The sequence below is a fragment of the Dermacentor andersoni genome, chromosome 6 (assembly GCF_023375885.2).
Source record: "Dermacentor andersoni chromosome 6, qqDerAnde1_hic_scaffold, whole genome shotgun sequence".
NCBI lineage: Eukaryota > Metazoa > Arthropoda > Arachnida > Ixodida > Ixodidae > Dermacentor > Dermacentor andersoni.
In genome coordinates, this window is record NC_092819.1 from 71594473 (window position 1) to 71655656 (window position 61184).

General features: G+C 43.9%; 1 protein-coding gene across 1 annotated transcript; it reads left to right on the forward strand.

Annotated features, from left to right (window-relative positions):
• The first annotated feature begins 37553 nt into the window (after positions 1-37553).
• On the forward strand, positions 37554-60739 carry LOC126522955 (multidrug resistance-associated protein 1-like). The gene is made up of 5 exons (XM_055066626.1): positions 37554-37721; positions 46424-46600; positions 48919-49086; positions 58179-58366; positions 60643-60739. Exons 1-5 carry the CDS (start codon positions 37623-37625, stop codon positions 60737-60739), a joined length of 729 nt encoding a protein of 242 aa, XP_054922601.1. The 5' UTR covers positions 37554-37622.
• Positions 60740-61184: the final 445 nt, after the last annotated feature.

A 61184-nucleotide genomic window follows, 5' to 3' on the forward strand; every position in this document is an offset into this window, starting at 1 on the left:
GCAATATTGTGGTGTCAGTGGATAGTGAAGTCTTTGTAAAACCGAGCGTCCCTGAGGTGTCGTGTTTAGCCGATCACGCTGCGCCATTAGGGTGGCCGCTGAATATTCCTCGAAAGTGTTCATCATTCCTAATTCGTTCAGTCGGATCGTACTTGTGCTTTCAGGCAGGCCGAGTGCTGCTTTACAGGCGATTCTTATGAGCTTATCCGCATGTTCGATGTCGTTACGCCGCGTGGTTTGGAAAGGCAGAGCGTACGTTAGACGACTAATGACGAAGGCGTTTACTAGTTGCATGGTGTCTGCTTCGGTCATGCCTTCTCGGCTGCGTGCAACTCTGTTAATGAGCCCAGTTACGCTCCGAACAGCGCGTCTGAGATTGGAGAGCGCTATGCTAACGCTGCCCGTTTCTTGAATGCACATTCCCAGTACGCGCAGGTGGGATGCCCTCTTGATGGGCTCTCCCTCCAAGGTGAGTTGCAGATCCGGAGCCCTGATCGCTAGGGTATGTCTAGGTCTAATATGAATATACTCCGATTTCTCTGGAGCGCACCTCATGCCTGCTCGCCTCATATAGCTTTCAATGGTGTTGATGGCCTGTTGAAGCGTGTCCTGTCGGTTTCCGTAGGACCCTTTGCAGGCCCAGAGTGTAATGTCGTCTGCATATATGGCGCAGCCAAGGTCCCGGTTCTTCTGTAAGTCCAGGGCCATTCTACGTAAGCCGATGTTAAAAAGAAGTGGTGACAATATGGATCCTTGAGGAGTGCCCTTATCTGGTAGGCGATACAGGGCAGAACGTGCTGAACCCAGTCCTATTTTCGCGGAACGGCTGCTCAGGAAGTCTTGAACGTAATGAAATACTCTTTCACCACACCCGACATCTCGTAGTCCGTCTAGTATTGTAGTGTGTGAGATGTTATCAAATGCCTTATGGACGTCGAGTGCTAGCAGGATTCTGTCCATACTGCCCGGAGGAGCATCGAGCACCTCATTTCTTAATAGAAGAAAGACGTCCTGTGCACAGATTCTCCTGCGGAAACCGAACATGGATTCAGGGAAGAGTGACTTTCCTTCGATGTGGGCTTCGAGTCGGGTTAGAATTACTCGTTCAAAGAGCTTGCCCATGCAAGACGTGAGCGATATGGGCCTGAGATGGTTCAGCTCGCGCGGCTTGCCCGGTTTTGGTATAAGCACGATGTCTGCCTCCTTCCATTCTCGCGGTAGTCTTCCGTCCGGTCGCCAGACCTGTTCATTGAAGAAGTCGACTAAGTGCTGTAGGGCTACATCACTAAGGTTGCGCAGCATTGCGTTGGTGATTTGGTCGGGTCCAGGAGCCGTGTTCTTCTTGAAGGTTTGTGCCGCTGCGTAGAGCTCTGAGAAGGTGATGGGGGCGTCCAAGCTCGAGTTATCCTGTCCTTGGTATTCTCTCATAACGTGTGAAGATGTCTGGGCAGCGCCGGTGTAGGTGCGTTTTAGGTGCTCGAGTAGTTCTTGTTCTGCGCCCTTGTATTCTCCTAAGAGCCGTCGCATGACGTTAGACGTCTCGGTGCGCGTGCTAGTTTGGTCTAACATGCACCGAAGAATGGCCTAGGTCTTCTTGGTGCTGAGGGTGCCTCTGAGAGAGTCGCAGAAGCTGCGCCAATTTTGATTATTCAGCTCATTTGCATAGGTGTTAGCAATTACAAAAAAGTCCAATCATCCATCGCCGGCTCTGAAGCAACTTACGCTCCTATTACTACACCAGACGTATCATGACCGCATACATATATATACCGATGGTTCGACCTCACGTGCCAGCTCAACTGCCGCATTCGTCGTTCCAGCCAAGAAGGTTACAGTTAAATTCAAATTGTCGCACACGACTACATCGACATCGGCAGAACTTGCAGCTCTCCATGCCGCTATGATGTACGTCACCGAAGAGTCAACAGAGAAATGGGTCGTATTTTGTGACTCTAAGGCAGCCCTTCACAGCATCAAGTCTGCATTACGTCACAGAATATACGAGCAGATGATATCTGACATCAGAGAAGTGCACCACCATGCTCTGGAACGAGGGCACACCATTACATTTCAATGGATTCCTGCTCACTGTGGCATTGTCGGCAACAATCTAGCAGACAAGGCTGCCCGGTCTGCCCACGAAGATACCCAGACGCGTTCAATACCTTTGGCGAGGTCGGACGCTGCCAGGGAACTTCGCCTACATGCACGCAAAAAGTCGCAAGATCTATGGAGTTCAGGTGCCTTCAACTGCCGATTATATAAACTGGACCCCACGCTACGGCTACAAGTGCCATCTAGCCTTTCCCGCGGTGAAGCAACCTTGCTGTACCGCTTGTGGCTGGGAGTAGCGTTTACAAACTCATATTCCTTTCCTTTGGGAATGGCCGAGAGCCCGATGTGCGATTCCTGTGGGTGCGAGGAGACCATTGAGCACCTATTGTGTACCTGCCCCCGCTACGATGTACAACGCCTCCCTCTGCGGGAAACTTTGCACCGACTCGACTTACGACCTTTCACCGAGTCAAAGATACTCGGACCGTGGCCACACCCGTCACTGGCACGAAAAGCGAATCGTGCATTACTGCAATACTTGAGGTGCACCGGTTTAAGAGACCGCTTATAGTGTCCCTGTGCATAGTGTCCCGCCCAGACGTACTCAGTGCTCACTCTCTCCCTTTCTCCTTTTTCTATTCCCCTTTCCCCCACCCCCAGTGTAGGGTAGCAAACCGGATACTCTTCTGGTTGACCTCCCTGCCTTTCCTGTCCTTGCTTTCTCTCTTCTCTTCCTTTGCCAGCAGGGCTATTTGGCGCCTAAGTTTGCGATTACGCCGCTGCCGCTTCCAGCGTTTGGTGAGGCTTCTGTGGGCCTCCCAGAGGTGGGCGAGATGGCTGTCTACTGCTGGTGCTTCCGTTGTGGTCTTGATCTCTCTGGTGGTGGCAGCATGGGCCTCCTTGAGGAAAGTTGTCCAACCTGCGGCCGTGGCTGGAATTTCTCTATACATTTTCCAATCAGTGAGCCTGGCCACCCCTAGGGGCTGTCGAACTTTAACTGTGCTAACATTGACACACAATAGATAGTGATCACTGCCTAGCGTTTCGTCTAGGTTACACCAGGTGACCCCCGTCTCGTTGTTGACAAACGTAAGGTCCGGCGTGGTGTCCCGGGCAACGCTGTTTCCTATCCTTGTAGGAGTGCCTGGCTGCGTAATCAGTACAAGTTCGTGGGACTGAGTTTCTCGTAGTAGATTGAAACCCTTGGCGGTGTCGCGTTGATAACCCCATGCGGAGTGCCAAGCGTTAAAGTCTCCGAGAAAGATTAGTCGGTCTTTCGTTGAGAGCAAGGTAGATACGTGACTTAATATTAATGAAAAATCGGCCCTCTTATCCCTAGGGAGGCTATATACGTTGGTTATTAGGCACTTGGGACGACCCTTCTTAACTGGCCAAATGGTGAGTATTTGGTGGTGGATTTCTACGCCAGGTGCTATGGCGACAGTGATTGTCAGGTCCGTGTGGGCCAATGCTGCCACTTCAGGGTAGTTCGAATCACTGTAAAGACGGTAGCCCCCAATAGGTATCCGCATTTTCCCCACTTCCTGAAGACAAATAATGTCAGGTGGGACGAGCGCCGCCTTGATATATTGTGTAAGTGCAGCATGTTTGTTATGTAGTGATCGGCAGTTCCACTGCCAAATTACGAGATTCTCTTGGTGGGTAGGTGTGTAGTTAGCCAGAGTATGGGCTCTCGAAATGTTCTGTGTCTGTGGTTACGGTAACCTATGGATCTCGGTTCTCCGGGCTAAGGCTGCTACGACGTTATCGCGTTTTTTTTACTCCTTTGAGCGAGTCGTCGACGTACCGCTTAAGATTGTGAAGCTCTGCAAAAAATAATTGCATTTGTGCGCACATATTGTCTAGTTTCCCTTCTAGATGAGTGATGGGTGTAGGCATCTGTGCTATAGGCTGCGTTTGTGATAGTGGTTTGGTCTGTGTTGGGGTCGTCTGTGTGTTGGACAGTTGTACGGGTGCGTTTGTTTTATGGGTTCCTCCGTGCGTCATCATGCTTGCCATTTGTCGCTTAAGTTTGTCGAGTTCATTTTTCATGCTGTCCAAGCTTGCTTTAAGTTGTCTGTTTTCGGCAACTATTTTCTTGTATTCCTCGTTTTGTGTGATAGGTGTGGTTGTGGAGGACGCGACCGCTGCCCAGCTTCCCTGTGGATTTGTCAGAACGGAGGCCACCTTCAGCGCTTCTCTGGATGACCGTTGCGTCTGTCTTGCTTCTCCTCCCTGGACGCGCTCTGAGAGCGGGATCTGCTCTGGTGAGGTGACGCTGATCTGGACCGAGCGTTCAGTCGGTGTGGAGATGGCGCTCTCGTCCTTCCCTGTCGGTCGCGTTGGTCGCTCCTATGGGCGTTTGTGTAGTCCGATTCCTCATCCTCTGCGGCGAACCAGCGAGGTTTTTTCTGCCCTTCATTGCGCTTGTCAGTGCTCTTTCTCACTTGAGGTTTTTTCGGTTGCTTGAGGCGTCGTTGGCAGCTGCGGTCCCCGGTGACGTGGGCCCCCTCACACGAGGCACACTTTGGCTCACACGGGTGTCCGTCCACTGGGTTTCTGAGTCCACAAATTCGGCACACTCGCAGGTCGGGCTGTGGACAGACGTCTGTCCGATGCCCTTTTCCATGGCATGTTTTGCACACCTGAAGAGTAGCACGGTAAGGATGACACAGAAGTTCGCCTCCGTTGTAGTACACCACCCGAGGTAGTGACGGCGGCACTCTTTGTTTCTCCGATCATTCTTGCTTGGATAAGCTCGGCGCCTTGAGTCCGTATACGTATGTTTGCTATGATGGTCTCCGGTGGCGTTCGAGGTGGAAGTCCGTGTATAACTTCTCGGATAGCTTCCTCTCCGGTGGCAGCGTATACGTTAACGTCATGCGAACGTCCGTTGATAGTGAAAGAGTGGACTTGGCGTGCCTGCTCTGTGACCTCCTGACTCGATGTCGAAAGTATGGCGATATTGGAGCCGGGCTTTATGCGGAGCAAAAATTGCTCACCTCTTATTTGGTAGTCGCAGGCCGTGACGATCGCTTTGGCGAAGGCCGGCGTGCTGATAGTCTTCAAAGGCAGTCCCTGGTGTGGTCGGATAACTATCTTGAAGTCATCCTTAGGAAGAGGAGGAAGTTTGGGTATGCCTATTCGTCGTTTCCTTAGTTTCGCCGGGTTAGTGCTGCCCGTTGAGTCCGTTTCTCGCTTGCGCTCTCGAGCCTGCTGCTTCTTTTGCCGTAGTGTCAGGACTGTCTGCCAGTCGTCGTCCGTCCGCTGGCGTCCCCCGGCGTTGTGGCCAACGGAGCCTGTTATTCCGTCTTCTGTTCTGTCTAAATTTGTTAGATCCATGTTCTCTGCTGGTGTGGTCTCACCTTGCATTGTCGTCGTCGTCTGAAGTTCGCTAAGCGTTCCCGTAGCAATGCCCAGGCAGAACGGTTGCTGTCGTTCGCGTTCCTCACGCGTCGGAGCAGCACCGGCTGCTGCGCCAAGCTGGCGTCGGGGTTACCGACGCTGCCCCGTAGTCCGGGTTTGTAGGATCGCTGGGCTTCACGAGCTTCACCAAGGGCCACGTGGGTAGCACACCCGTGTTCCTTATATCCTCACGAGTCGACCGGTATCTCGGTACCGTGGGTGGAAGCACTACTCTACCAAAAAACACATCGAAACGCAGAGCGCGATGCAAGCAGTACTGCGCTGCTCGGCGCCCCTTTGCGGCTCCAACGAAACGTCGAAAGCGCAGCACATACGAAGCTGCTGGTACGACGCGCACTGTGCAAGCATCGCAGATCGCTTTGAAGATTCACCTTACGGACGTTAGCCAGTCCAGATACCCTCCTACTCCTTCCGCTCAACCTGTGAGATGACGCATACGACTCATTCATACAGTTTCGTCATGTCTACAGCTTCGCTGTAAAAACAAAAGAATAAAGAGCTTGTGGTAAATTGAATGACTGAGGTGCCTACAAGCACCAATAAAACTACCCCTAGACTCAGATATACTCTGTAATTGTGGGTCCAGTTTAATTTCAACCCCTAGGGCCTTTAACATTCAAACCACAAAAGCTAAAGGGACTCAATTTGCTGTCCAGTGAAATCCTGCGGCCGCCATCTACACAATACGAACACGTATGCTTCTCCTCGGCACTAGAACGCTACAACCACTCAGCCACGACGACGGCTATAAGTACAATCAAACAACCGAATATGTCTGTAGCAGCCATTGTCATCTTCCTCGGGCGCCCTTTTTATACGGCGCGCTCCGGCGAGTGTGTTTTGTGTCTGGAGATGCGAGGTTAGAATAAAATGGAAGAATAAAAAAAGAGTTTCGTCGTCTCCTTTCGTCGGTCCGAACGGTTATCAGGTCTTTCGCGTGCTCACACACACGTTGTTGTAGCCTATCGCTCATGTCATATCGTGACATAATTATGGAAAGAAGCTCTAATCTCTAAGCCTCTTTTGCAAATTGAAGGCTGAAGACGCAGCACGAAGAGTATGAGCGCAAAAGCACTCTAGAGTAATTGTGAACTGTTAGGGAGAACTTGATTTTAAATGACTGCCAAGAATGGCTTCGTACGCGCCCGTTTATAGCGGCCCATCGTAAAGCATTTGCCAAACTGAATTACAAAAGCTAGTTGTTTCATCTGACTGAGAGCACAGTTATATTTTTTTCATGAGATGCATTCTGTGCACATTACTCTAATATGCCTGTATGTCTCTATTCATGTGTTCCTATATTAGGTTGTGCAAACTAACATCCGTTGGCAACAAGCTGTCCCTGGGCATTGCAAACCCTTAAAGCAAGAAAGTTAACGCAGCAAGCAAATTTGTAATACCTGTCTTGATAAAAATACGAAATTCAGTTCAAAACTAAATCGCTTGTTTGAAGAAATGATTGTTTAGAGACATTCTGATCCTTTCTTTTTTTGTGTAAAAATTGCATATAATCCGAATTACAAATAACTGTATCAATGCATTCGCCTGTTTTTAATCGCAGCAATTTGAGGGCCTCGTTCGCACTTACCCAACTAAAGAGCAAACACTCTTGGCCGTTTGCAGTTTTCTGAGCTTCGGGATTTTTCTTATATCTGCAATGGCCTACAACCCAATTCTTCGACAAAGAAAAAGAAAGGTAGGAATCTTTCATTCCTTTCATTACAAGGCTACACTAACGTGTAGAACTTGAGTATTTCTTTCTTTATTGTAACACACTCGTATGTGGCTCTACCAACTTCTTAGATAATTAAATGAACAGGCAAAATAACAACATTATCAGGGTAAGAGTTAGACAAATAATATTGTACTTAACATGGAATCTTTAGCACATAATACATTGGCATGTTCTATCGTTCACTTCGCTTCCACTTCATAAGGTATATAAATGCTCCTTAGTTACTTTGTACAAAATTAGCCTTTGGTTATTGCGTATAAATTATTTTTTATGAGTCTGCGTGTTGTATTCGCGCTGTTTTTTCTGCTGCCAGCGCACATTCCTTTTCTCAAACCGAAGCAGGTAACCTGCAATATTTCGTAGAGCCTGCGGGAACCCAGTAATTGGAGGTATGAAACAAACATGTAGCAGCTGGTTGTCCAGCCACAAGGCGAAATGACTTCACTGTGTCTCATCGCCAAAGAAGAAGGCGCAATGCTCTGCAGTTCCTTGCAAGTATACTCTCGTTTAATCTGCTCACATAATCTGCCATCGCACGCAAATTAGGGAACCACACTTAGCGCCATGAGTAAGATTTCGGCGTACAATTATTTCAAGTATAATAAGTAATATTTACCAAAGTGGGTAATCTTTATCTGTTTTGCTAATAATAAACTCTTATGAGACCAAAAAATTTGTGCTTAATTGAACTTGCGACAAATAAAAAACTGACAGTGCTCTTGAACCTCAAAAATCCAACAAAGTTTAGTTCTTAGCGCCAAAGAATGGACGTCATACCACTGAACATCTGTGATATCCAATAGCACGCTTTGTGTTCCGAATAAAAATTTATTTGAGGTGTTTATTTCCTATTTCAGATTAAAAGACGTTATAACATCGATGACTCCTCGGTTTTTGCGAAAGTGCTAATGACGGTTCTATGGCGGTAAGGAAATCATAGCAGCTACTTTTTATGTCTGCATGCAGTGCGCGAAAACATGGTTATGTGCACTCCATGTGGGATGCTTGCTAAGGTAATATTTGTGCGAGCATGTAAGCAGCGTCTTTCACATGACGCACAAAACAATTTTTCGGCTATTTTAAAGAATCAAGCTGCCCTCTTCTAGCGTAGAGTTCCAAATGACAGGTAGTTCATGCTTTAGTGGCGACTACTAAGTGGTACAGGAACTAAAAGTGACGCGTGAAGGAACAATCACTTGTGTAAAACTGAAATTATATTATGTTGCCTTGTACGTCTGGCTATCTAACCTACAGAAGTGACGCCATTAGTAAGAATTGCATCACGCGAACGAACGCAATGTCCTACGGAAGTAAATACTCTGAGTGATTACCAGGAGGGAGAGGCCAACTACGTTAATAAAAAGATGACCCAAGTGACGGCTTTTGCTGGATAAAAACGGTTGCGTTGCTAATGGAGCTTTGACGAAGGTTCACGAGCAGTTCAAAGTTGTTGGTAAAACCTTCACCGACGATCATTCTCGATGGCGTAGACGACGAAAGACCAAAGCATTATTTAGGATGAAGGTCTAACGCTGCAGGTGTCAATGCTGCAGCAGTGGACGACTTTGATTGGTGATGCCTGCAGACGTCGACGATTTACAGGAACTGCCGTTATGACAATTACCTGTGCAACCAAATTACAAAAAAAAAAGAATTTTTGACCGATTAAACTGCAGTTGCCATCTGCATAATAGGACGCATTTATTATTTGTAGAGAATTAACGGTTGTATGAACGAAGAGTGCGGATTCCACGTGCTATAAGAATCGGCATAAGCGAACCTTTCGTTGGTGTTTGCGAAGAACGCTGTTTCTGCTTAGCGATCGTTTGCATGCAGAGACCTAATGACCCACATGGATATGTTGCCGCTGGGAACCGCCTCGCTCAACATACACCCTTTGCGCTCCATCATGCACACGACACGAAAAGCGACTAAGAACGGACGACTAAAGAAACACCAATATGACATGACTGTGTGACAATGGCGACACTAAAGCAACTTAAAAGTGAAGACGACGTGACGAAAATGACATGACGACACTGAAATACCAATAGAAAATGAAGACGATCGAACCACCATAGCTGCATAAAGACGACGGCTTGATGACGATGCGACGATGACAGTGGCATTACGATGAGGAATGACAACGACGATGTGATGACGACTCTGTCATGACGAGCACGGCATTACAATGCTGGCATGACAATGACGGCATGACGATAATTTGATGGCATTGCTAAAATAATTGCAGAGGCATGACGGCAACGGTAGGGCAAAATGGCATGATAATACTGGAGTGACGAGGACAGCATGACGACAGTGTTATAATGACGATCATATGATTAAAAAGGTATGACACAATGGCCTGAGGATAATGATATGACGACACCGGTATGACGATGACTTTATGACCACAACGGAATGACAACTGACATCACTTTGGCAGAATGACGACAATAGAACGACCACGATGGCATAACCACAATGAAATTACGGCGATGGCATGACAACAACGACGTGTAGGAATTTTAGCTCAAATTCGTGCTTCACCTGTCGCCGCAGGCAGCCTCGATTCACGCCATGTCCGGTTTGCACTATGTCCAGTACCGACCGATCGACCAAGACTGTAACAAGGAGCTAACAGGGCTCACAATGATACGAAGATGGCAGCTTGACGGCTCAAATTTGAATATGATGCATGCATTCCCGAAGAACCCCAGCCATGATTCTCAGTGCATCCGGTGCTTGATTGCACAGTATGCGATGCCGACCAGTCGTCCAATTTCGAGTTCCCCCTGTGGCACATAATTTTAGCCTATGCTATCAGCGGAATCAGTTCATAAAAACGGCGAGGTAACCTACATTATCATCAGGGTCGCCCGTCCAAAAATTTGGAGGACCTTTCAGCTTCGCCTTTAAGAGTGGAGCGTGATAGCATTCATAGATACCTGAGTGCTTCTCACGCTTGCCGGCCACTGCAGTTTATGTAACCGTAATGTTCAGTGGGAAACGCTGGCGGCGAACGCTATGGACGAAGACGAGCTTTGGGTTTTTTTTTCTTTTTTTGATGTGTGCAACGAACCGAGGAGGCCGCGACGCTCCTTCTAAGACAGACCTCAAACGGCAGGTGTAACATGCTATCGCGTTAAAAGGGGTTTGTGTTTGAGTTTCCGCTTAACACAATTGTTTTCTCGTATATCCAAATTGCACAACGACGCTATCATGTCTGTAGGTTGTGTGTGAGTTGTACTTTACAATATTTCTACATAATATACCTTGAGAAATCTAATTAGCTCAGTAATTTTCTTGCGCCACATGGAGAACCTGCGTGGTTGGCCATGCGTGCGTCGATATTCTTTTTGCCGAAGCGGCGTCCGACGCCGCGCATGGATGAAGGACGCCTATGCCGGATTTTCTTCGACACGGGGCCCTTAATGCCATCGCCTAAAAACAGCGAGATACCCCGCCCTCAAAAAAGTGACTGCACTCAGACAAGCATGCTTCGCATTAAATATTTGGGCAGGACACACAAATGATGTCTGTCTATATATGTGAAGCTTTAGTAATTTTGAAGAATGCTTATTGAAACACAACATAGAGTATGGACAATGTGTATGTCTTTATTTACAGTTTTGACGTGCATAAGGTTTCAGATTACTGCATAATTGCGCATAATATTTGCCTTTGGAGGGTAAAGTAAGGCGCTTAGTTGACGGTTTCCTTGCTGTGAACTCATTTAGTGGAAAAAGAATCAATGTTTATATCGAATTTTGACGCAGATATTGCGTAGTTTCGTAGCAGCGAATGGTTTATAAAACTTAACATGCTCTTGCTACAGCCAGAAGACGGCGTGCACAAAATTTTCTCGTGTCTAGCTCACTTGCTACTATGCGCTTGCGTCATAAATTGCGGTAGCGAACTATGAATCCATGTATTGCATAGCATTTCATAAAACGCCACAGCCGACCGGGTCTGATTAGACATTTACAAGAGTTAAGGGTAAGAAAATGGTGCACAATGTGTGGACCGAATGGAATGCGCTTGCAAGAAGTATAAAGCCGTTAGAAGACGATAGAAATGCGCACCAAAAAGCACACTGGGGGAATTCTCCAAGAAGGCCTAATTCGAAAAACATTTTTCTACAATGCAGAGAAATATGTCACAGTTTCACTCGAAAGGCAAAGCGTCGATTGCGATAGGAAATTACTAGACAGCTATACGAAGTAAGGATAGTAGTTCGATCAGTCGTATAGATGTGTAAACATTTGCTTACCAACTCAATTAAGAAAGCATAATGGCACGCGCACACAGGCAAAGAGAAACACATCTCACTTGGGCGTATAGCCACTCGCTGTCAAAACGCTGGCGTGAGGAAAAGTGGCAGCAGCAGCAAGCGACTTGACCTTCGTGCTGCATCTCGCGTCTACGCGAAGCAAGTGGCGAGAATAGACCGCACAGGAAGCTACAGATCCTGGGCGCACCTAAACTCTGTACTCATCTTACATCGCTTTCAAGACAGGGCGAGCACGACCGCGCTGAGCGGCGTCTTACGCAGTCGCCGCCGCAGGTCAACGACCCTCCCCTCTCTCCCCGGTGTCTTCCTCGAGATCCAAGCCGTAAGCATCCTCCATTCCAGGTCTGCTAAAATGAACATACAGACCAGTATTTTTTTTCACTCCCATATGCACCCGGATATTTGTCGCCTGCTGGCACTGGGGCGATCTTCGCCAGTTGCTTCGTCCCTATAGAGTACTCATTATTTGAGCGCCATGACATCGGTGCGGAGTGATGTGGTGCGTCAGGCAGCTGTCACCACATTCACAGGGGGGGGGGGGGGAAGTGGAGGGGCACCTTTAGACAAGACTCCGCCGCATTATGAAGGGGGAAGAAACGTTGACAGGGCCAATATAAGCCGCAGCGGCCTCCAGAATATTGTCATTTTCCTTTCTTTGACGGCTGCAGTGACTACAGGGACGATCACTTGTACATGCTGAAAGAAAATCTCACGCAGAAGAGACACCAGTAGAGGATAGGCCTGGTGACCGAGTTGGTGCGACATGTTACGGAGCAGTTAAATTGGCGTAAAGTAGCGCAGCAGAGTACCTAGGGTGGCCCTATATTTTTTTTCTTTTAGCGCTTTAATCTCATTGTTCATTAATTGGTATCGTTGGCCGAATAATGAAGGGGCGGTAAAGAGACGTAAAACCCTCTGTCATGCTCGCTAAGAATCCCACGTAAGCAGCAGTTGGATATTGTGAACGTGTCCCTTCACATGCCGTGTTTCGCTTCTTGAAGTGGCGAATGTTGTCTAATACAAGCCTATATTATTTTTATGCAGGCACTTCGGTAACGTAATTCTCAAATCAAAAATTTTATTAGATGACATCCCAAGGCTTACTAGTCGCCTAGTGTGCTGCTCTAAAAGCCAGAACGACTCCGAGAAATTCATCAGAAAGACGTAAGTATTTTTGAGCGCTAAGCAAGTGCGTGCTCGCGTTGACTGTTTTAAATGCGGCTTGAAATTCCCTTACTGCTCAGTTCGATTGCTACTAGCAGAGAACTCATAGCTTTGAACGCAAGATATAGTTAGGTCGTACTGAATGTGTACCTTCACATTCGTTCAACACGTGGAAAGCATACATAGAAACGATGTGCATACTGTCAGTTCATCTTAAACTTTTCTGAAGAGAATTGCGTTGTCTTTTCGAAGAGCTCGTAATTAGCTGTAAAATGAGGCCACTTGCCTTAAGCCTACTCCAAATATCGTATAATATTGATGAGTTGTCGTGGTTATCAGGAGGAACAGATTCTGCCAAAGCATGTGAAATGCAGGTACGAGATATGGTCATTTCTGCACGTCAAGTAACACACGAACATATTTTTTTTTGTATTTGTAGGGTGTGCATGCGGAGTGCACTCAGATTTTACATAGGCGTTATACGATACTCTTGGTGGGAACAATTGTGGTCAAGTGTGGCGACACTATTCTACTATTCAACATTGATGCTCCGAATCCCTCTGTTTAGGTAAGTTCATTCCATGTTCCATGTTAGTTTCACTTTGAATATACCTGTACGGCAAATTGAACTTCGCAGTTGACGATAAGTATTAAGAAATGTTCGAAGTGTTACTTGTACTAATTATCTACTTGATAAACGGCATAAAAAAAGGAACTGCTTGCTTTATCCCGATTGAGCATCTTCCTACGTTCGTTTAATGCTGTTAATGAACTGCATTTTCTAATGAAGAATGATGGTGCTCGTGCTTTTTGCAATAAGCAACAATCCTTCAATTTCCTCTCTTTATAGAGGTAAAGAATAAAGGAATGTACGAACGTGAGCAGAGGAGGTTAGAGCTGTATTCGGACTGCTCGAAAACTGAGGTGACCCATGATGGAATATGCGCACATATGAATAAAACAGGCAGATTTATATAACGCGCAAGGAGACACAGCTGCTGCGCGCGGGTTTCATGGCACAAGATGCACGAATGTGATTATGACACAATGAACAGACAAAGATAGCATATAAATGGAAAACGTTGGGACCATGATGCACTTACATAAGAGTCACTGTATATGGTGCCATCGGCAACAAATACACTTACGCGCCATGTTGCTCAGTGGCTATGGTGTTGGGCTTCTGAGCATGAGGTCGCGGAATTGAATCCCCACCACGGAGGCCGCACTTATATAGGGGCGAAATGAGAAAACACCCATGTACTTAGATTTAAGGGCACGTTTAAGAACGCCAGGTGGTCAAAATTTCTGGAGTCGTCCTCTACGGCGTGCCTCATAATCAGAAAGCGGTTTTGGCACGTAAAACCCCATGATTTAATTGAATAAATACACTAATTCTAACATAAGCCTACCCAGCGCGGCACCTACATTTATTCAGTGTGCTTGGTTGCTTTACACAAACGTTAGGGTGCGTGCTTTGTATTCGCTGTACTCTTTCGCATATCCACAAAGCGGCGCACTTTTGGTCTTAGAAACGCCGATGCAGACCAATTTTTCATGGTTACGGCTGTAGTTGCTATCAATATGTAGTATCACCGAGGCTATCAAGGAATGTATGTTGCGAAAGTATTCGTCGTCACTGACGCACGAGCAAGCCTAGAAGACACATATTTCATTCGGCAAAGGAAATGTTTTCTATAGCTCAGGCAAGACGCTCTCTATCAGTTAGTATTTCTGTACTTCAAGAAACGTATAGAGCAATGAAGTACTCCTCAGGAGGGTCCACTTCACGCTTGTTGCGCACTTGTTTACCAAAGTTCACGCGAACTTTTGGTAATATGAAACGTGTGCTTGGTACCTGATTTCGCTTGAAACGCGTGGCATCATTTAGCCACCAATAACAGAGTTAGGTATGTGAAAGTACATTCATGGGCAGCCATTACATATTGAGTGCTTCCCTCGGGGACTGGAGTTCCTACGACTAACTAAATAGCCACGTTCTCCTGGCCATCACCACAAAACTTCATAGAAGGCCTTAGTTTGAAATTATACTTGGACTAGATCGCCGAACATCATTATTTGCAGTGACACATACCTTTTAGAATGCTGTGTATGCAGACAGTGATGACCCATGTAAATAGATTGATGCGTAACAATGTAGCGCTATGTTGGTTTCAGTGGTACCTTTCTTGCAGATGAAAGAGTGCAGCTCAATCGGTGGCCTTCAGCCACAGTTGTCGATGCATGCCGTCATACTTCGCTCCCTTTTGAGAAGTATAAAACATACTTATTGAAAATTGCTTTGATTAATTGTATGTTGACGAGATCTTGCTTTGATGTAGGGGTTCACTTGTAATGGTTTCGGAATAACTTATTTTACAGCGAAGCTCTACATCACTCGGATCCCTCAATTTCCCTCAGTTTATTAGCCTCTGCCGCCTAAAACTCAACCAATGCCAGCAGGAGGCGCGCGCGGCCTGCACCGCTGGCTTCCCTGGAGCACCACCAGGTGGCGTTCGCCTCCGCACATTGGCGGCAGCTGTGGTGTCGGGCGTGTGGGGGAAAGAAAGAGAAAGAACCAGAAGGCTTGCCTTCACGCATAGCGTTCGCTGCATACGGTTCCTGGTAAAGATTATGGTTTCATAAGCTGCATTTGTCGGGGAGTGGCAACTGTGGCGTACGAAGCAGGGAGTGACACAACTACACCTTCATACGTAAAAGCAGAACCCGTCTAACCAGTGGTTTAGTTTGTGCTCTGATAGCGCTATGGAACGACCACGCATAGTTAGGACGCCTAAAGAGCAGCGCGAATACGATGAGTGACGAAAGGAATAGCATCGTCAATATGCAGAGTGGCGCCATGCTCAGGCTTGGCAGGACCCAGTTCACGGCTATGCTACACTGATCTGTCGGATCAGGTGATTCCACAGCTTCGCTGGCCAAAAACCTGCACAGCGTCTATTAGAGCCCTCTTTGTATGTCGTTTTATGGGTTTCTTACACATGCAAGCAAAAATATGGCAGTAAGATATTTTTAAGTTATTTGCCTGTTGGCCGTTTGTTAACAGCGTGCTGAACAATGCTTCCCAACAATGTTTTTTTTTAAATATTGCTTTGCAGCTGCAGCCACTCTTTCTGCCATATTTCTCGTGCAATTCCGTGTGCCTTAGTAGTTTTTGAATACATATTAATGGAGCATCTACCATGTATTACTAACCCTCCCCCCTTTAACGTCGACTGCACTCTGGAGGGGGATAACTTGTTAATTTTTGTTCCAAAAGGTTCATCGCTATTGAATTCATGGCCACCATGACTGCCACCGCATTGGCCAGAGCCAGTGATTACCACAAGTTCAGCAGCTTTCAAGCCATTCCAGCGTTCACTGTTCGAGCATATCAATAGTATAGTCTAAACATTTCCATGTCACGCATGCAGTAAATATCTCAAGGACTACGTAATACTCCTCGTTAGCAATCGTGTACACCATAGAAGTCACGCCCATAGCTAGTCCTACTTTTTTACTGCAACAAGATGCGCTTGATAGGCTTCTGCCTCCTGCGTTGTGTAGTTACTGCAGCTCAGAAGCAGCAAGAAATACGATTTACTAGTCAAATTAACACTTTTTATGCGCTTCATGAAACATCAGAGGAAATTAAGCCTGCCTTCAGGAACGTGAGTATGCTTGCAATCTGTGCAAGCTTAATTGGTGACGAACACTTGATCGTGTTACCGACCATTGCATGAATGAACAATGAAAAATTTGCTTCGATATGCCGCGTGATCTTTTTTTTCCCACAGAGGCCTAATGGGTGTACACAGTACGGGATCTTTCAACCAGGCTCTACTGCTCCTGTCTGCAGCATGTATCTCGGAGTGTCTCATCTGTAGCATGCAATCTTACTTTTTCATTAGAACCCAGTTAAAGGCGCAACTGCTTCTTCAAACGGCAGTGTTTAAAAAGGTAAGCATTATTTAGTTGTCAGACGTAGCACTGACATTTCCATCATTTTGCTGTTGTGCATTGTGTTATCAGATAACGAAATATATTTTTGAATGTTACGCTGCACAGATTTGAGGAGTACAATTTCAGGAGAATGCCCTCAGCTTTGGAGTAGCAGCCCGTTTAGACATCGTTTCTTAACGGCCGCTTTTCAGACCATCTTCATTTAAAGAGGAAGTTTTCAGAAAGCCCAAACAGCAGGATTAACATAAGAAGTGGCCGCGACGAATAAGTAGTTTTTTGTAATTGATCATTTAACTTAGCTGCAGAGATTTTAATAAATTTAAGCGGCATTCTTATGAGGTGAAAACGCCCGTGGTTTCGGTGTTTGGTTAAGAATTTATCCACGCTTCTGCAAATTTAACCTATGCATTCCAGATGACTAAACAAATCAAATACATCAGAATGACCGGTTTGTGCTTGAGGAAGTCCCTGTTTAAACAATTTATGGCTTTGAAAATTCCTATGTACGTACTACGTACCCGTATTGTTGACTTGTTCCAACGTGAAGGATAGCTCGCAGTGGTGGTAAGTGATATTGCAAGGTAGGCAGAAGCCATAAAAAAAGGAATTAGGCTTAGTACTAGCCTTGCTGTCGGCGGCCGCTGAACCTAAAAGTGCATCATAATACACTGGTAGATTGCGTCGTTATTTCTCAGTTAGACTCTGGCAGACAATTTTGAATGCCAAAGCGTAAAACAACCTTGACAAAAATCTGTATTGACGCTATGACTAAAAAGAAAAGCGGGTGTTTCGAGCAAAGTACGTACATTGCTAATATTGGGAGCTGTTTTTCTGGCCATCTCACGGGTATTAGAAATCTTTTCAAGTATTCGAAAAGCATTACTGAAAATGAAAGAGGGACATTCAGCGTATACGCATCTGATTTTCTTGATGTATATTTCAAAAATAGTTGTTGCCACTTGACGCATATGACCTGTACACGGCACCATAATTCACCAACGTGAATTATGGTATGGCAAGTTGTGAAGTTTTGTGGCCTAAAACGTAATAACAAATATACTATCAATAATTTTCTGGCAAATGTGACATGTACGTGTTGATGCTTAATGCTTTGAATTTATGAAACTTGCAAATGAGCAGTTGCTTCCACATTACCGTGCTAATATATGTCACACGTTTTCCTTTGATACTCGCGGGAAACATATTGCTGTTCATCATATTATTCATATTGCTCTTTATGGAAGCTAAGTTCTAAACGATCGGTCATGCGAGTCTCACAGGTGAAACGGTAGTGCGTGACTTCAGCAACATGACCTGAAAACCTTCAAAGTCGATTACTTCAAGAGCATCACCAGATATTCAACTTCTAGAAGTAAAAAACACCAAAAGAAACACACCTAACGAGGAGACAACGGTGTGATTTCCATATGAGCATTGGAACCATAACGTCCCCATTTCGCATGGCCAAGCAACCATAATCATACAGTGGAATTCATTTTTAAATAACCAATGCCCGAAATTTTTGTTGACGTTTTGCTCCCCTGCGATTGCTCAAATATGTGCTGAGTGATGGTTCGGGTTGTGAGAGAGAAGGTGAATAGTGTAGTTTTCTTGTAGCTGAGCTTCATGAGTCAAGAAATACTCCTCCTAAAACGTACAGCACAACAACGAATCAATTAGGCAATATTATGATGACCGTGGATTCTTGAACGAAGACTTCGTGTGGCAAGCATGCATACGGTGTGCGTACGCTTCAGGTATGCGGAAAGTAGGAGGTCAGAATGTTGACCACCTACTACATGTCCGTGTCGTAGATCTCATAAGTCGCGTAATCGGCTAATACTGTTTGCACGCTTTGCTTTATAGCGCACTTGTGCTTTATAGCGCGAACTTGTGCCCACAAGTAAAAGTCACTGCGGTCGTGAAGAAATCCCCGGCAGTCGCGTTCTCAAACTGGCCTCGAACCGTCTTCCTCCTTCTCGCTTGACACCTCGTGCGCGTGCATGCGATCCGGGTCCAACCGGCTACCCATGCCACGAAGATCGCTGCTTGTTGCTGAACAACACCACTTTGCGGCGTGCACAGTATCCAATGCGAGAGGTGCGCAACTTGAATGTGAGACCAAGTTGTCGCGGCAATATAGTTAAGGTGATACCTACCAGATAGCTGTTATACGCTGATTTGGCTAGTCATCCTGATGTCCCTCGGTATGCTCGCGGCGTCCGACGCAGGAATATCAAAGCGATTTGAGATTTTATAATAACTTGGGGAATAATTGCGCCGTATTCCGAGCGAATCGGAATCGTGCTATCGAAGAGTAGCGGACTTTACTTTTACTTCTAACTTTCTTCTTTTTCATATGGAAAATAACGCCTTTGCGCACGTAGAATGCCACCGTGCCATTGAAGCCACGCTCTACGCCACGCGTATAAACCGACACCGGCGTGAAAGACCTTGAACGAATACAGCTGCAAACTTCGAAAACCAGGATATGGAAAAGGAGAAAAAAATAACAAGCAGTGAAAATTTATCTATAAAAGAAATATGGTTTACTTCATCTTTCCAACAAAGAACTAGTCCGCGCAAATCAGCGAAATTTTACTCCGACCAAGAATTTCGCACGAAACTGTGCGAAACTTACTGACCATATTATTGCGCATTTGTCGATGCTACAACAGAACAGAATAGTGCGTGTGGTGCGTCATGGCGCTGGTGTAAACTTAGCTCCAGCTGATCTTTAATTCAGGACATAGTTTGGAGAAGTTAAACGACGACAATGGTAAGAACCAAGATGCAGCATAAGAAATAGGAGGATGAAGTCGTGCCTCTAAACATGTTAGAAACCGAAAAGTGCCAACATGCACGATAGAAGGCGGCGAGAAATGGAGTTGACATTGGGGAATTTCTTTCAGGAAAGCAGATTGGCCTTGCATCTTTTTTAGTGTCCGCTCAAACCGATACCCGAGGAAACAGTTCATGATATAGCGCGTAAAATATTCAGCCAACTATCGATCCGTCGAGCCGCACAATGGGCAAAAATGTTTTTCTTTCCTGATGCCTCGATCAGTGTGCATGTGGCCGTCAAGACGTCCGTTATTGCAAATGCATGAACCAAAAGTGTTATGTTTGGGATGTGAGTTTTTACACCGACACGGTTTTTATTGAGAAGCAAGGACTCATTGCGTAGCATCAATGTCTCTACTTAATGTGCCAAAATGCGGCAGGATTATGCCAGTGATTATGCGATTTACGAGCGAGGTTCTGCATCAATGTATTAATGTGCACTAATTAGAAATGGTTTGCGTCGGGATTTGTAAAGCTCAGACTCTGTGAACACTGTCGTATAATGAGCGTGTGGAAGGCGGAGGTAATTCCAGTAGTTCATGACCGTATAGCATCCACGACAACTTTTGATAGAAAGGGTTGCCCTCTCTCAATAAGGAAATGCTCAGGAGTGTCGTAATTTATCACGATATTAATGTGCTCAAACAAGAATATATCTTCCTTGAAATTGACGTAGCGGACACCAAGTGAATGCTTTGGTTATGTCTTTTCGGTCGCGTCGTATTAAGAAAAATTCATTTAATATTACATGAAAAATATCTATAGACAAGATCAACATATTATTTCGCGATCAATGTCGTTTTTTTTTGCACAGGTTACCTGCCTATCTGCAGCTGCCATTGCCGATTACCCTTGTGGCAACGTCTGCTCGCTTCTGGTGGGTGACGCCTGGATTATATCCGTGTCCACATCCTACCTGGCAACAGCCTTTATGGGCATGGTGTGCATGGCAATCACACTGGCTATGCTCGCTCAACAGATGGGATACGCTCCGGCATGTGCCTGTCTGGCATGGTTGGCTCTCGTTGCAATTGCCGCCTTCTCTGTAGGTCCTCTACTTGACCGGTGCTACGTGAGTGTGCTCTTCCTCAAATGCATTGCCAACGGATGCTTATTGCGGACGCAACGAGAATCCTCGAGGTTGCACAGAATCTAAAATGAACATTTTCTTGTATAGCCAAAGAAGTCAGCCGCCGTCAGCTACTTTTACTAGGAAATAGCTAATTAAAAATTGAGTGAAATGTGGCAATAAGCTCTTGATAACAATCTTGATCTCAATAAGCACTTGATAACCTAGCCAGCGCATCAATCTTTCTTACATTTTGAATAACGAACATTAAAGAACATGTTGAAATTGTAAAATTGCACATAGGCAGTAATGAGGTTAAGTTTCCAAGCACAAATTCTTAGACTAACATGACTTCCAGCACAATTATCGGTGAAAAAACACACAATAAATATACATTTCATCTAGCACACACCCTCTCCCCCAATCATCACATTATTCTTCAACAAAGAAATCATACAGATGCTCAAATAAACATTAAACGCAGATTTTTCAAAACGTTCATTTAACCTTTCAGTGCCTAGCGTATCACGTATGCTTCGCTGTGCTTGATACCTCAGCATTACGATTTAAACATGGCTGTTTATTGTGACGTTTTTCATCCACTTGAGAGAGCTTTCAGCTGGGAATGGTTCATAGCCAATAAAAGCTATTACTGTATTAATTCAAATATCCTTAAAATATAAATCTATTGTTTTACAGCGAAGCTTTATATAGCTTGGGTTCCGTGCACTTTTGTTCTCCGTGAACAAAAACTATCATATTCATTGGCTCATACCCGCAAAACATTCATACTCCCGTAAGCGAGCAAAAAATGAAATAGCTCATAGTCCCGTAAAGCAGAGGCTACAAGCACTCAGCAAATTGAAGCAAACAGTGCTTAAAATCTTTGTAATCGCGCACACAACATACAGAACAGCATGTCGCAAACTCTCAACATGTATGGCTGCGCCCGTAAGCTATGGCTCAACCTCCCGTAAGCAAGCAAAAAATGCAAAGATTCATAGTTCCGTGAGGTTTATGGCTACTCACGTTGCATGAATTTGCTGCGATGACACTACCCCCGTTGTCGCTGTCGGTGATTTTAATGTGGGTGTATCGGTACCAAAAAGGGAGCGGTTTACGAGTTCCGTGTTGCAGACATATCCTTTGCGATGCCACACCGATCCGGCCCAATGGACCAGCTAGTAGCGTACGTGCATCGATTTGACAATATAAAAGAATGTGATTGCAATTGCGAGTGAAATAATGACCACCTATCAAGATAATAAATGAGAGTGCGTACCTTTGATGATCACCCGCCAAGACAATAACTGAGTTCGTACATTTGTTCAAAATTATGTTTCACCTCCGTGTTGTGTGCTCAACAGATTCGCTGGTCAAGCACCTTCACAGAGTGAAATGACTCACCAATTTTTCTAAAAAATGTGCTCATTATGGCAAAAACTAAAGATCAACAAACGACTCTAACTTCGGTTAGTGTAGAACTGCGCTTGACCATAAGAGGGTGAACCTGAAGCACACAATGCGTTTGAGTGTCGTTTGCTTGAATGGGTATCTTTTCGCATATTTATTTACACAATCGTGAGCACGTTGTGCCATTATGTATAAATGATGCGTGCCTGCAAAACCATTGATGAATTAGGCAATCGTCCCTTGGTAACAGCCGGAAGTTCATAAGGGCAGATTATCTGTGACCAATACGCGAGAAAACCTCCTAGATACATGCAGTGAATTTCCTGTTGTTGGAGAAGCGCCAAAAGGATCGTCAGCAAAGGAGTGAGGACGGACATGCACTGAATATGCAATTGTTCTTTGTGGATTTTTACCCTCGCTTGTGCTTTCTCTCTGATCAAAGTTCGGAAGCGAGAGAGAGAGCGAAAGAGATTGCGTAGATAAAAAAAGTTCTCTTTCTGCTTGGATACGGGGAGCAGACCCAGTTACTGCTAGAGTGCGTTTGCAACAGTTATACCATAAGAAGCCAACAAACACTGACACCAAGGACAACATAGACGTAACGACAAGGAGATATCCAGTCGCTGATAGGAATAAATTTGTTTTTATGCAAGGCTTTGCTGCGAGGACAATACAAAGATGGTGAGCGTGCAAACACCGTGCAGGATCCGAACATTGGCTTTCAAGCTAGTGGATAAATTGCCCGTGTTCTAAATTGTCCCGCCATTGCTGAGCCAAGTCAGATATATTCACCGCGCAAAGGGAAGGACTGCCATCATCAGCATCACTTGACATCATTGCAAGTCGAGCGCGCGAAAGACAGTCAGCGTCAGTGTGCCTCCCGTTAGACTTGTAGACGATTGTTACATCGAATCCTTGAAGACGAAGACTCCACCTCGCAAGACGCCCTGAGGGGTCTTTAAGATTGGTCATCCAAAAAAGGGCATGATGTTCGGTAACCACTACGAACGGACGATCGTATAAATATAGCCGAAACTTAGCTATAGCCAAGACGACAGCTACGCATTCCTTTTCAGTGCTCAAGTAGTTCATTTCTACAAAAGTTAAAGTGCGGCTAGTGCAAGCAATAGCATATTTAATGCCATCTTGCCACTGCAGGAGCACCACACCAAGGCCAACCCACCAAGGCCATCGGTGTGTAGTTCAATATCGGCGTCTTTATCAAAGTATCCAAGGGCGCGGCGTCTGGAGGTCCCACTGAAGCTAAAAAGAAGTGTCTTTCTGCTCGGCATCCCAAATAACGGGATATCCTCTTCTGTCAAAAGAGTCAGAGGTTCTGCATTCTTGAAAAGAAATTCTAAAAGTGTCTGTAGTATGCCTCGAGGCCCAAGAAGCGTCGAAGTTACGTTTGTTGGCGGGTGGTGGAAACGTGGCGACAGCCACACTCTTGTCTGGGTCTGGCCGGACACCATCGTGACTAAAAACGTGGCCGAAGATCTTCAGCTCCTTATAACCGAAATGACATTACTCAGGCTTAATAAATGAAACAAAGAAACGATAAATTATTGGAAATTAAAGTGGATGAAAAAACTTGCCGCAGGTAGGAACCCCCTTTCTTCTCGTTTATTACATAACCAGCGTCTCGAACTCGGCAACATTGATGCCTTCAGGTAGCATGTGTGGGGTTATTGACCAGTTGCCTTCACCCAAAAAGATCGCATTCTCGTGACGCCTGCGGCAAAATGGACGTTCCACGTCCGCCGCCAAGGTCTGTGAGTGGTGGCGCTGGTAAACACTCCCAGGGTTCTACTAGGACACATAAATACCCAAGAAAGTGGACGGGAAACGGCGCCACGATAGCTCAATCGGTAGAGCATCGCACGCGAAATGCGAAGGTTGTAGGTTCGGTTCCCACCTGCGGCAAGTTGTTTTTTCATCCACTTTAATTTCCATTAATTTATCGTTTCTTTATTTCATTTATTAAGCACAAGTAATTTCCCCTATGTTGTACTTGGTGTGAGTGTTTGCTGGCTTCCTATGAAATGACAAATAAAAAATCGGGCCCCTCGGTTAACCCCCTTTCTTCTCGTTTATTACTCAGGTCTGAATGATAGGCCTGCAGAGCAATTGCAAGGAACACGGACTGAAGTCACTGCAAGTGTTGCTCAAATGTCCGAGAAAAAACCCACGACGTTGCTAAATAGACGAGACATGGTTCCCACTTAGGACCTCATAGCATGGTGTCCATCATCCTTCGAAAGGTCGTGCGAGATGAGGATAATTCGAAGGGCAGCACCTTAAATTCGTACAGGCCGTCAGGAGTTATGAACGAAGTCTTTTCACGATAACGTTCATCAACTTCAATATGCAAGTGTTCGCTTTGTGAATCCATTCAAGAGAAGTATCGGACATTTCGGAGGCGGTCTAGAGAGTCACCTATGCGGGGAAAAGGGTAGACATCTTTCTTCGTCACCTTCTTCAGTTTGAGGTAATCCACACAAAACCGAAGAGTGGCGTCCTTCTTTTTGACAAGTACAACGGGGGACGCCCACGGGCGGGTTGCGGGGTCTATTAAGTCGTCGGCGAGCATCTGCTCTACTTGACGACAAATCGCCTCTTGCTCCTTTTGTGACAACCGGTAGGCATGCTGACGCACGGGGTTTTCGGTCGTGTCTCTTATAACACGGTGCTTCGCGATGGGGGTCTGTTTGACTTTTAACGTAGGAGCAACACAGTTATTGAACATGCATACAAGATTTCGTATAGGCTCTTTCTGTGGGGCTGAGCGCTCAGGATTTATGTCGACTGTACTGACCAACCCAGTGTCACTCTACGTCTGCGTTTACCTTATTGAATACCCAATATCTTCAAGGTGAGCAATGGTCGTTCAGTTTACCGGGTGTTGGTAGTTACCACTGAATTTCGTAACCAAAAGCTTAGTCATCTTGCCATTCCGTTTAATAATGCCGTGGGCAACGCAGGCCTGTCGAACCAAGTGCACCGACATGTTTCCTTCAGCGATTCCACTACAGTTGCGTTCACAGCCGCTTTCAACAGTTATGAACATACTAGTTCGCGGCCGGAGTGTCATAGTGTCGGCAACAACACGCAGTGCTGTCTTGCGCGTGTCACTATCTTGCAGTACGTGGGCGCAGCTGTCAGAAAACGTTAAAATGAGCACCCGGAGGTCGATAACAGCTCCGTGCTCGCGAAGAAAATGCATCCCAAGGATGACTTTCCGGGTGCACTCACGCAACACAATGAAAGTAGCAACGTACATGGAGAGACGAATTTGGAGCCGGGCTATGCAGCTCCCAGTTGGCGTCAAAAGATGATCGCCGGCTGTCCGGAGGCTTGGTCTATGCCATTGCGTCGTGACATTTCACAGTTTAGCGGCTAGTTTAGCGCTCAACAAAATAATCGATGGCAGTGTCCGTGAGGCCTGCGACCAGGTAGTTGTCGACTTAAATGGAAATGTCAGCGGAAACACTTTTGTTGTTGACGGCATGCGGCAGTGAAAGGGAACCGTCGGCGGTAGGCTGGTGCATCGGAGGAGGTGCATATGTTATAGATCGGTCAAGAGTGGCCCCACCCCCGGAGGTCGCTGGTCCTAGTTTCCCCGGCGTCTGCTTGGGGACTTAGTACATCTGACCCCAACGCCATGAGGGAAATGCCGAGTGTTGGCCACGTGACGCAGAACGTCGAGCAGATGGATGGCGGGACTGACATTGCGCAGGAGTTGGAGACTGGTGACTCGCCAAGTACTCGGCTATAGCTCGGGGATGCTCACCATCCCGGGGTCGACGTTCGTCTGGGCGAAACCCACGAAAGCCCATCTGCTGGTATGTGCACTCTCAGTGTAGGTGACCTGCTTCACCATAGTAGATTGTCGGCAGCTAGCATGCAACAGGCTGAATGCCCGTGCGCTTATACTGTGCCTTGCAGAAGGCAGATATTTCGAACATTACTGCATCGTCTATTGCGTAGATGAACGGACGGATAGCTGACTGCCTGCACAAGACCTCTTAAGGCTTCAGCATTTGTCAGGAGAGGGGCCGTGGCTGGTGGTGCGACCAGTGGTTGTACCAGCTGCCTGACTTCTACGCGAACCATATCACTTGGAGCAGTCACATGAGCTTGAAGAGACACTGTATGAACATTTTGCAGCTCCCCACGTACAATATTGCGCACGAGTAAGCTGAGGGTCGTCAAGTGAGGGGTTGCCATGGACGAATAGAGAGATGAAAAACTTGCTTGGGCTCTCGAACTTCGACGACCACTGTCGTAGCATACGCTCCCTCATTGTTGCTTCATGGAGGAATTTGGCTAAAGCACCCGGTGAGTTGCGCACTAGACTTGCGAACAACTGCTCTTTCAACCCCCGCATCAACAAGCGTACTTTCTTTTCTTATGTTATTTCAGGATCAGCTCGCCAGAACAGCCGCGGCTTGTCCTCAACGAACATGGCGAGGCTCCCATTTTAATCTCTGACTCCTAGAATGGAATGCACATTCTGCTTACTCTTTCATAGCTGGCCACAAAATTCTTGCCAGGTCGCCAAACTAGCTTAATGGTTTTCAAACGAGGTGCGCACCAACTGGTCGAGGCCGAAGTAGACATACCGGAGCATACGGTGGGCCTCACATTCGTTGACGCTCGCTACTAGATTGTAGTGATGGAGGCTGTCTCCAACATCTCCAAAAGCGCCACTGTTAAACGGCCTTGGCATTCGCGGCGTGTTGAAGATCAACAGAGCAGGCGTCTCTCCAATCTGGCTGGCAGTTGAATTGGTTGAATCTTTGTCAATTGGACTAAAAGCGTCCAGTTCTGGTGATAGTCCTAGCTGCCACTGGCTTCGCCGAAGATCACCGTCGAAGGTGTCGCGATCGATGTTCAGAGCTTCCTGTTCGTCGAAGAGCATGAAACAGAGTACTCCGCACCTCCACTAGTCACGTTAGTATGTACGGCAATAGTAACTATTTAAAGAAATCACAGTTTCACTCCGACACCTTCACTGAGAAATGTCTTTACTTAGTCTTCGTCGTCATCGACACCCACCTCACTTCGTCGTCCTCAGCTTCCCCAGAAGCGGAAAACCCAAAACACAGCCACCTGTTATGCACGTGGCAATCATCGGGATGGAGCGGAAATAGTAGAAGGGCGTTCGTTAGCTCTGGGATTGGCGACAGCACATACAGAATGTAAACCAATGTTTTCAAGTTCCTGGCGAACGATGGCTTCTACGAGAGGAACGCAAAAAGTGGCAGCATCAGGGCTACACAAACAGAAAGCTGCGGGCGCCCTCGCATCTAGTTTACGTCGAACGATTCGCACCACGTCCTCTAATGGCGATGCACGCCGCCGCGCGTGTTGATATTCACACGAAAACGTTGCAGCAGTACTGGGAAGTCTGGCGAATGGGTGCAAGACGCTTCGGCTTTTGGCCTGCTCGAATTGTCGGCACTCTTTGATGATAGCATCAACTGTAGAGCAGCTTTTGCACATGAGCAGATTAAAGGCGTCGTCAGCAATGCCCTTAAGCACGTGCCTGACCTTCTCAGCTTCTGTCGTCATCATCGGCTTTACGACAAAGTGCCAGCACGTCCTGGATGTACGAGACATAGGACACCGTGAGGGATTGGGCACGGGAGCCCAGTTCCTGCTTTGCGGCAATTTTATGGCCGGCTCGTTTGCCAAAAAGCTCTGTCAACTTCTGTTTCCATTGGTCCCAGCTGGTTAGCTCCTCTTCGTGGTTTTCGTACCACACCTTTGCCTTGCCTCTTAGGTAGAACAACAGGTTAGCTAGCATTAGCGCTGGGTCCCATCTGTTGATTCCACTCACGCGTTGGTACATAGCCACCCACTCTTCGACGTCGGCGCCATTGGTCTCGCAGAAAGTTCCAGGGTCCTTGGGTTGCAAAACCACAACCGAAGGTGACAGCGATGTAGCTGGCGACGGTGACATTGGAAGCGGCAATGCCGTCGATCCCCCGTGCTCAGCGTCATTCATGGCGCAGACCGAGATGCGACGTCCACTGCGGAGCTCAGTTTCCTGCCGAGGTACCTGAAACCTCCAACAAAATGTTACGGGGATGTTGCGAGTATAGAAAGAATATATATATATATATATATATATATATATATATATATATATATATATATATATATATATATATATATATATATATATACACGCTGAGTCAGGGTAGTTAAGATGGCTGACCCCCAAAACCACGCAGCAGCCAGCGTCTCCGATCTTCTTCGTCCTCTTTCTTCTTTCATCCTTCCGTAACAATACTATTACAAGGATAGCTTTACAAACTCAGCTCTCAGCTTGTATGGCCTTCTCCTTTGCATATAGTAACTCTCACTTGGGTTATGCTGAGTGCCCTGTATTCCTCCAGGCAGCCTTGTCAAGATTTCATGAATCAGCCGCTCTCTCAATAAGTTCTTAAGTCGACAGTAGTGCGTCGTGCTTTTCTTATATGATAAGTTCTTTTTTTCTTATAAACATTTCAACATCTTTAGCTTTGGCCCCCAATGTCGTCGTGCGGCCAAATAATTTCTAGAGTGATACCTTGTTTTGCGAATGTCACACACCTCCCAATGAGTGGCATATTTAATTTATTGATTATGTTTAGTAAGCTGCATTAGCTTTCTTCCAGTAATGGTTGAATTTGAACCATACATCTACTGTTTTAATATATGTGAAGTATAAAATTGTTGAACGGGAGAATTGTGACTAACCCGAATGTAGCATGCTTGAGTGGATAACAATTTTGCCATTCATGAGCCTTCCTCCCCCTTATACCAAAGGAAGGGTTTGAGGAGAACACTTAGATAAACGTACATATTAAATCTCAAGCTAGGTATAGAATATATGTGCAGTCGGTATTTATTAAGTTATTCTATTTAAGTGCAGACCTTTGTTCTCTGGACCAGTTCGACTATTTTCTGTAGTATCCTATCTAAAATAGGTTAAAAACCGTTGGACGTCCTTCAGCTGTAGTGTGCGTACTAGAAATCTTCACTTTATATTACATGCACTTTCATTTTTCAGGCAAACTTTTACGATCACCGGGATGCAAGATACAAGAAATTGAGTGACTTCCTTTCGTCAATGCGAATGATCAAGATGTCCGCACTGGAAAATGTGTTTCAGTGCAAACTTCTTCAATTGAGATCCAAAGAAATCAACCAAGCACTCCACATCAACACTTTGGAGAGCATCATTGAGACCATGTTTAGCATATCAAGCTCTCTGGTACGACCCTGTTCACTAGGCCGTTTTTCTTTTTTAAGTATGAGATTTTCTGTGAGCAAGCAAAGCAACGTTTGGTGCCTCATTGATTTTCGATCAAACGCTCTGATTAAATTTGGTATTTTTCTGGGGCTCAGGGCATGCGAGTGTATTGGTTCCTAATATGTCGATATTTATGATTTTTATTTTTTCTAAAGAAGTCTCTGTAAGAAAGTAAGATGGTCAGCTACGCGTAAGTTTATTATCCTGGAGCATAAGGATCGAGTCACCATGCGGTGATAAATATGCATTTGTGATCAATCTTCGATAAAAAGCAAATAGAAGAACTTAGTAGGTGAACAAATACGTGAGAAGGGAGCAGTCTAAAGCAGAAGGTAATGATAATTAGCGTTTAAGTGGTAAGCAGTGGGTAGAATGGACAGCATCTCCTCGGAGCGAACGCTTAGAGAATGCAAATTTCTTTCTTTAGAGAAGGAGCTGCTTTTCTTTCCGAAATTGATATAGTTTTGCCTCAATGATTGCGCAATTCGGTACGAAAGACAATGTACGGTATGTATACCGGAATACAATTGTTGCAAGCAAATGTAAGTTGACCATCTCGCATTTAAATCCTACACTTATTTGGAGCGAGTAATCGAAGCATTCATCGCAAGTGGAAGACAAAAAAAAAAGGAATCTAATTGTGTGCAGAGCTATCAAACTTGCTGCTTTAGTTTTGCTTGGAAAGCGTCATGAAACAGGCATAGCTATTTGATTGACGAAAAGCGGAATAATGTTTAAGAAAGGCGCAGAAGTTATGGAGAGAATTGAAGTGTAAGGTGAAAGGCAGCGATAAAAATAGAGCGCATGGATTGTTTTTCTGGAGTTTTTTGTGCTATAACCACCGTTTCTATCGTGAGACACGCCAGTAGTAGGGGACTCCAAATTAATTTTGAGAAACTGTAGTCCTTAAAGTACACCTAACGCATTGTGCGTCAGAGTCCTCGGATTTCGTCCCTATCGAAATGCGGCCGCCATGAATGAGATTTCATCCCGCGACCTCGTGCATAGAAGCCAACACCTTATCCGTTAAGCTGCCATGGCGGGATACAGCAATAAATAACGAGACACGTCTCGTTACAAAGAATTCAAATAAACTGGTGAAGTTAATAAAATGAAATAGAAAGACATTTGCAGAAAAGAATCAGAGAATAACATGGCTTACAATTATCTTAAGAGCTATATTTAGCTTCGTCCAAGAGGTAACGAGGCGAAAAGTAAAGGCTGCCAGTTAAACAATTGATGATATTATAGCAAATATAATCAAGACTCATATTTTGAAACACTGAAATGCTCGCAGGTTGTAAGCTGTACAGCTTGCGGATGAAATATGAATATATTTAATCTCTTCCGGGGAGTGAAACGAACGCATTCGCAATGGATAGTTTTAAATGGAAGCTCAATAGTAAAAAATAAATGTCACGGATATCTTGTCATAAAACAACTTTTCAGTACGCAAAGCTATGAACTGAGGTTAGATACGGACTGAGGTAAATAACCAGTTTTCAGAACAATACGTTTGTGTCAAAAGAGCAAAGGCAAGAACGTCAACTGTAACACAGGTGGTGCAAGAAAGTAATATTCATAATTAGTAGAGTGATGAAACCAAGCACTTTTCCAGGACAATCTTAAACATCTAACATCGTGTTCAAACGGCTTAAGTATTAAACATAGTGTTTGCGCTGCTTGATGTCACATGTCGGAGGCCAACACGTTAAGCGACTTTGTTAGTATAGGCTCCTTGGCTCTATCCGTTTCATGGGTGTTTTTCAACTAGTCATTCTTCGCTAATATACACTTTACAATGGAAGGAATGTTCCAAATCATAAAATGACATTAGCACTCGTGAACTTAGGCTGCATTCAATTGGCATATGCAAGCTATTACGGTACCCTTCATTTGGTCTAACCTATAAAGTGTTTCCTAGGATTATCCATGTTTTGAGGACAAGCGTTTTGGCACCAGGGCGTAGATAATTATTTTTACGAGAAAAATAGAATCAGAGTTTTCTTTGTGTGTGTGTAATGTGCTTTCTTACTGGTTTATTTTTTTTCCTTTCCACAATATGTATAAAATATCACAGTGAAACTTCGTATCGTGTTCTAGTATTTTGTTATGATGCCTAAGAGCTACTTGTAGTTTTTAAAGCAAATTTTTCTATGTCTCGTCCTTCGAGATTCCTACTGCTGCTCTTGCTGTTGCTGCGGGCTGCTTTCGCGCACACCACCTCGGGGTGTGGGTCAGAGAGTGTATATGACAAGCTCGAGTAAGAAAAGAAAGGCGATGAGAGAAACTCGTTTCCACCCCACCCCGTCGGATGTGCACAATGCCCTCTGGAGCTCCTTGGCCGTTGCCACCTTAGCCGCTTGACAGCTGTAATTATCCGTGAGTCCCCTCACAAGCACAGCAGAAACTGCAGCGCTTCCCTTTCTGTTAAGGTGCGAGGTCAAAGAAGACGCAGATAGAGCTGTAGAGAGGAAAAGAAGGAGAGGAAGGGGAAGAGGCAGTTCCCATATAAAATAGGCGAGGGAGGTGACGTAAGAAGGCAAGGGAACCCCAATACTATACGACAGCATTTGCGGGAAAACAGGATAAGCTGAAGTTCAAGGTACGGTACAGTACGTTGCTGCTATTTCTGAAAAATAAAGGCCATGCAAGTATGTCAAGCGGACAACTAACGCAGGGCATGCAGAAGCAGAGCCGCATTAATTAAAACGCACCGCAGCGTCCAAGAGGCACTACGGAAGCAGTCTACAGTCGAATCAACACTTCAGTACCCACCGCGTTATATTTACGGCTATGGTATTGCTGGAGGTCGCGGGTTTAATCCCCATCGCGGCTGCCGCATTTCGATGGGGGCGAAATAGAAAACGCACGTGCACTTAGATTTTCAGACACGTTAAAGAACGTTATGGTGTCAAAATTAATCCGGAGTCCGCCACTACGGCTTGCCTCATAATTTTGGCGCGGTTTTGTCACGTACAGCCCCATAATCTAATTCCAGTTTAATACTTCTGCCACAATGCAATGCACCATCTGAGGAAATGACAATGCTCAGCCCTCTCAGAGGTTATAAAATATGGCGCACAAGAACTTCTCAAGCAAACACCTCTGACTGTGTGTTCTGTGTGCTCCGCAGACAAACAGCAGTGGTGCCCGCAAGGTAACGTTTAAGATCAACTCACCGCTCTTCTGTTAGCCTAAACGTTGAAGAAATTAAGCTTTAGCCGTCAAAGAACCGCTAATTATCGACAATCAAAGTATCCAGCGCGGATTGCTTCGCTTACATCGATTCCCACAGTGCGTGGGGTCTGTACACTTTTAATTAATTTTTTTACTTTTCTTCAATATAGACCTTTTTCTGTTTTATACTTTTGTTTTAATTATGGCTCGCTAATACAGTTCATTCCTTCCGTCCAAAGTCTTCACCTCGTTAGCACAGCGCTGAGAGGAAGCCATTCCTCTGCCGAAGCGTTGGCTCCGCTCTCAGTATTCTCTTTCTAGCCTACTGTCGATGGGTTTCTCGCCTGCTTGTGGCTAGCCTTTGTTTTTTAATCTTCACCCAGTTTTCGGAATGTATTTAGCCTCTTACACATACCCAGCGACTGAAGTTGCCTACTAGCTTGGACGACTACTAAGCGTGGGCTGCTGTCTTGCTGAACATAAAGCTGGGCTGCTGCGTCGGTTCCCCAATAGACAACTTGCTGATGTCTAATGTCTGGCTTAGTAGACAACTTCCTTCATTGGGTATGTGCCTCTGTGCTTGTGCCGACCAGCCAATGTCTTCACTGTACATGTGATACTGTTGTGTACCAATTCCTGGCAAATCCATAAGAATGTATGTACTAAGGTGGCACAAGGAGTGTAAAGCCTGAAATATAGTAAAGTGATAGTGCCCTATCCGCAACAGACACCTCCACGTCCAATGTGACCACTTGATTGAGAACCGTTTCAACTTAGTTGCGATAAAATCAGGTAGAAAAAGACTTAGCATAGTGCCAGGGAAGATGTTTGCAGTGAATGAAAAGCGAGGTAAAGTCATAATCAATTTTGATGATCTAGTAAAAGTAGCAGAATAATTCTATACTGACCTGTGCAACCTTCATTGGAAGTAGTGACAAACGGATACAGAGGCTCCTTCTGTTAATAGTGATCCAGTTAGAAGGGTCTTACAAGACATGTCCCGAGGAATAGCTGCAGGAGAAGTTAGAATAACAGTCGACTCAATCAAAGATGAAGAAAATATTATACATGAAAAGCTTGCGGCCTTTTATATGTAATGTTTCACCACTTCAATGGTACCAGAGGTCTCGGCGAACGCCAACATTATACTAATTCATAAGAAGAGAGACACGAAAGAATTGAAGTATTAAGGAGCATTAGCGTGCTTACATTTTTGCAAAAAAACATTCACCAGGGTAAGTTTCGATAAAATCGTGGCAACACTTAACATCAATCATCCAGGAGAACAGGATGTCTTGGAGAAGGAGTGTTCTACAATGAATGACGTCCGTGTCATCAATCCGGCAATCGAAACATCTTCGGAGTGCAATTAACCTTTCTATATAGCTTTCATAGAATATGAGAAGGCATTTGATTTGAACGTCCAATAATAATACGCAGAAGACAAAGGTAATGTTCAGTAGCTTGGCAAGAGAACCAGAATTCATGATCTCCAGTGAGTCTATAGACCGTGTTGGAGTACGTTTATATAAGTCAAGTACTCACAGGGAACCTCAATTCAGAGAAGGAAATTTACAGAAAATCAAAAATGCGTTCAAGTGCACACAGTAGGCATTACCAAATTCTGACTGGGAGCTTACCACTTGTTGAAAAGATAAGTGTACAGTCGTTGCATTTCATTATTGCTAACTTAAGGAGCAGACATTGGAGTTTACCAAAATAGGCCGAAAACAAGTTAAAGCCCGCGCAAAAAGTGATGGAACAAAAATTGCTAGGCGTAACCTCAAGAGACAGGGAGAGAGCGGTGTGGATCAGAGAGTAAACGGGGCTAGCTGATATACTACATAATTTAGTAGAAACAAAATGGGGCTGGTAAGGCCGATTAATGTGCAGGACGATAACTGGTGCACCGTTAATCCTATAGTAAGCACCAATGGAAAGGAAGTGCAATCCAAGACAGCAGAAAATTAAATGGGGTGACGAAATTACGAAATTTTTAAGGCGCAAGTTGCAATAAGCTATCGCAAGACAGGGGTAATTGGAGGTCGTTGGGAGAGGCCTTCGTCCACAGAGGACAGAAAGATAGGCTAATGATGATGATGAAATTACAGCGACAGCGCGCTATGCTCAAAAGACGTTTCCGGGATGAACTTGGCCATTTCATCGACAGCAATTGCAACGTATAGTTGCAGCCAAGATACTGGGGAAACTGCAGAGTTTCAAGTGGGATGTAGTAATGTAGTAGTAAAGTGGGGTAGTATCATGTGGCATTGTGGTACGCAACGAGTTTGCTGCTTCGTGTGTGTGGGGTTGCAAAAAGGTATGTCGGTACAGTGCTCTAATACTAATCGCATTAACTTCAATCTGCCGTAGCTTCGCTAAACAGAGCCTATTTGTATTTATTTGACGCCTCTTGATTATATTTTTGTACATATAGCGTTGTGAAAAGTCCACTGAATGAAATATTCATGCCCAAATGTTCATTCACAAATGGCAAATATTTCCTATATGTCATTGACTCCTTTTGTGAGATAACAGGTTTCAGAAAATAAGATGTGTGGAAGAAGACACTCGGATAAGTTTAATTCAATGGCAAATGATAAGGCCTGCTAGCTTATCTCGGGTGAAAGGATTTGTGAAACTGTGCGACATAAGTAAACACCCAGGCTTTACATGTGTAGTAAATCAATAAGATATGTCCTCCATAAGCTGAGTATTAGTGTACAACTGTTGGAGCAATCATGACATGTAAAACTCTGTATGAAGTTCTCATGAGGTCGTATAAGCTTAACCTAAGTCTCTCCAGACATGATGCAGCTCTATTCGTACAAAGATGGAAAAAATCAGTAATAATTTAAATTAAGCAAAGCTGTGATTGGTATTTGTACAGATGTCACTTGGTAATGAAAGTTTCTTTCGAAGGGTATCAATCTGTATTGCTTGATTTTCACACACACCCGGGTCTCAGAAATATACAGAAATTACTCAGATCGAGTGGGGTCGAAAGAACAAACACGTAATTTTTAATGTAATATGTCAACAATCAATTGCAAAAACTCTATGATGTTTTTTTATCATTCTCCTTAACCATTTACAGATGATATTGCTTGCCTTCACGGCTGTCACGTTCCGAAACGATGAGAACGCTATCGACGCTGCCACAATGTTTTCGTCCGTGTACCTTCTCACGCTATCGGACATCTTCACAAATACGACACCACATCTAGTAAGACTGAAGAGTCCGGTGAGAGCGTTTTTACTTTTTTTGTGCAGTGTAATGAAAGATGAGCAACGGAAATATGTAGTCGAACTGGAAACAGAGAATTTCCTTTCCTACAGTTAACCTAGATGAGAGGACAGACGTAATGATAAAATGGTATAATTATGCTGTCAAAGCAAAGGTTAAACAATATAATACACCGATTTGTGAGTATCGCTAATAAATCATTGTTTTTAGAGCAACTTTCAGCTATGCCAAGTACCATGGCTTGTAAACCGTATTGTATCCGCAGCTTTGAAATGAATATTGAAGAAGGCGTGTATTACAATAACGAAAGGAGCATCTCAGGGACGTTTCAGGGGCAGCCTAATTGAACACAAATAAATAGTAACTCAGACTACCTCAAAATCATTTAGAAACGTTTTAATGCGCTGAAGTGTAACTGTAATTTCTTAGCTTTGAATTTGGTAACACTTTAGATGCTTTCTTTATAGGGATTCTTTACAGCTTCGAGATTAACGCTCACTCAGGCGCCTGTTTATAAAGGCTTCATATTTTTTTTTCCTTCAGATAATCGCAGTGCGCTCAGTATTATCGAGTATGGTTCTCACAACTGCTAAAGGGCCATTTTTGAGCTAAAGATATTTGCGAACTCATTTGTAAGACAATTCTTCGCAGTAAACTAAGACAAATAGTCTGCATAACATACTGATAATGGCGAGTTGTTTGACTGCACGTACATGCACACACGCATATATATATATACATATATATGTACCAGTAGAGGGGGCAAACGTTCAAAACAAACAAAGCATTGATTTGAGCTCGTTGGCTGGTTACTACCTTGTGCATGCTGATGAAGAGCGGTCGCGACCGCGATGCCGAATAACTTTTTTTTTCTGTGCACCTCCTCTTCTTACAATTTTAAGCCCACCTACTTTAAACGATATATACATATATATATATATATATATATATATATATATATATATATATATATATATATATATATACATATATGTGGGGAGTGTATGTGTGTGTGTTGTGTGTGCATATTACGAATACACATGGGATGGTCCGGAACCTTTAGCACAATATATTACCTAGGTATTGAATCTGCCACACTCATATTTATCTCTTTTCTTCTCATCACAAGGCATATCGTAGCTGTCGGAGGCTCATGTCTTATTTTGCTGAAGAAGAGCACTGTGCTAACATCGCTGAGCCCATGGATTACCCACAAGTTTCAAGTAAGACTAATTACAATTCTGTTTCCTTACATATTATAGCACAAATTACCGTGAAAAAAGAAACTGATGTTATATTACAAGAGCTATACACGGGCGGTAGCAGGTGTTCATGTGTATTGAAGAATAAGCGAGCAGTACACCTAGAAATAACAATAAAGAAAGCAGAATTAGCACTTGCCTAACTAATATATGATAAGCTCTGAGGTTACCGCGTCTATCTCTCAAGCCGTGCTGCAGCAGCCCCAATTCCAATATAAGCGGCAGTCCTTTTTCACAGAATGACAAAGTTGAAGCAGAAAATAAAGACGTGAGAGTGAGAATGATCTGAGAAACAATAACCACAATAACTTTATTGGGAAGAGAACCGAAGGCGAAGCTACCGTTTCAGAAGGGACTCAGATACGCACATAACAAACCTAGTTTTGATCTTTTGAGTACTGACGTAGTTTATGACAATGTGTGTTATATGAAAAACATTAACAATTTGTGCCTTTGTTACTCATGTTTCTTGATTATTTCTGGTCTCGCTGACACCCTATGTTTCTAATTAAACAAATAGTTTTTCTTACTCCAAGTACCAGTTTTTTTCTCCCGCACAGATAGTGAAATCATCATGAGAAACGGTTCCTTTGCTTGGGCTAAGAGATGTGGCGACGTGCAAGCTCCTACTCTGAAAGGCATAAACCTACATATAAGAAGCGGTTCTATGGTCGGCGTCATTGGCGCTGTAGGCAGTGGCAAGACTTCTCTTCTCTCAGCCATTGCCGGGGATATGAGGTGCTTGGAAGGTATTCGAGCTACTAAGGTGGGTATCAAAAAAACGCTTTCTTTGGCGGCAAATATCTGCCTATCTATTAAAAAAGGACACAAGGAAACAAAATTTCTTGTTAACATTTAACGTTTGTCAGTGCACAGTGGTTCTCTTCGGAAGTGCTCTGACACAGCTCATACTTCTTCTCGTACACACATATACCGCCAACCTGAAATCAGCACACGCTTCTTCATGCGTTTATTTATATACCTAACTTACCTAGTATGCAACTACGCTAGTTGTGCTGTAGAAAAATTTAGGCTATGACCACCTCCGTGTCTACATGGAAAAAATATAATTTGCCTTTCGCCGATCCAGTGAACCGATCGTCGGCCAATGTTTTGCATCAGCGAAGCGCACAATGGACACTCCCTTTCATATACCTTGAATAAATGGAGTAGCTTTATTACAATTGTTCATAAATCCAGAGCTAACATTAGTGTTTATGAGGCCACCTCATTATCGAAACATATTCTCTCTGGCGCCTATTTTGTACGAACCTCTCGTTATTTTAATTTTGATAAATCCCATAGGTATAGGGAGGTCAGCGCAAAGCTTTCCTGATCCATTTGTTTTTGTCGGATTTCACGATTGTACACTTTCTCTTCCCATCAATGCGCTTCAAAACAATCTATAAAAGCTTTTGCTGGCATTATACATCCGAACTGTGTATACCGAATTGCGCAACAGTATGCACCAACCCCTGGCCCTCTTTCTGAGAACGTTTATCGAGGTCAGCTATAGGACGAAGAAATGTTTGTTCTAGCAAGCTCCTTCGCAACGAATTTCTGTAAAAATCTGGCCTCATGCTTTTGTCTGTCCCAATTAATCCGAGCCTTCAAGCTCAGTGCAATTCCTCTCAGCGCAACGAGAAAATGAAGCACACAAGCAGTCGCACATTGGTAATCTTGCTTTGAAGTAAATGTCGAGGCTTGTGACATTAATATATTTTTATATTTCGTAGAAGACCTGGCATATACACACTACTTGGCCTTTCCGCCATCTCACCCATGCATCATCACGCGCGAAGTCGAATCTTCAAGGCTCAGATACATCCTCAGAGCATAAGATACGTGGGTAGATTCAGAACCACTTCTTTAGAAATCACGAGAGTATCGATTGACTTACGCAATGCCGTAGGGACAGTTGTGTCGTGTGAGAATATTTGTCGCTGAAGTACTAATAATTTACCATAAAGAACCGCTCTTCTTTTCTGGTACGATATAGCAATTCCTTTAAGAACTCAAACTACAATTCAGGTACTTGCCGATAGGAAACGGTAGTTGTGGTAACGTTTGATGCCGGTAACCGTCTTAAAGTCTGCGCACCTTACGTACCGTGTGTCTTACCAGATGCGTGACCAAATTTAATAATTAAGAGGGCTACGAGATACAAAGATGGGCCTACTTGTGTTTTGTTAGTAATCGCTTTGCTCGAGCTGGAGAGTTTTCCTGGTATTATTGAACAGTTGATTAGCCAAAATTGTTATCTAAATTTAAAATGAACGTGCCCGCGAGACGGCACGTAATCGACTAGCCGTAAGTTAGAGAATGGCGCGTAGTGCCTTCGGCGTCAAGGGTTCAACATTGATGAGTACAAGGGTGCGCCCATGAGGTTCCAGAGAGACTGGCTTGATCGTCATTTCAGCTCTACCTGCAACGTCTGTGACGGACTACGGTTCAATAACGACTTCACTGCGATCGCGATGACGAGAAGCGGCCACGTGCATTCGAGGTGTCAAAGCTGTGCTTCCCCTGTGAATATTCCTGCGTGGAATTTCACTTCTGTCGTCATGACGGGGAGGCCGCAATTAGGGGGTATGAGCCAATGCTTGAGGGGGTATGAGCCAGTAATTGTGTTACGAAGACGGACATATTTAATAACAGACATGATATGCGAATGCGTGCACGTACCTGCATCGTCGCAATGATCAGGAGAATCAATATGCTCGGACCTTTGTTGGAAATTATGTGCCACCTCTGTATCGTGCGCTAAGCAGCTTCGCTGGCCATCCACCTTCACAGAGTGTAATTGGTCATGAATGTATTTGCTTATCTTCAGTCGCATTCCTTATCACCGCTCCAACCCGGTGCGCAATATTCTAGCAAACAGCGCGATGCGGCTGCTTGGTTGTATCTATAGCCAACAGCTACGCAGTCACCTTGTCAGTTTTTCGTGGTCAGCAGTACAACCATTCTGTATAGTGTTCAATGCCTGAAACCCACCTTGAAAGCGCTGCTGCAGCGTGCGCTAAACACGCGGGCTTGCCTTCACTTTGCTGTCTAGCGTGCGTTTTATACGAGAACATTCGAAAACGGAAACAAGATGACAGGAGAGTATGTAGCGAGCTCGAAACAGTTAAATGTAATGTTTTTGAACGCAACGTATAATTGCACATTCGAGCTTAGGCAATTAGTCAATCAATTTTAAAGAAGGGCAGTTGTTTTGGATCAATACCTCATCACTGATGGCGAAAACTTTAAAAGTACGCGTAAGGTGACTGCTAACTAGACAGGGTTGGCCCAATCATCGTATTCCATAGTCATTTTCTTTAACGAGTGTGGCTCTAATTAGCCGAGACACACGGTAGAATATTGCACAATGCTATTCCTGAACCAGAGGCACTGTAAATAAATATGATGTCAATTCATGGCCTTGAGACTAGGTGCTACGGAAACACGTTTGAGAGAAAGGCTATCTGACTGCACCACCACATGAAAAATAATGGCGTGCTCAGCGCCAGGTAAGAGTAGCCATACACGTTACTCAAGAATGAAACAATTAGGAGCATTCATGATAAAATGCCCTGAAATTCTTTTAGGTCCTCTTAAGCTTAAATGCGACATAAATTTCACATCACAATACAAGCCATTATGCAAAAAAGCGTCCCTGCTGTGGCTGATTGGACTGTGAATTGGATTTGCAACGGGTGGCGCGCAGCTCACTCTTTGCACAGCATCTTCCATGGATATAACACAGGCATAACTTTGACACAAAAGCGTCTGTATAGCTTAACGGAGTGTGTTACAAATACAATGCTTACTTTAACATATGTTCCGCACAAACGCAAATATGATCCCACAAGACTGAACTCCAAGGAAAATAAATACTAATTTCGTCATTAGCGTTTGCACCAGTGTTGTTTATCTTGTATCATTGTTACGATTATTATTGCTATATTGTGTGATTTTGCCATGTTCAAAGCATATTAAAATTTCTCATGTTTTCTCCTGCGCAATTGGGCGAATTCACATGCTAAAGGTTCTCTTAAGATAACTTCCGACAAGTTGGGGCATTAACAACTGTAAATTTCGGAGCGATAAATGTCTCAATGAACGGTGGTGTCTTGATCCCTTACAACTACTCGTGTAGTATACTCTTTCTTAGCGTTTAGGTATCCGACTGACTTACAGAAAAGGTAACCTTCTGCTAAAGAAGTCCGAGGTTCACTCGAAAGGCAATAGCATTCACTGCGATAGCAAATTATCAGACAACGATACGATACAAGGATAGCGCTTTTATCGGCCGTATCAAATTGTAAACATTCGCTTGCTAACTAGGTTGACAAGCATGGTGTCAACGCCCACAGAAAACATGAACAGATCACACTCGAAGACCGCGGACGCTCGCTGTCAAAACGCTGGTGAAAGGAAACGCGGCAGCAGGAGCGAGCGCAGTGACCTTCGTGCTTTCTATCGCTTCAACGCTAAGTGAGTTCCGAGCACACACAGCACGCACAAAGCTAGGGGCCGCCGACGAACATAGACTCTGCCCCCAACGTGGATCGCTCTCAAGATACGCTCGGGTAGCCGCGCGCACCCGCCACATGCGCAGTTCTTGTCGGAGTAAAATGTCTCCTTCCTCTCTCCCCTCCCCCCTCCCCCTCATGCCTCGAAATGTTGGGCGCACCGCGTGTCACGGAAGACGGCGCGCTTCCTCTTCGCTTCTACCACTTTCGTGCGGGCGAGATTGAGCCGCGATTGTCGTCTCACCTCGCATGCTTTCACTTGAACATAGAGCGTAGGACGCGCGGCAACGCTCTATCGGCCTTAGGCTTTATACGAATCTCTCAGCGGCGGCGACGGCAGAAACGCGCTTAGAGTGTCCATACAATTTCTATTGAAATAAAATCCAATGGAAACAATGGAGCATGTATTACACTTGATATCGTGCTAAATTATTTGGGCGCAATGAACATATTGCTACGCGAGGATGAAAGGAGAGGAAGAAGATCGCGAGACGCTGGATGCTGCGTGTTGTTGGTGGTCAGCCATCTTGACTAGTCTGACTCAACTTGTTTATATAATGTAAATACAGTCTTTCTATACTGGTACAAAGCTGAAAAGACTAAACTGGACATCATCATTAGAGGAGCCTATAAGCAGGCCTTAGGACTACCCAACCACACCAGCACGGAACTTCTACTACAATTAGGTATCCACAACACGCTAGACGAGTTAATCGAGGCCCAACGTCGATCTCAACTAGAGCGGCTGACTCTCACGGAAACGGGCCGCAGCATTCTAAACAAGCTTAATATCACCTACCACCGTCAACATGGAGACAAACACCCAATACCACGCGACATTCAGCAAGTGATACACGCCGACCCTATTCCGAAACACATGCACCCAGACTACAACAAAGAACACAGGAAGGCACGAGCTACTTCCCTCATCAAAGCTTACGCCAACACCGCGGGCGTCACCTTCGTCGACGCAGCTGAGTACCAAGACGGACGGCGCTTTGCGGCGGTTACCACAGCAGGCGGCTTGCTCCGACATGCTGCCAGCATCATTACCAAAAATACCGAGACGGCCGAGGAAGTGGCCATCGCCCTGGCCACTCTTGACCCAGCCTGTCACACCATACTGAGCGATTCTCGCGCAGCAGTCAACAACTACATCAAAGGTCGTATTTCTCATCAATCACTCCGTATCTTACGACAAGCCCCGCATTCGTCTGAAAATCAAATCGCCCTCGTCTGGATCCCAGCACACGCCGGCGTTGTCCACCCGCATCTCATTAACCTCAACGAGGTTACACACTCCGTAGCACGAGGACTAGTCAACCGTGCCGGAGACGGTGCAAGTGCACCAGCAGGACGCGACCGCCTTACAAGATACAACGACCTTGTAAAGTCATTTTACCTCGCAAGAAGAACCTTCCCCACCCCTCACCGCAAGTTAAACAGGGCACAGGCAACCACCCTTCGCCTGTTACAGACGAATACATACCGCTCCCTCACACGCTATCACACTATATACCCCGACATCTACCCGAGCCAGACGTGCAAGGTCTGTAAAACTGAATCGGCAACACTCCCCCACGTGCTATGGGAGTGCAAACAACAATACCAAGACCTTAATCCCGTGACCCTCTCGTCGAGATGGCACGCCGCCCTGCGCAGCTCCCATCTCGACGACCAACTCTGGGCGACCCAGCAGGCCTACGAAGCGGCGAAGAGGCAAGACCTCGACGTCCCATCGTGGGAGGCCTAGGCCCAGCCGACTGAACTGCTGGTGCTCATTAAAGTTCACTCTCTCTCTCTCTATACTCCCAACATACCCGTAACATATAGGTGGGAGGGGCGAAGTACCATGGCTGAAACGAAGCTACGCAGTGGACGTCGAATTCACCATCCGCAAACAATGAATGGCGGTGAGCACGCGGGATCAACGTCGTTGCCGCCTCAATGTCACCGTAGCCAGCTACATCGCTGTCACCTTTGGTTGTGGTTGTGTAACCCAAAGACCCTGGAACTTTCTGTGGGACCGACGGTGCCGACGTCGAAGAGTGGGTGGCTATGTACGAACGCCTGAGTGGAATCTACAGATGGGACCCAACGCTAATGCTAGCTAACCTGTTGTTCTACCTAAGAGGCACAGAAAAGGTGTGGTACGAAAACCACGAAGAGGAGCTAATCAGCTAGGACCAATGCAAAGAGAAGCTGTCAGAGTTGTTTGACAAACCAGCCGGCCGTAAAATTGCCGCAAAGAAGGAACTGGCCTCATGTGCCCAATCCCCCACGGAGTCCTTTGCATCGTACATCCAGGACGTGCTGGCACTTTGTGGTAAAGCCGATCACGACATGACAGAATCTGAGAAGGTCGGGTACGTGCTTAAGGGAATTGATGACGACGCCTTCAATCTGCTCTTGTGCAAAAGCTGCTCTACAGCTGATGCTATTATTAAAGAGTGCCAACAATTCGAGCAGGCCAAAAGCCGACGCTCCTTGTAACCATTCCCCAGACTTCCCAGTACTGCCACAACGTCGATGTGTGAAGATGAACCCGCACAGCAGCATGCGTCGCCAGCAGAGGACGTGGTGCGAATAGTTTCACGTGAACTGGATGCGATGGCGCCCGCAGCTTTCGGTTCGCGTATCCCTGATGCTACCACTTTTTCAGTTCCCCTCGTACAAGCCATGGTTCGCCAGGAACTTGAAAACATTCGTTTACATTCTGTCTATGCTATCGCCAATCCCAGAGCTAACGAACGCCCTTCTACAATTTTCACTCCACCCCGACACTTCTCTCCGTGTTATCGCAACCCGACTGAGTGGAGAGCTGCGGACGATCAGCCGATATGTTTCACCAGTCGCCGCACTGGTCATGTCTCCCGATACTGCCGGAACTTGTGGCCCTCAGCACCTTGCACGCTGAGCAACCTGAGCCGTTCTGTTGTAAATGCATTGTTCTGAGCGCCGAGTCTAACAGCGCCGACAACTCTCCTAGGAACACATGGTACAGTCGCTCGCCATGTCTCGTCCACCGCAAACACGTCACCCATTTTCTCGTTCGCCGCAGATACGTCGCGTTTCACCTCCTGTGGCTTTTGGCCGTGGTAATTCGTGGTAATTGAAGGTTTGTAGTTATAGTTGTAATTGTAATTGTAGATAATACGTGGTAATTCTTTAAATTAATTACAATCATGTCTCAGTAAACGGCTACAGTGCACATTTATAAATGGTGACACCTCAACCCTCTTACACAATAAATTTGGGGTACCGCATGGGGGTGTGCTGGGACCACTTTTGTTTAACATATATATTAATGATGTCCTAGATTTAGACAGAATATCATAATTTATTATATACGCAGGCGACATCACCATTTTAATAGAAGGATCTCATGTAAACCAGTTATCATCACAATGCAACGATCTACTAAAGAAGCTATCTATATGGTCTAAGAAAAATCAACTCAAGATTAATGCAACAAAGACAAAGGTTATGATATTTCATGTGAAAAACAAAAAGGCAACATTAAACGATAATATTATGTTTGAGGATCGAGAAATAGGGATTGTTGACAGTTACAAAATTCTTGGCGTTCATTTTTGATCTACGTTAACTTGGTATACACATGTAAGCTATCTATGTAAACAACTATCCTCTGTGACAGGAGTACTATGCCGTTGTCGCGGCATGCAGCCAGCCTCCGCCAAACTACAGATATATTACGCCCTTTTCAATTCACTCCTAAACTACTGTGCATTGGTCTGGTGCACGACAACTAAACCCAATATAAAGAGACTTTTGATATTGCAGCAAAAAATTATTCGTCACATCGGAAACCTGGAACCTTTGTCTACGACTAGAGATGCATATAAATTGTTTATTATTGTCGAAGTAGATCACCTTTACACATACTGTTTATTATATGTGATGCAATTTCCTGACACATTAGTAAAGAATTTCATTGAACGTCTAGCATGCTTAGAACACTGTCAGCCTAAGATTAACACAAGGAAATCTGACAAATGGATTAGTCCACATTTCCGTACATACTGCTACAAACACCAATCGCTAGCCTGCAACTTACCGTTTATTCGCAACAAATATGTAGATATTGCAGGTTACAATAAGAAGCAACTCAGACAATATTTTGTTCAGTTATAATATGTTGTTTCAGCGATAACATTCCGTTACCATTGTCTTTTTTGTTCTTTTCTTCCTCCTGCATTTATGCATTTTGCGGTCATTACTACGGTGCACTATGACATAGTTATTTATAATGCAGTCATAACTATTATGTATATTGCCTCACATATATGTATATGTCTACTACAGTGTTTGATCGTGTGTCCAGGTGATGTTGCCACGTAAGGTGTTTTGGGCCCCGTCCCGCTACTTTCGTAGCTTGTAGCCCAATATGACCATATCCAGTTTCTGTTTCCTTTACTGGAAACTAAAGATTGATCTTATATATATATATATATATATATATATATATATATATATATATATATATATATATTTATATATATATATATATATATATATATATATATATATATATATATATATATATATATATATATATATATATATATATATATATATATATATATATCTTTATATATATATATCTGCCGAGATACTGCCTCACAACGAAGCAACGTTAAGTGTCTACCGTTCGAAACACGTCTTGTAAAATGCAGCACAACTGATCAAATCATTCCATCTGCTTTGTTTTTACAATGTGTCCAGGTAGTACACCGTAGCGTTATTGTCGTTTGTCTCTGCCAGATTTGATGACTGTAAACGGTGATGGGCCCCTTGAGGCAATGCACCTTTTTCCCGTTCCAAAAGGTGTACATGAATGCGTGTTAACCCAGTTAACAACGTCTCATTCTCTTCGTATGTTATTGCTTTGATGCTTGAACAGCTTCTTGCTAACTATTACCCGCAGGGATCCATGGCAATCGTGCCGCAGACACCTCAAGTGTTAAACATTTCCATAAGAGACAACATTACCTTTGGAAGAAAGTATGACGAGATACTTTACAGAACCGTGTTGCAAGCTTGTCAGTTACTTCCGGATATACAGAGATTGCCGGCCGGCGATTTGACCGAAGCAGGAGACAAGGTAAGGTACGCATGGATATCCCGTTTAGCCGTTTCCAGGAAATATCTGAACATAATGAAATTGAAGAGTCTTATTTATTGTATTAGCATAATGAGAAGTAAAATTAAAAATTTAACAATAAAACTTCAAACACAGAACAAACCAGCTTAATTAGTGTCGTGCAATTTTCGAAAGAATTTATTGAGCTTTTACGCAGAAATGTGTGTAATAGCTAGCTTATCGAAAATGGTCAGTCGTTGATCTCAACACACCCGCAATTGAAATTTTTATTACGGTATTCTCTGGTGCGTTAACCTAGCGAGCAACTGATCCAACGCACAATTTCGGCATGCGACATGACGGCGGGTATTAGAGACGTGGACTCTATGCAACACTAAATTTAACTGCCTGATCAATTATGGAAGTGGAGACAGCGACGATAATAGAAATTATGCTGTGGAAGTAAATTGGCTACGAGCTCCTTCCTTACTCAGAAATTACAAAATAGCAAATGTGTATGCCTTCAGCTAGGCAATTACATTGAACGCCCCGCTTTCACCGGTATTTTTTGTATTGTGCAATAAGCCCAGGAAAACGCACGAGGCCTGTGCAAAATCTTCTGAAATTGATATTCTACCATAGTGCGAACTAATAGATGCAGTTATCGGACGAGGTCATAAGCTGCCCCCACAAGTATATTTACTTTCCGAGGTGCTCTCAAACCGACGCGCTCAAACTAAACTTGAAACTGATTGCATGATACAGTGAAAAATCATCAACTCATTGCCACCTGGAGCATTACATATGATACTTTTAGAACAACTTCTTGTAACTCAATGAAATAAAACAAAGAAAATGAGCACATATTTAGCCAAAATATCTGCCACATCTAAAAAGGAAATTTACGGTGTTTGAAACTGTGCAATTCACAAGTTCTCTTTTGTCGAAAAATATGGCCAGCACCTCCTCAAAGAATCTATAGAAAGTTGGCTAAAAGGTTTTTTTTCCCTCAATCCTACCATTGAAGGCAGCGGCACAAATAGGGAGCTTTGTTTCCTCGTCCCCAGTTTACTGTGGCCTTTCGAAAAAAAAATACAATCTGGACATTTTGGAAAGCAGTCACTGTTTATTTATTATAACTATAAAGCACGCCGTTGTGCGTTGTTCAGTGGCCGATAGCAGAGACTTGTTTGATTGTGAGAAAGCAAATTTAGTGCCAGAGATGCCATGTTGCTCTTAAACATCTATTACCATCATTATTGCGGAGAATATGTCAGGAAACGAAAATGACGGTCTTTTCAGGATAAATGCAGCATGCTAGTGACTATGTTGCCAGAGCTAACGACAATAGCGTCAAAAAAAGATACCATAAGAAGACGAGAAACAACGTTACCTTTCCGCTTGCGTTGGGCTCCATAGATTACGAAAAGCTAAAATCCGCCTTAAAATAACACTACGGATCAGACTTTTATAATTAGGCTAAAAATTCGTCAATAAAATTTAATTCGTATAATTTTTATTTAGTTTATAATAAATTGAGCTTTGAGACATATACTTTACATAATAAAGCAAAGCATCAAGTTTTTTTAAGTGTGATATTTGTCGCAGTTTTCCTCATATGCGAACGCCTTTATAACGTTCGTCAAATATAACACTAGCTGCATAATGTACCATAAGTAATACACCACAATATGAGCTCATAGAATCGCAATCATAACTTTTGCTTTAACATATCAGGTTTATTTGGGCATTTCTGGCATAAACAAATATTTCACCTACTTTTTCACAAGAAAAAGAAATCATGTAGTAAAAAAAATAAAGGTGGCTTCATTCACTCCATAATGAAGATTCTACGATAGCCTGATCTCAACTATAAGAGATCATTGCACGTTGGCTCAGCTCTTCTTCGTAATACCTGCGCATAACAGAAGAGTTTGGCCTATCCGATTTAGTTGCAAAAATATCTAACTGTTACAAACAGTATTTGCAAATTTCTTCATATTCAACACCAGTCATCCTGAGAAACTAGTTTCCCGAGAATCGAACATTCGTATTTCAACCCATAAAGGCTTCGGTCACTTAGTCGGCTTTGCTTAAGATACGAATTCTCCCATTAGGAGCTGTTAGAAATATCACGTCATTTCGTTAGGCTATAATCAATCGGTGTAATGAAAAGATGCATGTGGCTAACTTTAAATTATCACTCAGAGAGTACATTGAAGCGATTACACTAACAAAGTCGTCAGGACAAAATTTAGCACGAAATATCTGTTACCTTAAAAAGTAAACTGCTACACGCTTATTATTTGTCCAGTGCCTTCAACCATGAAATTCTGCAGGGTGAAATGCTGAGTGGTGGGCAGAAGCAACGCGTGAGCATTGCACGTGCATTGTACAGCAGGAGCGACATCTATCTCTTGGATGATCCCACGAGTTCCCAAGATGCACATGTAAAGCAAAAGATTCTTGAGCACATCTTCGGACAAGATGGAGTTCTTTCGGGCAAGGTAGGAGCCATAACCTCAATGGCATCTCTTTAACAATGTTACTTAGAAGGGCACACTAATACGACATACTGATCCATAAAATTTTCTTACGTGTTAGTTTTGAGCGGAAATGAATTGCTGCTAATAAATATAAACAAACACAAACCTACAGCACCTGACTGTAGAAATTTGTCAGTTAGTATGCACTAGTACATGCCTGAAGCTACTTAATGCCACAAGCAAGAAATTCGCATCAAAAATGTATGCCCTTGAGTGTACATGCATTTCGAAATGAATATACTAGAGCATGGTCCTAAGCTCGCAATGGAAAATAAATTTCTAAACGAAGTGAAGACTAGATGGCCCTCTGCCTACTTAGATTTGTAAATAATAATTATAAGTGTCTTCGAAGTTGTCAATGAGCAGCAATATGCCTAAGTGATTTGGTTGAAAGCAAATTTTTAAGCATCATCGACTAGATTATAGGTGGCGAAATTTGGTGTCATAACGACCGATACAAATATGAACTATGCATAACACTAGCAAACCCATTGTTCTGTTTTACAAAGGCAAAACAGAAAGAAATATATCATTTTTCTGTTGCACTCCGCAGCGCCCTCTAATGTGCCCGCTTGAATAGCTTTCATTTCAGCAGGTATGACCTTTCAACAACAGCGTAAACACCGAGGTAATAGCGCATTCAAAATTTCACACACGTTTCTTGTGCCTGTAGGCGGTACGAGACAAAGCAATTGCTAGTAAACATTTGACTACAACCAAAAGAACCACCCACTTACGCCAGTCAGTTTACCAAATGGCACATTTTGGTGCTTCACAAAGCGTAATCAAACTTGTCGCCGGATTTCGGCCAGTACTTTAGGAAAGAAGACAAAATACACTCTAACATTACCATTTTCTTTCACGCAAAGTTTAATTGCAAGCGCAATGAGTATTTAAAGAAAAAGAGAAATCCTGTGATTTTATCCCAGCCTCTGTAGTTTGAAACGTTCTACTCCCGTTAAAATAACTATAGAAATAAGTTTTCCAAATAAGTTTATTTTATCTGTGGCAGTTGTTGTCGCAATGCAGATTTGTGCACCTTTCTTAATGCATTTGAACGCAACCTTGCGAAAACTTAGATACAAATCGCAATCACTTATTCATGACAAAGAGAACTTAAGATGGCTACATTTCTGGCGTCATACAGGAGGCAATATTGGAGGAATGATGGCGAATTTTCCACATAGTTCCTTCTTTTTCTGATAGCGCATCAACAATGAGTGTTGGCGTCAATAGCGTTTGTTTCGTATTTCTCACGAATGACGTATTGTATGTATGTATGTATGTATGTATGTATGTATGTATGTATGTATGTATGTATGTATGTATGTATGTATGTATGTATGTATGTATGTATGTATGTATGTATGTATGTATGTATGTATGTATGTATGTATGTCTACCTAAAAAGCAAGAAAATGTTTTGTGTGTGGTGAAATATCAATTGCTTTTTTGCGAAATTCAGTTCATTCTAAAATCCCCTGAATGGCGAAATGAAAGCCCTAATGGAAGTATTGTGGCGACGTGCAAGAACTTTGGTTTGCCACCGTACCCTCAAATGTAATTGACGACGTCCAGAGTTTTCATAAAGCTCACATTTAAGCACGCAGGTGCTAAGAAGGACACGCAGGAAGAATATTAACCAGAATTGAAAAAAAGTACGTCCGAAAGTCCCTTAATGAAGCTATCATGGTGCAGAGACAAGCTTTCTTTTTTTTTTATTGATATGATATAAGGAGATGTTGGCGCACAGTTTAAGGCGCCGGCTACTCCTCATCTCTTCAGTGGTTCTGTCATACATCGTACAGGGTTCAAGGTGACATATCAAATAGTCTTTTCACACAAGCACCAGGACATATCACGCAACGTTTCCACAAGAAGACTATGACGTAAGGAACACATGGTACATACAATATACAATGTATATGTCTCCACACTTATGTAGATGAAAGTCTCAAAAGTACAAAAGATATTGTCGCCTAATAACACATTGTCTAGTCAGCGGGTGGTGCATACATCGTGTAAATGCATTATCACATACAGTCAAAACAGAACAGTCAACATAACATAATTCACAAACAGATGGATATATACAGTGACAATGAAATGAAGGGAACAATGAAAGCACTAATAACGTCCAGCGATGCCGCTGTCTTCAAGAAAAGTCTTTAGTGCTTTTAAAGCACTTTTCTGTAAGGCCGTTGTTGGCCAAGGGCCCAAAAGTTTCCTTAAACTGAAAGGTCTGCGGTCTAATTTAATTAGCGCTGATTTAAGTCGGCTTCTTGGTGTGTCTTGATGTGGGCAATCTAGAAGGAGGTGATATATATCTTCGTCTACAAATCCACAATCACATTCGGGGGTTTCCGCACGGCCAATTCTGTGTAAGAAATGCTTTGTGTAGGCAGTGCCTAGCCTTAATTGATGAATAAGAGTTTCCATAGTTCTATCTAATGACAATGAAAATTTGAATTCAATAAATGGATCAATATGATATAAGTCCGAGCTCTTAGAATTCTGGTCAAACCAAGTGTTTCTAGACATTTTGAGAGACGTTGTCCTTATAATGCAGCGTAATTCATCCTTTGATATTGGGAGCGGAGCCGTATCATCTTTGAGGTGCGCTTGTCGTGCTGCTTCATCGGCTGCTGTGTTGCCAGGAATGTCGCAATGCCCTGGTATCCACTGGAATGCTATTGAATGTTTCGCTTCGCTTGCCTTTGTGAGGTTTTTAAGTGTTTCATATATTATACTGTCACTGAATGTTTTCCCCTTTGTGTTGCAGAGTGATGTTAGAGCCGCCTGTGAATCGCTGAAAATTACCCACTTTTGCGCATCTCTTACTGACAATATAAATTTTATGGCACATAGGATTGCGAACAGTTCAGGCGTTGTGGACGAAGTCGCACGAGATAAATTAAAGGATTCTTTTTTGTTGAGGTGCGGTATAATGAATGATGAAGTTGAAGAGGTTGCTGTACTGGAGCCATCTGTATAGACGTGTGTGTATCCTGAATACCGCATATATATCTGGTACAGCGCTAGTTGTTGAGCAGCTCGAATGAACATGTCTCTTTTGCTGAATATCCCATCTACTGACAATTCGATTTTTGGAACTGTAAGCAGCCATGGAGGATATTCGATGTCTGAGTTCCAAAATTCATTTCTTGGCAATATGTGAAGATTTTCTTGAATTTCTACATGAACATAACTTCTATCTCGTTTCATTATGTCTAGAGCCAATGGGTGGTTTTTATGCTGGGTTTGAAGACGGAAATAATGCCGGCATGTTTCTGTAGTTCGTATAACTGGAAATGGTGATTGGCGAGCCTCAGCTATTACAAGAGAACTAGAAGTCGCTCGTGGAACTCCTAGGCATAGGCGTAGTCCTCTAGCTAAAAGTCTTTGAAGTCGCTCTTCTGACGTGTGGGAAAGTCCGTGTAAGATGGGCGCGGAATACGCAACTTTTTGTCGTATTAATGCATTGTGAACAGTCAGCATGGACGATACTGATCCGCCCCATGATGTGCCTGCAAGTCTGCGAAGTACAGTCACTATGGCACTGACCTCGTTTTCGAGTTTTTTTATGTGGGGTGACCAGGATAGCTGCCTATCAAGTATTATGCCTAGAAATCGATGCTGTGTGACAATCATTAGAGGGTGTCCTTCCAGATTAAGAGTGAAATTTTTTAACTGCCTTCGAGTAAAGGGCAATACAGCTGTCTTTGCGTGTGATAGTACCATTCCTCTCTCTCTCAAAAATTTGTTGATTATATTTATACCGTCTTGCAATGCCATTTGAAGTAGTTGAGCATTAGACCCAGATGTCCAAATACACACATCATCTGCATACAGTGAAAACTTTAACTGTGATGGCAGCCTTCTTGTTAAATCAGCCATGACGCAGTTAAAAAGGAAGGGGCTGAGTACGCTTCCCTGTGGCACTCCCTGTTTGACAACATGTTCAGCACTCTTTCCTTCACCCGTCTGAACAAATATTTTGCGACCTGATAGAAATTCAGACATCCATCGCAAGGACCTGCCAGACAGACCAAGTTCCAACATGCTTAGCAGAACATGAACGTGACTAACGGTGTCAAATGCCCTCTTGATGTCTAGGAATACTGCTATAGTCATGTTTCCACGTGCACGCTCGTGCTCCACACAGGTTACTATATCTAATATTGCATCCATTGTGCATCTATGTTTTCTAAAACCTACTAAGTAGTTGGTCAGCACATTCGTTTCATTACACCACCATTGAAGTCGCGCGTCAACCATTGTCTCCATTACTTTGCATAAACAACTTGTCAAACTAACAGGGCGGAAGGATTCAAGGCACAAGGGCGTCTTACCAGGCTTTAAAATTGGTATGATTCGAGCGACTTTCCAAGAGTCAGGTACAGTTTCCTTTATCCATAAGTTATTATAGATGTCTAAGAGAGCATTTGTACCTGTCGGTCCGAGGTTTCTTAGCATATTGTACGTAATGCCGTCCGGCCCAGCAGCGGACTTTTGGCGACATGATGCAATTGCAGATTGAAGCTCGCTTAATGTGAAAGTATGATCTAATTGAGGATGTTGGGCCCAGTAGCAAGCAGTAATTTTTCGCTTAGCCAACACTACTGAAATATCCAATTCTGCACATTGCGATGAAAAAGCAGGTCTGGAAATAAGCTCACAAAATTCATCTGCAACTATTATTTCACGCGTGTCCCGAGCTACAGCGAGAGCACGAAATGGGAAGCTCTGTGTTACAGGTCCGCTTAAAGAACGAATTACTAGAAAAATTCGTGGGACAGCCGTGTGAGGAGACAGCGTGCCGCAGAAATCGCGCCAGCGCCGTTTGCCTAAATTTTCCATTCGTCTGCGCATTACATTGTGTATTTTCTGAGCGTTTCTGTATGCTTCTAAACTTCCGCTCTGTCGGTAAGCTCTTTCGGATCGACGTCGGATGGCTCTTAGGTGTTCATATTCTCCGTCAACTCCAGCATAATCTTTTTGAATTGGGACCTTCTTTGTGCATATGTTCATATTGTCTTGCAAAAATTCTGTAAATTTTTCCACTGTTGCATGTTGATTAATTTGATCCGTTAGGCGGTACCGGAAAGCTTGCCAGTTGGTTAGTCTGCTGTAACGCCTGATATCACAGAGCATGCTAGGGTGGTAAACAAGGATGGGAAAATGATCACTTCCGCACGTTTCCATATCTGTTGTCCATCCCACACCATTCACTAGATCATGTGAACACAGGGTAAAATCTATGCAGCTTGAGTAATTATATCCACGAAGGAATGTTGGCGACCCATCGTTTAAAACAGTCAAGTTGCATTTATCTGTGGCGCACTCAATGACGTTACCCCGTGCATCACAATGATCACTGCCCCAGATGGTGTTGTGTGCATTGAAGTCGCACATATAAATACATTGGAATGAGCTATTTTGAAGATATCCACTAGCGCTTCGACTGAAATCCGGTTTGAAGGTTGTAGATATAGATTAATCACTGTTATACAGAGCTTGCCAAAGGATACTTTACATGCGATGAATTCCGGGAAGTCTGAATCACTGGACTGAATTTGATAAGATGGTAGGTCCTTTCTGACGCACAGGAGCACTCTGCTAACAGCACCTTGACGAGAAGTCTTCTATATCACATAATTTGAGAGGCGAAAGTCGTCATTGATTCCCGCCTCTTGAATGCAAATTATTGGGAAGTTGTATTGCACAAGCAGTTTACGAAAGTCAGCACACTTTCTTCGAAGACTGTTGGCATTCCACTGAAATATGGAGACATTTTTGTAGCGGTTATTCATGCTCTGCCTGCCGCAGTTTCGGCCCGGATTGTTGACACAATAGTGCTTCTAGAGGCAACAAGGCTTTCACTTCTGGTAGGTTGTTTGCTTCCGGCAGAGCAGACAGGATTGCCTTAAGAGCTGCGAAAAGCATTGGCAAAATCAGTTGTGTCACCGATGCTGTGGTATGGTCGCTATTAGCTGGTGTTACTTCTGCAGTAGATGAGTAAGGTAGCTGAGAGAATTGTGTGCGAGTACTGGGGCTTTCTTGTGTATTACTTTCGTCCTGTTGTCGTCTGGGTTTCCGTAGCACTGATGCATAAGACTGGGCACTTGACTGTGATCCTCTTGATTGGTCTCTTGATTGCACTGTTGGTTGTTCTCTAGAGGAGGAATAGCTTGTTGATGCTCTTGGCTGTGGTGGTTCCGGTGCCCGCTGAGGTGGGTGATCTGACACTGGATGAACAATCTCAAGGTTTGGGGCGGGTTCATTGCGTCGCGGTGGTCTTCCATGGATTAGTTCATGTCGACGCATTTGTGCCGCTGCTTTTTTCTGAGGGCAGCCTGAGAAGGAGGCGGCATGGTTCCCCGCACAGTTTGCACATTTAGGTTGAAGAAGTGACTTGCACTCCTTGTGGTCATGATCTTCTGAGCAGATTTTGCATCGACGTGTGCTGCGGCAGGTTTTCGCCATGTGCCCAAATCTCTGGCAGTTATAACAGCGAAGTGCTGGTCCTAGGTATTCCTCGACAGGGTGACTGGTGAAACCCAAGTAAATTCTTCCTGGAATAGGGCGATCGTCTCTGAAAGTCAGAATTACCGTGTGAAGTGGACGTGACTGTACTGCTCCATCTTCTTGGCGGGAATATCTTATCTGTCTGCGTGCTGATATAACTCCTGCGTCTTTCAAGAAGTCCAGGAGTTGTTCGTCTGTATACTGCAGAGGCACATGTTTTACTTTCCCAACGTTTCGCGTGTATGACTCGGGGATGAAGGGCTTGACTTCTAGGCCGCCTACACTTGAGAGCATCAAAAGGCGTTTCGCCGACGCTAAGGAAGCAACGCTGACACTGAAGCTTCCATCTCTGTTCGTCCTGAAAGACTGTACTTTTTCTTTGGCAGCGGAAACTATTTCGGCAGACACTCGGTTTGGATTTACTTGCCAAAAAGTAGTACCTTCACTTGTTGGGCGAAAGACAACCGGAATGCCTTCGGCTCGCTTTTTCTTGTACGTGACCAAAGTAAATGGTGTATCGTCACCCATCTCTTCTTCATCACTTAGCTCATAATTCGATGTTGTGTCATCGTACTTGCTGTCTTCTAGGCGAGGCTTCTTGCTCTCGGCTTCACCGTCAGCCATTATTCCTGAATTCGCTGAAGTTGATTCCGAGTTGTGGAGAACCAAACGTGCCGGCTTTATGAAGCTTTGTGACGCTTGCAAGGCCCCAGGCTTTTCATTACGGCCCGTAGTATCATTCATATGGCTTGTTACGTTTGGACGAGCATAAGGCTCGTGGCGATGTTCTCGGCTTCCGACCACCGTAGCGGCAGGGTAATAGCCAGGTCCTCAAAAAAGAAATGTCGTACCTGTAAGGCGCCTGGCTCGTTGAATCTTCGCCCGCGGCGTCTTGCTAATCAATCGTCGTCAATGGTAACCGTAAACGTCCAAAAACCAGAAAACTCAGAGCACCGCAGAAAAACAGCGACCGAACAGATACACTTCTTCTTCTTCTTCTTCCACAAGCTTTCTTGCTTCTATTCCGTTACATTAGTCCAGCGCTGCCTATCCCCGGCTGTTTTGGCACATGACGTAGAACATTTCTCCTTTATTCTGGGCGCCTTTGCGGTCTGAGTGCAGGAGACGCTGTGGAGTCCAGTGAGCGACTCCGGGTCTCCAATCATTGCACTAATGAGCGCGTGCCTACGCGCCAGGAACGAGCCAGGTGCGCGGCAGATGTGGTTCTAGCGCGTTCAAAGGAGCGGTGCTTCGGAGTTTGTTACGGGTGACGTGACCTCGTTGCCCAGAAGACCCAAGGCCTCCAAAATTTTCATACGTTCACGTGACCCGCCCTAAATAAACCATTACTAAATAGAAAATGCATATTGGTTATATTGAACCTCCTAAGTTAGCTAATTACTTCATGCTGCTCATAAAATCAAGATTTGGTCCATTAGTTGAGTTTTATTTATATTTCAATAAGTGACAACTGCATATAATCTCGTGAGTTTTGAATATTATACACATTACTATATTTACTTTGAAGTTTCCCCATATTTTCCCACTAATCTTTAAGCGATAACGTATTTTTTCTGCTTTACTAAAAAAGCTGAAAATGACCTTATGTTACCTTGCTATAGAGATTTATATACAATCCTTGGCATTAGAATGCGCATATCTTCCTAATGTCCTAGCTAGATCTGTATGGTTTACTATCCTCTATTTGTTATTCGTATGATAAATATGACTTACGTAAAATCTGCGTAAGGCAGAAAAGGGGTCCTACTGATCCCTTCTGATGAAAATCTAAAAAAAATTATTTCCTGAAACACCAATGTTTTAACAGAGGCAGTGCGGCACAAAAGAGGCGCCATTTAACGCCATTTAACGCCATTTGAGCCGTTGAGTAAAACTGCTACCCGCTCTCTACACTTAATGCAGAGGATTCTGCTTTACGGGAACAAAATTTCAGGCATATGTACAACTTCCACTTCAATAGGTACTTTTGTGGAGCTTCACCACACTGTAGCATAATACCGAGTTGTCTTCGTGCATTTACTTATTTTAGTTTCTCTCTGCCATTTGCAGGGCTTGTATTAGCTGCTCTGTCATTCGTACTTATCCGACAGATTACTCTGAAATTAAAAAAGTTTAGTAATCAAGTAAATACCCTTGTATCGCAATTTATTGAACCAAGTTTTTGTTACTTATTCCAAGATTAATTATTTGGCACAGCTCATCCCAGTGAATTGCTAACTGAATTTTTCATTCTAACCCGCAATTTTCAAGGTAAATAAGAACAGCTCAAACTGAAGATCTATTAGCAAATTCTCACTAAGAAAAGACTAATGCGGTCGTGTCAACTATCAAAAAACAGGGCACAACATCTGTCTATTTTTTTGCACAATACGGAGTGTACTTAACAATACATGCCGGAAAATGCAGATTGTTGTGAGTTGAGTTTCGGGAATAAAAGCCGACGTAACAGTTCAGTTCCCTTGTTCTCTTACACGGCAGAAAATTTCCGCTTTCGTACTTTTCAGACGTGCGTCTTGGTGACACAAACTGCGCGACTTCCATTTTCTGTGCGTCAGTGGCTACTGATGCATGACAAGAGTGTCGTGTTCATCGACGACGTCAAAAATGTGAAGAATGGGCATAATGCAGCGCCTTTACATTTCTTGGAAGAAACAAAATTTCCAGCTCTGCAATGCCAAACCGAAGATTCGAGGTGGGATAATTTTTCTACACTAAAACAAGGTCAACGCAGCTTCCCTACAAAGAAACATCTTTTACTATTAAAATACAGAGTGCAAATTATGCCTCTTCTGACAAATAATGAACCACCAGCTAAACATCGACCCCTTTAAAGACGTGCTTAAATATGCGGAATGGTTTAGACGATAGAAAAACCTGTCATGGCTAATACGGGATGCTATTCAGACAACAGGTTTTTATAAAGCTGCTATGAGCGTGGTGAAGTGGCCCTTTTTAAAGTATTTGTAAGTCCAGGTTGGCATACTTGGCTGCTACAAACCTGAGTTTCAGGATAGTAATTGTCAAAAAAATGTACTCTTTAGCCTAAGTATTGGAACATTGCGAACAATCGTGTGACGCATTTGCAGGCAAATATATTTCAAACCCACCACATTTTTTTTTAATATCTTGAAAATTCGAGATATTCCTCGTTTCATTTCAATGCTCTATCCAGGCAATATAGAAACCGAACTCGTCGGGAGAGTCGGAAAGGAAGTTCGGCCGTTACCTCAGACAGGAACGCCTCGTGACCAAGTGCGTGACGAAGTTTAGTAATTGCATGTCGTGGTAGATAGTGGTTCCGCAGGTTGCAGCATGCTCGTCAGCAGAGTGTTCTGTTCTGTATCAGTATCTGCTGCGACGTAATTAAAAATACTTCATGCGTTTTGCCAAGGGTCGTTCTTTTCTGACGTTATAACGAGGCTGCCTATCTGGCGCTAAAACATTGCTTGTATTGGGCACTGAAACTATATAAGGACTATTTGGAATTAGGTGTGATTTGCGAAATTTCAGAATGTGGGCGCACTAAAATGTGACTGGCTACATCTTTCCACAAATACAACTGAAGGTCAGTTGTAATAAGGAAACCTTATAAAGTATTGATTTTTAGTTAACCGTTTTATATTTACGTTAATGGTGGAAATGTATGTCTGCCTCGGCTATCAACTTCTCTGCAACAGTCTTAGGTTTTCTACGCTCTTAGCGTTCTTTAAAAATAATTTTATCTTCGTAACAAATATTCTAAAGAATACGAATTTAAGAGGAAGCGTTCACTCTGGGCCAAGTCTGATGCCGCCTGTTCAAATACATATAAATCAGAGAAACATTTTTGTGTGACAACCGCTGGACCGAAGTGGATGAAATTTGTTAGATTTGAGAGAGAAATTTATATTCTAGTTAGTGCTACACGCGGAATTTTGATTTCCAGTATGGAATTTTTTGCACGAGTTTATTGTATTGGCAATTTTAAGAACTTTCACCACGAAGTTTACAAATAAGTAACTCTGCAACAAAAACAGATACCGGCATTCTAGAAACTGCATTAGAGAACTTAAAGCGGAGGGATTGAGCTTATTAGTTTACAGCTGACATGAGTTTGTTGCATGCAGTGCCGACAAAAATTTGCAAAATTCTGCTTGCACCTAAGTGGTATATTTGAGAGCCATGTATTATACATCATCTCCTTTCTCCAAATGTAGCAGTAAAATCATTTTATAAAAATATGATATTGTTTTTCTATTGCAGGGTAACCAAATTGTATACCTTATAATACAGTTTATTGATCATGTCTAATTGTCAATAACTCGTTTATAAAAATCACTGCCCTAAAGAAAATTTCGATTCCAACAGCCACTACACTATTTTTTTTCTTTTAACTGTAACCAAATCATATGCATAGTGATGATCCTACTATAGCGATGACGACCACCGAAAAGATGCCCAGGATTCGAGCAGTCACATATTGACCGCCAGAAATGCATGGCTCTGAGGTGAAGGCGATGTGGGTGTGTTCTAGACGGAGTAAACGCAAAATACGAAAAGAGCATAGGCGGACCAAAGTGACCGCAGGAGCATCGCTGAATCGACGAAAGGCCAACAAAAAAAAAACGCTGGTAGCTCATCAAGTCAATGCGTACGTGTTAAATTATTTCACACAAAAAATGAAAACAGTACTTCCGTCATGGAGGCCTCTGTTGATGACAGCAAGGAGGAGAGGCCTAGGGTAACCGGAAGTGACTGCAGGGTCCTATAGTTAGAAGCCAAAAAACATGATAGGACTAACCAAAATAGGACTGTCGGTTTCTTTCTATATGGTTCCTTTATATATATATATATAAAGATTGTTGTGGGTAACGGGGCCTCAAGTGGGTGCGTCGTAATGCTAACGAATTTTTGTGGCATTAACCGACAAATTGCCCACGACTTTTTATTGCGCGCAGTTTTTCACGCATTTCTTTGGTTCATTGCTAGGTCATACCAAGCCACGACCGCAAGAGATGCAGCAATTTTTCCGAAAGATAAAGTGCCATCTCACAAAGTGAGCAATGTTCAGTTTGCTTATATCTGATGCATGGTATGTCTGAAATTTTTGTGAACACATTTTTGGGTTAAAGAAATAAAAGAGGTGTGGTAGACGAACAAGCAACCCAATGGGCATCAAGTATTGTTTCAGTGTGAAAATTTGGGATACTATCCTGGAAAGTAAACCTGAAGCCACCGTAGAAGACCAGTGAATGTGACGGGTCGCTGCTGAGCTCAAGGTTGGTCTTGCGTTCCCGGCCTCGGCAGCAGCGTTAAAAACGGGGCATGCGCGAAAGGCTCACGTACTTATAAATAGGTACGCGTTAGAGAGCGTCAGGTGGTGAAAAGTATTTTGGAAACAGCCCCTAAAGCGTGCGCCATAAGCAGACTAAGCTTTCGGAGCGAAAAATCAATGTATTTGAAACTGAACCTTGTTCTTACAATAAAAATATAGACGTGTCTTTTCAGCATGTCTTCCGTGTACCTTAATG

What these genes read in the sequence shown, in the direction of transcription:
- LOC126522955 (XM_055066626.1), top strand. Translation starts at nt 37,623, where the DNA reads ATGGTCGGCGTCATTGGCGCTGTAGGCAGTGGCAAGACTTCTCTTCTC. An exon ending in AAGGTATTCGAGCTACTAAG is followed by an intron (nt 37,722 to 46,423) that starts GTGGGTATCAAA and finishes TATTACCCGCAG; the next exon opens with GGATCCATGGCAATCGTGCC. An exon ending in ATGGAGTTCTTTCGGGCAAG is followed by an intron (nt 49,087 to 58,178) that starts GTAGGAGCCATA and finishes CGTACTTTTCAG; the next exon opens with ACGTGCGTCTTGGTGACACA.